Source organism: Mytilus galloprovincialis, chromosome 8 (genome assembly GCF_965363235.1).
Source record: "Mytilus galloprovincialis chromosome 8, xbMytGall1.hap1.1, whole genome shotgun sequence".
Lineage (NCBI taxonomy): Eukaryota > Metazoa > Mollusca > Bivalvia > Mytilida > Mytilidae > Mytilus > Mytilus galloprovincialis.
The window spans coordinates 9542045-9610793 of record NC_134845.1 but is presented as its reverse complement, the minus strand read 5'-3'; the positions used below and the strand labels follow the sequence as shown (position 1 = coordinate 9610793).

Below are 68749 nucleotides of genomic sequence, written 5' to 3'. Positions count from 1 at the left end.
ATTGAGGACTTTCCTTTTTGAATTTTCCTCGGAGTTCAGTATTTTTGTGATTTTACTTTTCTTTTTTGATTTACACGATTTTCTTCTGTTCAGATGAAATGCTTTCATATAGCTTTTGTTTCAACGAGAGTTTGAAGATACCAAGGTGACATTCAAAACTCACAATTCGAAAAAAAATCTGACAACGACATATCAAACCGTTTTATCTTAGCAATAGCTTCAAGTGTACAAGAACACCAATAGAAGTCAACAATTCAAAAGACAACAACACAATCAGACAATTCTAGCAAAATACATTTCGAAAGGCGAATGTAATCGTTTAACTCATACATGAGTACTTTCTTCACTGGCATTCCCATTACTGAGATGTGATGTAAAACAAAATCTGTGATACCATTTGTATGTAATGTATACAGGACGTTAGGGTATAGAACACTTTCTTCACTGGCATTCATATTACTGAGATGTGATGTAAAACAAAATCTTTTATATAACTTGTGGGTAATGTATATGATGTAAAACAAAATCTTTGATACCATTTGTGGGTAAGGTATATAGGACGTTAGGATATAAAAGTAATTTCTTCACGAACATTTACAATACTGAAATGTGAAGTACAATAAAATCAGTCTTGTGGTTAAGGTAAATAGGACAACAGGCTATAATAGTAATTTCTTCACGAACATTCACATGATAACTGAAATGTGATGTATTTACAAAATCTTTGATACCATTTGTTAGCAATGTGTATAGGGCATAAGGGTACATAGCACTTTCTTCACGAACATTCAACTTATTTCTTAAATATGAAGTAAAACAAAATCTTTGATACCAATTGTGTGTAAGGTATTTAGAACGACAGGATATATAGCATTATTTATTACACTTATCCAGAGCTGGCTATCCATTTAAATAATGTATTACATAAGTGAACATTAAAAGTAAAAGTTCTTATGTCTTACAATATATAAATGTTTCTCTAATTCTTTGTCAATTTATCCCTTTCTGCACCCATTGTATAACGATATTTATCCACTCTCGACAGTTAAGGTGGTACCTAACACCTGAACTAAAATCAATTTGGCTCGTTTAATTTTCTTAAAATTTTGACAAAGTATTTACTTTGACCCTCTGACAAAAATATAAAAAAAAAAAATTAAAAAAAATGAACCAACCGTTTTATCAGAAAAAATACACTGGTTATATAGCAGTTTGACAAACACTTATTTTGATAATCGAGAAGCTTAAGATTCCCTTACCAACACAACGTAATTAAAACATTTAGCTGATTTTACAGAGTTATCTCCCTGTAGTGTTAGGTACCACCTTAAATTTTAAATTTGAAAATTTAACTGTCTCGAATGGATAAATATCGTATTACACTCGATGCAGTGGTAGAATCTCTATGTATACGACGGACAGTCAAACCAAAATATATAACTCGCCTGCATCCAAATCTTTAAGTTAAATATTTGTTTGGTTTATTGTTTGATTGCTTGATGGTTGCTTTACTTTCAGTGGCAAATATTTCTGCATGTATTCCTGCACTTCATATATAACCAGTTGGAAAAAAAGAAAAGGAACACAAATTTTAATGCCATGTGTTTGATTTTATAAAGCATTTGATTTATATGTTACAAAGTGTTACTAATGGGAAAACACTGAAATTGACACAAAATATATATTAAATAAAAGACGACACATTTTCGTATTTTTCAAAAGATATATATGGTTAAAGACCTACAGCAACTTGTATTACTTAATGTTAGTGCATTTAATTTTCTCACTTCAAGGGTCATGCTAAACCTGTTATGTGTTGTAATACAACTGTATTAAAGCACTTTATAATATTCGTTTTACCCGGTAATGGGATATATATGATATAAATGCGTTTTTACTCTTTACATTTTTTTCCTGCGGCATTTTAAAGTTTTAACTGTTTTGTAAAATACTTTTGATGAATGAACACTTAAAAAATGCATTATGATAACGTTATCGTTTCTTTTATAGTCATAAATGCTACAAGTGTCGGGTGGATGGGACTTTCTATCAATTTGTATCTTCAATGATGAATTAACGGCAACCATAATGTACCATATAAATATAATTCAAACTCATTTTACACATCAATGTGTCAAAATGGATTTTTTTTGTATAACGCAGTAAATAATGGTTCGTCATGGGTTGGTTACCTTAGAGCGGGTCAAGAAACTTTCATTTGAAAGGTGACATTTTAACGGTATGTGTTAAATATCAAAATAATTCGATACATATGTCATAAGCGGTTAAAGCCTAGACGAAAATTAAAAATAATTATTCGTATAGAGTATTGAAAAATTGCAAGGGGGTGTAATAATTGTTTTATATTTTTTTTCAATTACAAACTTTATATTTTCACTTTATATATATATTAATTCACTCATTCAGTAGTTGAACAGGTTCATAGAAATCACAGTTGTCTTGTCAGCAATTGCAACTCACGTAGCCATTAATGAGCAAATTCAGGGAACGGTCATAAGTATATACAATATTCATTTATACGAAAACTCATTATTTATATGTACATATTTGCAATAATACCACATGCTATTTTTATATCAACCAGAAAAATGGAGTCATAATTAAATAGTTTAGTTTAAACATATTTATTTATAGTGGATTGGGAAACATTTTTTTTGCAACTTATATTAATCCCTTTCTTGAAGATGATTTCAGCTGCCCAATTGTGAACTTTCCATTTCTATGTATCAACATTCCAACAGCGCCTTCCTACGTATATATTCCCAATTGATACGATATTCCCGAGCTTTTGTTTTTATATAATGATTTACTTGATAGAAGGTTGCTGCTCACAAGGAAGCTTTTGTATCGAGAGTTCCATTTGGTGAAGTTGAAATCATTCCTTTGTTATTTTTGACCGTTATTGAATATATCCATTTCACACATAATAGCGTATATTTTCCTTATGTCGAAACAACAATCCCGTTACATTTTCACAAATGTGATATACCGAATTATACATTTGACTGGGTTTGTACTAGCATGAGCAACACGACGGATGCCACATTTGTAGCAGGATCTGTTAACACTTCCCGAGCACCTGAGATCACCTCCAGTTTTTGGTTGGGTTTGTTTTGTAGGCTTTATTTTTCTATGTTGTGTTTTGTGTACTATTGTTTGTCTTTTTCTTTTTTATCAGTTTATTTCCTTTTTATGAGTTTGAATGTCCTTCTGGTATCTTTCGTTCCTCTTTTATAAACAATCATTACCTTTGTTCATATAATACTACTGAAAAAACTTAAAAAAGTCAATCAAAAAATTCAAAACACAAATAGTTGTTTTTCTCTCGAAAAAATGAGAACGTAACCAAAGAAAAATATCCATAAGTTCATTAGATTTACTTAAGGAAATTTCTTATAAAAACTCATAATGTTAAAAGAACTGTAATAATGGAGACTTCTTTTAAACGGACACTTCTTGCAATAACTCATAATGTTTAAGAAACGATTATATGAAGGAAAATTCACGATCAAGAAACCACTTCTACATACATGAGAGAAAAATGAGGCTGCCAAACTCTAGAAACACACTCAGTGCTCCACTCGGACGAGTAATCCCTGTTCCACTGATAACCCTGGTTGTATTGCTCATATCAATAAGTTATCTGGTGCTCTGTTTCATTCGTTTTGTCATAGTTGAGGGAAAGAGGACGGGATAGGGTACAAACAAGTAGAAAAAATGTATCCGTAGTCATCTGTGGCGCATATATTTCATAATTGACAACCTCGAATGATAGCGTCTTGAAATGATTAAACTAAATGATTTTCATGTTATCATTAAAAACCTGGCATGTTAGCAGCAACCCCCTGTCATTGAAATCACAATAAGTTACTAGCCATGGAATATATTATCAACATCGAGACACGATATACTAGTACTAGTACTCAATGTGCACTTTCTATTTGAATTTTAATACCTAAATGAAAATTTCATTACTGGAATTATTCGCGAAGAAACAGAAACATTGCTGTTTAACAAAATATCTTAATGTAAACGTTCAAGATAAAGTTCATCAACATGCTAATAATGTCTTGTACCTCCACGAACACCTGTTTGTGTACTTCATCGCCGATGAACAGCTATTTCTATAAACAGATTTTTGAGATACAACTCCGATTTATAATACAATCAGGAATATGACATTTGTTTGCCCTTTGTTTGATGTATTTGAGCTAATGAATTTATCATTTGATTAGAGACTTTCCGATTTATATTCTCATTGGAAGTCGGTATTTTTATCAATACACCTTTTACACATTGTTTTCAGTGTACCTGCGCTTAAATCTTTTCTAATAATTTTTGTAGTAATTCTTATTCCAAATTTGTTCCGACTTTTACTCTTTTTTACTATTTCTATCTATCTGCTGATGCATTTTTACATCTTGAAGAGCCTCTGTAGAATTTATTGGTAATGTGTGTAGACTCATAACGATGTAGGTTTTGTGGTTTATGCATATTGAGGTAGATGTATATCGACTTCAATATTTCTGTGGTCATATTTAAAAAAATATTAATACAGCCCACTGAGTGTTTCGTGAAAGGTTATCATCCCTCATCAACTTCTTTAATAAAGATAGTCAAAATTTTGGTTTATGCATTTATAGTTAAAAAAAGGATAAATTCTAAATGATTTCAGTCCCCGATATAAAAATGTAGAAACCAATACATTGGATAGAAATGACATTTAAAAGACCATCTTCATGTAACAAGGACAAACATAAAAGGGAAGACTTTAATACAGAAAAGAAAAAAAAAGATAAAGACTTTGCACGCTTCTTTTGTCCTAAATATTTCTATTAAAATCCATTGTATCAATAAAAAATGAAAGATGTTTTGTTCTGTTATCATTGATACCTTACAATAAGACTATAGTATAAAACTTTAAATTAGGCAGAAACAGCAATAATAACAAACTTGTCTTATCAGTATCGAATCAATGCATATAATAGCCATAGATTTCATATTTTCCTGTTATAAACAATACATCACTGTTATCTATTTATTTCATCAGGAAATGAAATATTTTAGAATTTGAAAAGTATAACAGGTAAATTTTGTGAGATGTAAAGATTGTAAGAAAATAACACTCTATTGAAAAGAAATGCAGTGACACAAAAATATCAACGGTGATCAGTGATATGGACACTGCACGCTACTTTACCTGTTTAGCGACAGTTTCTTATTAAATAAAAAGAAATGCTATCTGTTGCGTGGTTTTTCTTTTTTGTTAAAATGTTCTTTTGACATACTGATGTCAAAAACTCGTGAGATGAAATATATCCCGAAATAATGTAGAACAGTTACACAGGAGTTCAATCCCGGTTTTTTTGTGAGGTTCGTGTTGCTTAATCTTGGTTCTTTGGAATGTTATTTGTTTTTCTTTCGGTTATGGTGTTATCTGCTTCTTGATTTTGATATTTCTGCATCTCTTTACACTAGCTACGTTCAAAAGGAACAATAAAAGGTAATTCTTTTAAAACAATATTGACTGAATCGTCAAATCTCCAAACATGTCATCCGACAACAGGAATAACATATTTCAATATTTCCTTCCACATTATTTATGCGAAGTAAAGTAAAATCAAATTTTATAATACAAGTAATGTAAGCAACAAAAATGAGAATCAGTAAAAGTTGAAATACGAATATAACTAAACTCAACCGAAATGTCATGACCTTAATCCGAATATTAATCGATTTCGATCCTGACAAACCTTCAATTGTAACATCTATAGAGTAAAGTAGCTCGCGGAAAGGAGTTGACAGTGCCGAGATTTAGATTTATGACCTACTGAGGCAAATTTTAACTATTTTTACCCATAGAAGAGTAATTTTCTGAGTCCTTGACAATGTCTGCACTAACAAAGATGACAACATATGAAAATAGAATAAGACTAAAAATTTTAGACAAACCCAAAACTCTTATTTTTTTCAAAAATCATGCGCACCAATGAGTTTAATCTGTTTTATTCCATGAACACCTGGTAAGCTATAGACACAAGAATTTATAACTGAGATGTAACGTTATATGTTACAAACTTTAATTAGACAGTAGATAAAATATTTCAAAAAGTAATTCATTCCTTTCATTTTTTATTACGATAGGGAGAATATACAAGGTTTTATGATTAAAACAACAATCATATGGAACATGACCACATGCATATACTTTTACATGAATTAATGTTTTGACAGCTGACATCTGTTTTTATGAATAATTGAAATGTGGATAATTTGTTTTGTCACTCATTTAATTGAATCTGTACTACTTTAAACATTAGAGTATATCAAGCTACGTCGTCCTTGGTAGTTTAAGGACAAATCTTTTGTCGGTAAGGGATAGATCCGTCGTTTAAGGACAGGAGCTTTTCTTTTTAGGGCAGAACCCTAATCGTTTAAGGACAGATCTTCCTACTACGACGACATAACGAATGCATCGACGTTGATCCAAATTTATCAAGTCATTTTCCGATTTGCTGGTGAAATAAAGGAAATCATATTTGTTTTGATCAGGCAAATTACACAAATACAATCCGATAAATCGTTCACATGTTTATCATAATCAAATTAAAATAATAGCTTCTCGACACAACATAAAGCTGTTTAAACTTGTCTGCTGCACTAACTCGACAACGAGCTTCATGGTGTGACTTGCAGCTGATTTCACAATATCAATATGCAGATAAAATCATTATGGTAATCCGTACATACAGTTTGATATTCACTGAAATGGTTTATTAGAAGACAATGACGCGAAACCAATTCTGTTCAATTATACCATAACACATGTACTATATATTTGCATATAATGAGTTATCTGTGTTTGACACCACTTTCTGAATTAGAGTTGATTCATGATTTTTGGTTCGTATCTTTATTTGTTTTTTCAACTATTTTGAATGAAAGACTACTGATGAATCTTATTCATGTAGACGAAACGTGCGTCTAATGTACAAAATGAAAAGCTGATATTAGTGATGAGTTTCTACATCCACCGGGTCCTTACAATTGCTGGTAGACATTTCATCCAGAGTATCAATAGTGTACCAGCTGGCCTTTTTTATGTTAAGATGAAATATATAAATTGGCACTAGTATTTTTTATACCCCAAGCAATAGGTTGCTAAAGCAATTTTTCGGAAAACGTCTTGAAATTTTCGTGTTTTATGCTTTTTATCTGGTATTTGATTTAACCTTCAGATTGTTTTGAATTCAGCGACAACTCGATCTTGGTGTTTGGTATCTTTGAGTGTGTTTTTTAGCTGATTTAGATAATTTATTGTTGATGCCAACTGGTGAAAAATAAAGTCAACTTATATTTAAGCCAATATTTGATGGAATTCACACAAAGATTAACAACGGTATTGTATGACTTGTAGATATGTCTTTGCTTTTAGTTGTTTTCCTTCGCATCATCCTGTATAATGACCATCTACATGAACTCTGCATACATCTCCATCGTTTAAAGTATTCTTTTGCAGAATCTTTTATGACATCTGTCCCTCTCAGGAATTTTGTATTGATGGCAATTCATTATCAATCTGTAAGTGAAGGTCATAACTGGTTTAGACGAAGGGTTATTTAGGCTTGTCATATTGTGTCATACCACTTTTTTAAACAGTAATATGCTGTATGTAGACCTGAAGATACTTTTAAATATATTTTTTTTTATGTCGTTGGGTTTATGTCTTTCATTCATTCGACATTTATGTCGCGGTAATCACAAGCAGTACATATAATAATTACTGAAATAGTGAATACATTCATGTTTTGAGAAGTTCTTTCAGAATCAATGCCTAAATTATAATTCTAGAGACTTTGACACAGATATAAACAAGACAATAAATGTTACAATGACTTGTAGAAATTTGATAAGAATGTATATGAAAGGGGCAAACTATCTCGTGTTAGAAAAACGTTACTGTGAACCTATATGTAGTAATGTGATAAATTTAATGACCACATAAGTACCATATCATGACTAAGGACTTTAATTCAGGCCAACACAAATTGTATTACAGGTACATTAATTTAACCAATAATTAATACATTTCACTATGCACAGAAAACTGCTAAGGTTACAATTTGCAGAATATATACTGTTATAAGAAATAGAAATAATGTAATTGATACCCTGGTTAGAAGCAAAACAGAAATGCATAAAACTGAAATGATGCAAAGTCAAAATGGGAAGTCCACATGAATATAGTTGAAAGTGTTTAGTAACATTTCCGGCTTAACCAGCTCGAACTGGTTGACTGTTATCTATGTTTAGTGACAATTTTTTAGTTATCGCAGATTTTAAGATATCAGATAGTGTTTGATTTGATTTTTTAAAACAATTATGTCCTATTCCCGAATATGACATTTTGACTGAACTTGGGTCTTCATGGCTGTAGAAACATGTATAATAGTCTGCCTTATATCTTGACTTACATTAAGAAAAGTGAAAATTCTGGTCGGTTGAAATTACAACTTTACGACAAAAGGTATGATTTCAGCTTCTCAAATGCAAACTTTCCATTTCTATGAAGCAATATTTCAGCAGCGTCTGCATACGAAGTACATACCTCTAATCAAATGACAAAAGCAAACTCAAACACACCAAACGAATGGATAACAACTGTCACACTCCTGACTTGGTACAGGCATTTTCTCAATAAGTTTTCCCAATTTTTATTTTTACTACAACATATGTAACATGGGAAAGAGTACAAAAACACTAAGAGATTATTAAAAGAAACGAAAATATGCAGGGTTTCATAAATCTAACCACGTTTCAAAAGAAGTGTATTAATAAAGTACAATTTTCAAACTCATAAAGATTATGTCCTTGGTATATGTACGAATAGCATTCGGAAAGGATAGATGCACATATATATATAAATTGATAAATATTATTTCAAACTATAAGTAGATTCGATAGCATACACATGTAAATGCAATGACGATAAGTCATTCAAGTAAACAAATTTTATAGAATCTTTGTGAAAGATTATTCCAAAATAAGTATACAAATGGAGAAAAAAAGAATTTTTATGTGTTTAAAGGTAGTAAAATAAAAAGTGTCATAGGCGGGCTTTTTATGGACGATCAGGGACTGAATCGACATTAATATATTTTATTAGCGTACAAACCTACTTATGTAGATGCTAAAACAAAAAGTAAATTTAATTAAATGTGATACGACAGTCAAACAAGTGAGAGGTTTAGTGCTATTCAACCAGATCCAATCCACCTTATTCTACATTTGAAAAATGTCTGTACCAAGTCAGTAATATGAAAATTGTTGTCCATTCGTTTGATGTTTTTAATCATTTGATTTTTCTATTTGATTAGGGACTTTCCTCGGAGTTCAGTTTTTTTGTGAGATACTTTTTATTTCCCACAAATAAGGAAATATGCTATAAAGCGACCAACAGATAGATGCTCGGTACGTAACCCAAGTAATTTGTAATTGTTTGCTCGGACCGCCACCTTTTTAACTTATCGAATAGTTGTAGTTTGATTTATACAGTTTCAAGTTCAAATGTACATGAATCAAATTTACCTTGAATGTTCCAGCTTTATTTTTCTGAGTTTTGTAGACAAATGCCGGTCTTGTCGTAAGTTTTCTTGTCTACATGGTATTGACTGTTTTTCTTTAACTCATTGTTTTTATTGCTTTTTCTTCACTTCATTTCCCTCTTCAAATGTTAGATTTACCTATACCCTCTTTAAACCAGCTTTTCCTTCAGTACATTTTCCTCGAAGTTCAGTATTTTCTTAAAACCCTTTATTAGTGTCAAAGCTTTCGCAATATTTTTTTCTTCTTTTTGAAGATAACGTATAGACTATAATCAGACTCACCATTGATACCACGACTACAATGTTGTACAACAGACGAGCGTTTCGCATACACAATACTCATCAGTGCCGCTCAAAATTTAAATGCAACATAACGTATGCAGTTGATGAGTTAAGATAACCAAAACAACCTCTTATCCTTCTCGTAGCGTTTTTTAGACAACATGAATAGATTAATTGTTTAACAAATGTTAACCAGTTAAGTCAAATTAAATTTTGAAAATATTATTCGTGGTGCGTTTTAAATTTATAATCAACATGCAAATCAAACAAATCTTTTTTCTATTGACAAATGGTACAGCATCTATTTATTACAGAAGTCAAGCATACGAAGTTAACAATTTAAGTAAGATCATGGAACATAATTTACGCTTTAAATTTTTCAATGTGATATGTTAGAATTTACTCACGTTTAAACACAATAATTACATATATCTACTAAAATCCACGAATCAAAGTTTGTAATAGAAAATTTAAAAAAAAAAAAAAGAAAAATCATTGCAATTTCTTTTTATTTTTAAATTGTAATTATTTTTCGTATTTGTCAATTACTGAGTATGAACTTGTTATCGTAGTGAAAGGGCGGTGTTAAGCTGGGGTCACACATTCACGATTTTTACTGCCATCCTTGCTAGGAGCATTCCCGATAAAACTTTGTTAAAAGTTTGATAAAGATCTTGTAAATCGTGACTCGAAATTCAAACATTTTTTTAAAATTTGTAAAAGTGTTTTTTTAATCACGACAACAATCAGATATTGTCAAGGGATCGTTTAAATTTAACCGTTTCCATCCAATCTTTTCATCTTTCCCATGGTGAAAAACGACGGAATTTATCCCGGAATTTTAGAACCGATGCTGACGGAAGACATCCATTAGAAAACTGTCGCCATATTTTGGATGATCAGATGTATGAACAAAATCCTATCACAGTCTGATGTACCGCATTGCAAACGGCTTTGTCTGGACTCAGTCATATCGTGTTCAGTAATTGTCGGTACTCAGACGAGGGTATTATTGCCAAATTTTGTATAAATAACAGGACTTTTCCAGAATTGTTTCGTCAAATACGGTTCACATTCTGAATACAATCTGGACTCTATCGGCAAAGCAACCCAGCAATGAAAAATCTTTCCAGATCATGCCCGTTCCACGGGAATCTGTGACGAACGTATACTACAGTGTTCAGGCAATAATAGGAAATTCCAGATCAATGATGATAGTAGTCTGACTATTTCAATTTTCGTGTCTTAGCACTGTCTCATCTCGAACGGTAGCAATAATCGGCACTGTGTGGACCCTACTTTAGGATATCTTTATTTGTCAAAACGTTTAGAAATTTTGGTCGTCAATGCTCTTCAACTTCGTACTTTATTTGGCATTTTTAAGTTTTTGGGGATTCGAGCGTCACTGATGAGTCTTTTGTAGACGAAACGCGCGTCTGGCGTATATACAAAATTTAGTCCTGGTATCTATGATGAGTTTATTTATACCTTTCAAATGCAACTATTTTCTAGACAGTTAAATGTTTGACAAGAAAATTTACAAATTTCCAAAACACTAAAAATCATTTTCTTTAGTTTTTACTTTCAAGTAAAAGTTATTCCTATTGATTTTGAGCACCTCTGTGTTATACACAATGGAACATGCTTTTATGAATATATGAAGACAGATATAATGTAAGTTTTATTTTCAAATTTTAATTTATATGTGAGCAAAGTGTACAGATTGCTAGTGGTCACGAACAAGATATAATTTTTAATGTTTAATAGAACAGGTGAACTACTGAGCATCGTATAAAGTTTTAGAACAGTTTAGCAAGGTACACAACAACATTCTGCTCAGAATCCCATTTCAAGTGAATTTTACGTGGATTTCATGTTTATTTTACGTGAATTTCATGTTTATTTACGTGAAATTCAATTGAACAAAATTTGCCTATATATTTGACTGCATAGATATAAACCATTTATCAAGATATTACGTGTTTGTGTCATGTGTACAAACATCGCATATTGCAGATTGTTTGATACCCGGACTCAGTGTCTCTCATCCATAAGTGTCATTTTGTATTTCAAATTGTTTTTTAGTGATACTGTTATGTCACAGATGACCTTGGCTGTTCATCACTGATTTAAAATATCTATTTCCATTACTACTTTTGTATCTCTCTCACATTATAGCTTTATGTTGTGTGCTTTATCTTTTTAATGTGGATGCCATTATCCGTCATACTCATTGAGTACTTATAGATAATGTATCTTAATGTTTTCGAAGATATTTAAAAAAGAGAACATAATTTTAAGGTATTTAATTTTTTATCATCTTACTTTTTATACATTAGATTTCACTTTTTTTGTGACAAGAGAACGTGGTTTAACAAAATCGACTTGAGTTAAAATTGGACAGAAAATAATTTAACAAATTAATACCGGCAACCGATATGCACGTGAATGTACCTTGAACGATAAATTTATAACATTATGTAAGCACTTGCCTAATTTAATACAATGAAATGTTTAATGAATAGGGTTACATAACGGTTTATAAGCAAATAAATACAGTTTCACTTTGATATAAACCCACAATACGGTAAATAAATATATAAAAAGGTTTATATATTGCTTTTTATACATATATAACAATGAGAATACTGAAAATTGATACAATAACTGTGTGTTTTTGTAAGTGCAAGGAAATAAATTTAATAAAAAATGTCTTTGATGTATTTCAAATTTGTTTATAATTTTACATTTGTAATGGTAAAACGTAAAACAGATTTTGGTACCTTTTATATAAAAACATAAAATACTAAATAACACGAACGTTAGGCGAATTAAAGGTTTTTAAGTTTAATAATTGTTCTGATTATAAACGTGGTTTTGTGTGTAATTTCGGAGAAAAATATCAGGATAGTTGGAATATGACGCTAATATGATTTCAAGAATGCAACGTTATACAAGCGTTATGATTCGAATAACGAAATATTTCCGGATATATTTCCTATACATATACACCCTAGGGCTCTCGGTAATAAAACTTTACTCAGTTTTCGAAGTACAAAATGTGTGCTCGAAACAAGACATCCAGTGTTTTGATTGATTGATTTCTAATTCTGAGTACACATATCGTACCCGAACGTTTTATGACCGCAAAGTTAGGTCACTTATTCATATCCATAACGACATATGCATTGACATTAACAATTTTAGGTGTGATTTAATACCAAACTTCGTAACCATTAACACCTTTCTTGTAATTTATTTGTGCAGAAAATGAAATAAACTTTTAAGCGTCACGGCCATCCTACTGTTTGTTAAACATTAAAATTTCACCATGTCTACATCTTCGTAAGTGGTCAAAATTGAGAAGCACATATAAACATCATTACAGGTAAAGCACTTCCTTCACAACCCACACATCAGGTCCTAATCAATCAAAGAGCATGCTCTTTAGATGCTAGAAAAAACACAAATGAAATATGCCAAGACAGTATGGTACCTGGATTAGCACAACCAAATAATAAAATTGAAGAAAAGAACATAGACGATTCGATACTAGCAGAAAGTGAGAAAAAAAACAGTGTCAATAACATGATCAGTGAACTAGGATGAACAAGCATATAAATGTGGCATAAAGAAGCAATGTGGATCAAAATTAAAAAGATAACCTTGTAGCCAAGGAAATGAATAAAAAAAAAAAATAACAAGATGCCTCAGTCGTAAAAGAAGTTAGATATATCAACCACAACCAGTTAAAAATACTATTGAAAGAGTTCCACATCATAAAAACCGTCAAGGACTGGAATAATCTGCATCCAGATATCACAACAACAAATCCACTTGAGTTATCTAATATAAGTTACAAACTATGCAAAAATATACTATCAGTAATCAGTGGCATAGTGCAGACATGATTAATAACATATACTGAATTCAAATTCTCCGTATAATAAAATAGAAAAAATAAGGTTAGTAATAAACAATAAAGATTCCAACTCTCCCATGTTAAGTTGGCTTCAGATGAACTTCACTTTTCTGTGTATGTCCATTGTTGTCATATAACTCCTCACGTAGCCACATATGCTTGCATTCCTGGATTTCTAATATTTAGGTTTTGTAGTTCCAGAGGAAGTTCAAACCAGGAAAGCACATTCGATGCAAGAAATTTATTTTAGTATTTCTTTACTTTTATAACCAAGTGTTAAATCATGCACCACGATACTCAGCATGTTAATGTATGAGGTATGTTAAAAACGAAGAAGATGTCATGGAATTCGAAATTAAGTAAAGAAATGTGCTTTTTAAAAAGACAGAGTTATAAAAGTTGTTATTTAATATCGAAACAGTGGATTTTAATAGCCTGAACCATATCAGTGTCAGAAGATATGACAATGCATTTAATTGGATGTTTTGCATACCTATACTTACTTGAAACTAACATATTACAACTCTGACATTAGGTAACTTCTTATGCAATTTATGTCATATGGACTTAAATATACCTTTAACATTTTTAGAAAAAAATTTTTAATTACTAACATGACTATTATAGAAAAAATATCAACAACATAATATCACATTAGGATTTAGTGAATGCCACTTTAGAGTCATTAAATGTCCATTTCGTAGTAATGGCATATTTTTTTACTTTTACAACGATAGTATATAGCTGAATTGGTAATTGTTCGTTTTAGCGATAAAGGATCGTTTACTCATCAGTTATTGTCATTTATGAAAAACAACCCCCATTTAATTTTTTGGGGCTCCTACTACACGAATGGCAAATCATGACTTAACTTACATCATATTTAACTGAAACAGCAATTGGTATATACAATTCAATTAAAAAAATGTTTTCATTGCTGCTTTTTGTAACTTCATTGGGATGTAAAAGCGATGACCGATGTACAGTTTGTATGAAGCGCGGAAGCAGTTATCAAATTAAATTATATATAATTGTCAAAGAATATAACTTTTAACATACTAATGAGTGTTATGAAATAAGTTGTTATATTTTATTTATTATTCACGCAATATTTCGCTATTATCAAATAAGCTTCATCAGGCGCGTGCAGCCATCCAGGTGAAAGTCCATAGAAAAGATCGAGATATCCCCATGTAATACAAAAATAAGACGACCGGTGCAGATAGATTTCTGTTTGTTGTCACCTGCAATCCCGATTTGGCAAATATTTCATCCACTATTCGCAAGTACTGGCATCTTTTCGAAAATGGCTCTTCCTTTGAAGAAATTTTTCAATCACCTCCAATTATTGCCTATCACAGACCCTAAAAACTCAGAGACATACTTTTCACATCTAAAGTAAAGAAACAAGAGACTTCTAAAATTGGGTGTTACAAAAAATGCGGAAGAAGCAATTTGGAGTGCTGTTTAAGTCGCCAACACTGAACACTCTGTCAGCAGCACAGCGATACAACATCCGGATCTGCTTACCCTTCCGGAGCACCTCAGATCACCCCCAGTTTTTGGTGGGGTTCGTATTGCTTAGTCTTTAGTTTTCTATGTTGTGTCTTCTGTACTATTGATTGTCTGTGTGTCTTTTTAATTTTTAACCATTGCGTTTTCAGTTTATTTTCAATCTATGAGTTTGACACTCCTTCTGGTATCTTTCGTCACTCTTCTATGTTACATCAAATTGGAAATCGGTAAATAGTATTTATATTCTTTCTTGTGTAACTTGCAAGCCGCAGTATTTTGGCGAAACAGAAACTAAATTCAACATCAGACTTAACAATCTCCGGTTTTTTTTTATACAAAAGGAATAAACTGCCCAATTACGAGACACCTCATTTAAAAGAACAGGGAATACGTTTGAAAATATCAACTTTCAAATAATTAAGTAAACCAAAATTGGGACTCCCAAAGGAGAAAACAAAGAGAAAGATTCTGGATGCATAAGCTACGTACTCTTGAACCTGGTGGACTTAATGAGAGAAGCACTTCTACCCAAAACCAAATAATACAACTGTTTGTTTTGATTTAAGAATGCTATGTACAATAAGCGGTAAAAGTATTTTTCTAGACATTAAACATTGAGCTGCAAAAATTTCTTTACAGCCTCTAACTTTATTATTGCTGAAAATAGATATACCAGTCTGTAGGTCCCATAAAGGGAGATGTAGTCAATAAAAGTGTTTGTTTCCATTTATTCATGAACATGACATCCTCACGAGGCCTTAGATTGATTGATATTACAATTCACTAAAAGAAACCCTGTACTTTATCTTGTCCATGGAAACTATTTTCCCGCACACTTTTCAGTCCATTCCTATGCCGTTGTCAAATTAAAATATTTCGTTAATTTATGATATTTTAAACTTTTTTTATTCGAAATATAAGACATCAAACCACAAAGGCGACAAACAATAACTAAAACATGTATACAGTTATCCAATATTAAATCTTGAAATATCTGTGATACAACTATTCGACCCTATCATGTATATTTTTTGGAATACAATGTCATAGATGGATAGCACTCGCTACAGTATCACTACAAAGCAACTTATTGAAAGTTATTTTATTATATATATTTAGTTACTGAATTTTATTACAAACAACTGAAAATAATCTTGAAAACTATAAAACCTCAACATGACCCTTCATAACAAAAATGACTTTGCAATTTAAACCCCCCAAAAAAGGAAACATTTAGAGTGAAAACTATTTCTATATACATAATTTCACATGTAAAAACTTTAAAAATGACCGAGGACAACAATGCATCTGTGATTTTTAACATTCTTTTGTCAAAGTAAACTAATAAATTATCAGTTAAATATCCTACTTGACTCATATTTTTTTTTCTTTTGTATTCAATTTCAAAATAAACAAAAGTCCATGTTTAAAAAATTACAACATTAGGCTATGTAACTGAGTGTTAAGGAATTCCGATAAAATGATAAAGCATATTAATACGTATATATCTTTTGATGTTGACTGCATATGAGCTATAAATATATATTTCGTAAAGGTCATAATTGCAATAAATATGACACGCGAGTATTTGCTATGACCGAATATTTATATGAATTACCTTGAATACGTTACACGCTTATTTGTATTCAATAGAGGAAGGAGTTTTTTCTTATGTAACCTTATGGTAAATTTTGCTTATCTAAATTACAGCAAAAGCCTTATACCATTACTTTATTTTAAATAAGTTTACCAATGGTTCCACAATGTTCTTTAACTTGGTATGATTTTTATTCGGAATAAAAAAAAAGCTTCAACTTTAATTTCCGCTATATAGAGGATGTTCTCTCACTAAATAATTCAAAATGTGGTGACCATATTTAACGCATCTATCCCATTGAACTAGAAATCCAAGAAACAACAGATACAGTTTAGTTGGCATCTTACATCTATAAATTGACAGCAAGTGTAGATTGAATAAAAACTTAACGACACAAGGGATAGTTGCATATTTCCCATTTGTGAGTTTTCCATTTTTATGAAGCAACATTCCAGCAGCGTCTCAGTAAGAAGTTTATATCTCCCAATTGATACGTTATTCCCGCGCATGTATTTTCCATCACGATTTATTTGATAAAGGATTGCTACTTACAACGAAGCTATTCAACCAGGTGTTCTAAATAATGAGGTTTAAATCATCCCTTCGAAAATTTTACGGACGCCGTCACGAGTTGGTTGGCCGTTATGGAATATCCGTTTCACAGACGATTTGCAAATATGGTTACTACAAATTCGTAACTTTCACAAATGTGACCTCCGATTTAGACTATTTACATGAGCAACACCACGGGTACCACATATTAAGTAGACTCTTCTTACCCTTCCGGAGCACCTGACATCGCACCAGTTTTTTATTGGGTTCTTCTTGCTAAATCTTTAGATTTCTATGTCTCGTCTTGTGTACTTTTGCTTTGTCTGATTCTTCTCTAAGCCATTGCGTTGTCAGCTTATTTCGATCTTTGAGTTTGAATGTCCCTCTGGTATCTTTTGTCCCTGTTTTACAATATATTGTAAAATCAAATTATGTCTAATGTGCACACAGCTACTTTTGCATAGGTACTATTCCTTACTTAAAATATGTAGTACTGGAAATTTACTTTTAATATTTAGTACTATTTCTTAACTTTAAAATTATTGTAATATTTAGGTACCTGTATTTTACAGTACTTGATTTGTACTAAATATTTTGGTACAGAAATAATACAATATTCCATGTTTGAAAATCATAATTGTCAGAAATTTGAAAAAGAAAAACTTTCAAAATGCTGAAAACGTAACGGTAGTAACCAAAAATATGTAGTACCTAAATTTCAAGTACAAACTAAGTACTGTAAAATACGGGTACCTAAATATTACAATAATTTTAAAGTAACAAAATAGTACTGAATATTAAAAGTAAATTTCCAGTACTACAGATTTTTAGTACAGAAATAGTACCTTTGCAAAAGTAGCTTTGTATGCCATTTTCTGATCTCAATAATATTGCTTCCAAAAAAATGTCATACAATGAAAAGCACCAATTTTATAATTTATCAACATGCTGCATTTCGATCTTTGTTTTGTTTTATTTATTTCCAACATTGAGCAGTGCTACCTGAAAGTTAGTCACGGATCACATGCAAAACGTACACAACTGATTTCATATTTCTTCTGTTTTGCAGTTTGGATTTGAACATTTTGTGTTTTTTTTTATTAAGATCCTTGAGTGTGAAGGAGCACTTGGATTGTAAGCGACTGTCATACAGAGAGATTTTTATCTAGCTACAAAACCAGGTTAAAAACAAAACATTTTGTATATACTGTGACATATTGAAATGCCTATGCAGATACATGACAGTTAATATCAGTTTGATGTGTTTGAGCGTTTGATTTTGCCATTTGATAAGGGCTTTCTGTTAAATTCACCTTGTAGTACGGTATATTAATTGATTTTTTGTCATTTCCGTCGTCTCGTATATTTCGGACTTATCCAGATTCGACATAATATTCATCATAAACCGTATATAACAAATATTAAATCAGCTCATACAAATCTTTAATAAAAAAATAATTTAAGGAAGGCATCATGAAAATGTACCTGTTCTTAGCCCTTAATATTTTGTCATATTTATTGATTTTATTCTTTATTGTCCTTATAGGAAAGGTGTTAAGAAATCTGTGGACATACTCTTTGGCATAATTTGGATAGCCTTTATTTTATTATACCCCACCAACAACGTTGCGGAGGGTGAAATGTTTTTGACCCGTCAATATACTACTGCAATAGTTTGTCTTCGCAACTCCTCTCAAACCACACAACAGAATTTCATGAAACCTTTTTAGATAATAAGGACATACTATTTAGATTTGCATAAAAACAGGAAATTATGATTCAATTGTTTTTTCTAGGAGTTACTCCCCTTTAAAATTATTTGCTTCAATATACTACGCCAACAGTTTGTCATCGCAACTCCTCTGATACCACACAACAGAAATTCACGAAACCTTTTGAGATAATAAGGATATACTCTATAGATGTAAATTATGTGTTTTTTCCTTATACAATTGTTTTTCTTACAGTTATTCTTTTTCTCTTGTGACAATGTGGAGACTTGCGGTATATGAGCGCGCTCACTAAGGTTCTTCATTAATTTTTTTTAAATAGACACATTATAATGTTATAGATGAATCTTTTTTAGTTATTTCATTGTGACATCTATGGCACGATTAATGTCAATATATTGGATTTACAAATTAACTTTGTTTTAAACCAAATCAGTTTTAAGTCATGTGTTCAGTTACTTTTTTGTGTTGCATATTCACAAAACAGCACAGACGAGCCTTTGTCTATATACGAGGGTTTATGGATGAACTCATTTGTAACTTATTACATCTCACATAAAGACTTGTTTCTTTTGAATTCGATTTCCCCTGTCTATGTGTGTTACATTGCTTATATATCTTATTCAAAAACATGCGAAGCTCAAAATCCCATACACACCAAAAGAATAAATTACAACTGTCATATGTTTAACTTGGTACAGGTATTTTCTGAAGTAGAAAATGTTGGATTTAACCTGGTTTTATAGCTAGCGTAACTCTCGGTAAACCAGTGTCACGTCACTTTAATCAACTGACACGAACAATTATTTGTTATGATTAAGATGAGAGAGAATTCGACACAATATAACGTTGTTGGAAACAATATATTTATCATCTATTTATAGTTTGAATTTAGAAATATGATTCTATTGGGTGTTTCTCTCTTTTTTATCTCCTATTATTTATAGTGTTACCTGAGTTTTCCCTTTCTAATCAAACTACATTGTTTATGTACATCTCACTAATAGTTTTGTCATTAATGAACCCACAAATACACCTGTGGTATGTAGATTTCATGTTCAGTTGTTGTTATATATCATATAAATGAACAACTGACTGGTTTTTAATTCACCAATTTTTTTCTTCATATTTCCAGAAAGTAATTGCATCATAACTAAAACAAAATCATTGTTGTACTCTAAGCTGTTACTTTATGGCATAACGCACTAATAGTAATAGGTAACATAAATGTACATATTTCTGCTGAAAGTCTCTTAAAATATACTTATAGGTGCCCATATTTCACTTCAGTAACGTAATACCACCATGCAACATACATAAAAACGAACTATAAGTTAACAAACGCTATATGTCTGACTTGTTACAGGTCATTTGAAGATAAAATGGTGGGTTGTACCTGGTTTTGTGGCTAGTCGAAACTCGCGCTTTATGGCAATGTTAAATCGCCTAAATGACAACACTGCATGACAGGAATACAGTACAAATAAATGCAAGAATACTCAGGACAGACAAATACATTAGTAAATAATAAATAATAGTACATTTCGACATGTTTATTGGAGAAGAAAGCTTACTGATGCAAAACATTGTCCTGGAAACTGTTTTTACACAGATGATTAACCGCATAAGAGAAAATTCTTGAAGGCGGAAAGAAAATTCATTGCCAAAAAACACAGTGCCGTCATTTAAAAAAATAAGATATATAGAACCATGGAAGCTTATTATTTACGTTGTACATTTATAACATGAGAAGAATAATAGATACAATTATCATTTGACACAAATCACATTTACATAAGGATGTGCAAATATGGAATAAAAATATAATCGTTGAATTGATAATGTGGTAGCTAAACCACATTTATACTGTCAATTTTCATTCTATTCACGAAGTGTTTCGGTCTAACTTTTTTTTACATCAGTTATAATTGCACGTGTTTGATTTTGAATGTTGATAACACATTTTGATTTGCTGATACTATATATGAATTAAAATAATTTAAATGGTTAGATGTGAAGTATGATTTTATCTATCTATTTAATACACCATTACGAAAGATTATGATAAGACAAGTAACTATTTTAGTCAATACTTAAATAAACTCACCATTTTAACATTTAAAAACGCCCCCTTAAAGGTTAATATATTTTATTGAGATTTCCACCCACCCGAATTAACTTAATTTATAACTATTTTAGTAGTAAGTTTGTTTTTTTGTACGAGATTCTTGAATAATAAACAACAAAAAAAATCATCAAATGAACCAGGTTTTTAAAAGAAACACCATATACTTAAATATACAAAAAATGAAGCATTTTTAGCTCCTAGATGTAATTTTTTTAAAGATGATTTATATACTCCTTTGGTCCCTACTTATGGTGTTTTTCGGTATGTCTATGTCTGTATTGATGTTTTGCATTTCTATTAAAATAATCTTTATATTGCTGGTCAACTGTCATAGATGTCCTTACCATAATTTACCTAACTTGTAAACCTTACGTTTATTAAAACTAGTAAACATTTACAAATATTTGTACTGGCATTGTAGCTGTCACTGTAGTTATCTCATCATAAACTGAATATTACACCGTATATTCATGTTGATAGTTGTGATAACTCTTAAGTCGTTACTATGTTTATTTATTTTAAACTTCTAACCATTTGTGTTTTGTTTTGTTGTTTTAACCGATCTGATGATTTTTCTATGATAAAAATATACTATATGTTGATCTTATCTTGTACTTATACACCACTGTACCAGGGTATTTAATAAACGCTTCATAGTTACAAGGATTGAAAGTTGATATTTGCGCCTGATGTGCATTTCGTCTACAAAAGACTTATCAGTGACGCTCGATTCAAAACTTGTTAAAAAGGCAAAATAAAGAACGAAGTTGAAGAGCACTGAGGACCAAAAATTCCTAAAAGTTTTGCAAAATACAGATGAGGTAATCTTTTCCTGGTCAAATGACCTTAGTTTTTCAAACACTCAAAGATTTGCTATAAACAGTTAATTTATAAATATAACCATATCAATGATATTTCATGTCAGCACAAAAGTACTGACTACTGGGCTGGTGATAATCTCGGGGAATAAAAACTCCACCAGCAGTGGCATTGACCCAGTGGTTGTAAATAAAATTATCATAGATACAAGGGTTAAGCGCCCGTGAGCATGTTTAACAAAGTCTTTTTCGTATTTATATCCAGTTTAAGCCAGGATCATGTACTTCAGTGTCTGTCGTTGATTTCTGTCTTTCACAATTGTGTATGTTTCATGTTATTTACTTTATCAGATTTTATTATGTTCATTGTTGAAAACAATATGGTGACATTTAGTTGTTCTCATCCTTGTCGATTGGTTTTTGGTGGATAACGGGGCCCGCGATAATTGTCTCAATAACAATCACACTTCTTTTATATACTGATACACGAACGAGTATTTGCGACAACATAATGATGATTTTACTCAGAAAAAAAATAATAGATTCCATGCTTCAAGAATACAAGTAGACGTGTGTCCATGCGCAACATCGTGACACTCGAATCAAAAGAGACAAAACACCAACTCAATTAAAAATTTAAAATGCATACATTAAACTCATGCAGTTCTGCAAAACTAGCATTAACCCTAGGCCTCGAGGGCAGAATTAATTTGCGCTAATTACAGTTTTCACAAGGGATCAATTGGGCCACTCTTTATTTTTCGGATGATATCAATTGCGCCAATAAATAGATTCAAATTGTGCCACATTCACCTGACGTACACTTTTATCTATAGGATAAATGTAACATGTACTGTGAATAACCAATTAACTTAAGATTCAACTCAACACTCATGAAAATTGAGAAAAATCACCAAGAAATAAATTGTTCAGTAACAGAATAGTTTTTCACATGTAACGATTTCTGATATATCGTTAAAGAAAATAGAAAGAAAAGTTTGATAGAGGAAAACCTGCCATCATTCTCGAAGAACACATATTTCGTAAATCATTTGTTCAGAAAAATATAGAAATTAGATGAAAAAGTACACTTAAGTCGAGGTGTGCTAAAATGTTTACAAATGACTCTTGTAGGGCATTAGATCATTTACATGAAAATTATACTCAAAACTAGATGGACAGATTTTGAATACAAGATGCAAACGAAAGCAACTGATATGTTAATACAGTGTAACCTGCCTAATCCGACACCTGCGTACTTCAGCATCATGCAGCTTTAACCGACACAAAATATACCTAATATCCTTACAGAACCTGAGTATTCTGACATCCTGCTTTATCCGACATTTTTCTGCCCCCCCTTTTCAGTTCATGTAGTGAAAGAAGGAAACGGCACTCATCTCAACCAAACAATCAAGCTAGTTTCACAGAATTCTTGGTGATATTGGTCATAAAATTGGCGCAATAAAATGATTTTTCAATTGGTGCAAAGGATACCTATAACTTTTAAAATGAAATGGCGCAGAAGTTGCATTGTCGGAAATAGGTTGTGGCTCAAAATGAGTTAATTTTTGGCACACAAATATATCGCCCAACCTTGACAACTCATACACACATTCTTTACATGTACGAGCTAAGAATTTGTGTATTACTATTACAATAATAAGACTAGAATGACCTAAATAGGAACAGAAAACTAGAATTAAGAAAACGACCGCAAAATATATTTCAATGTCTTTGAAATATGGTAAGCCCTCAACGATCTCGAGTAAAAACAGGTTGCTTCAAACTATATCACAGACATATATAGTCAGACAACAATACAACATCTACAGAGGCCGAACAAAACTTAGGATATAAAGTATTCTGTACATAAAGGTAGAGAGCAAAAATAATTAAATAACTAAACTATGATGTGTGTGCAACGTTATTGAAATTCAAACAACTTGAATAAGTACTGGTTTTATTATTGGGAAGTGAAAAAACAATATTTATGTAAGTTTTCGATATTGATATTAATATATATTTAATGATCATCATAAACTGTAAGGAAGGCAGTAAAATCCTATGTTTAATGTTATATTACTTAAATCTAACGGCGATATCACTTCTTTATAATACTTGACAATTAGCGCATGAAGTTTGAAGCTCTAAGTGACCTCATTCTATTTTTTTCAAGCTAATCTCAAAAAGTGTGTTTCCTTTTTTTTTCAGGTTATGTTGTTGTGTTGCTGTTTCAATAACACACACATTGCATATTTTTTGTCGTAACAATAAATGATATTCTTTTTAATGTTCTTATGATTATATATACATATTTTGACGTTGAATGATCAAAGGAAAATATTACAGAAATTGACATTTTAAAGTGAAAAAAGCATAAAACAACGAAGAACGATTAAATTGTCATAAATTAAAATGAGTTAAGGAATAACTGAAATATTTTTTATGTCTATAAAAAAAAAACACATAAAAATGTGGTGCACACTGAATATCCTGCGTAGCGAGTTATTCTTAAGTGTGCAGTACATTTTATGTTGTTTCGAATAGACAGAAAAAATATTACAGTCATCCCTTATAATTCAATTTAAAAAGATCATTTTAAACCGGCGTTATCCATGAAAGCGTTGATGACGTCACGGTCACATGAAAAAAACATGTCTATGAGCTGATAGACAAAACACTATCAGCCAATCAGAAGACTCGTTATATCCAAAATTAAATTATCATTTAATACATTTAGAACGTTAAAGGAAACAGTCCATGCTTGAAAACAATAAAACAAATATCCAATAGATAGTTTTCGCACTTTCTACAATGTAGCGGAGTATGCTTAAAATTCTCCGAATCTGTCGCAGATATCATATAAAAAATCATTTCTTCTTCCAAAAAAGTGGAACAAATATAATTAAATTTCTAAAACTGTATAGTTTTTAAAAAGAAGCAGACACGATATATGAAAATAAGGTATGGTATGAATGCCAATGCTACAACTTTCCACAAGAGACCAAATGACAAAGACATTTAAAACAGCTATAGTCATCGTATTGCCTTCAACAATGAGTAAAACACAGTACGCATAGACGCTTTTATTTGTCTTCTAAAAGTTCCTAAATTAATTTTGCTTCATATGAGTACAAAAAACAAGTCGACCAGAAGGTAGCACTATCTAAACCCATTAGAACACCGACATGAAATCAACTGAAAAAAATTGATAAAAAAAATCAGCAATGGGATTATATCATATTTACTATATTTTCTTGTAGAATCAGTATAATTCTTCAAAAAAATAAGAATTTTTATAACTCAAAGCACGAAATGTATATCTAAGACTCCCATTATTATGTTTAAACTATGCTGCGTATCTTAAAAAAAATAATAAAAAATTGTAATCACAACAAAAGAAACTAGAACGACAAATGGATTGACATTTATAATGTTAGGTTTATTATTGTAATCTGATCGTTAATTAAGTACTGTATCATGACTAAGGGCGTTCAAATAGAAAGGATGACATCAAATTCTATAGAGAAAATACCTTTTATTGGAGCTTATAGTTACTTTGAAGTTGAAATATTCTTTGCATAAAAACATACATTCGATAAACACCACACGCCACCAATGATTTTTTTTAACTAAGAACAAAGTTGAAAATCGTTAATTTGGGCTTTTAACAATTTTGATTATGATAGTAGTATTCGATAATTGAAAAATCAAAGGTTTTGGGAAATGTCATTTTGACTTTGATCCATTGGGGTGACTTTAGAAATAACTAAAATATCTAAAAGTGCATTTTACTGGATTAAATCCATTTTTGAAAAGAAAAGAAAAGAAGATAGATTTTAGTGGTTCAAACTACTATTTACATCACAGAAAAGCCTTCGTTAAAAACAAAAAAAAAAAATTAAAGAATAGAGACTGAATAAAGAAAATGAAATATCACTAAATTCAACTGGTGACGACTTTCCTGCCGTTAAGCCAAAGCAAAGCAGCAATACACAATACGTACTATCTAAAACTGCTTAAAAAAAAGAAAACAAAATAGCGATCGCGAACTTCATGGTAGATCTTACTTTGCTGGACATTTTTGCTGTTTATTTTTATCTTCAATAATAATCAAAATAATAACCAAAAACTGCACAATTTCCTTAAAATAAACAATTTTGTGGCAGCAACCCACAGTTTGCCTGTAAATTTTAAGGGCTGATAGATCTTGACCTTTTGAACAATTTTACCCCATGTTAGATTTGCTCTAAATGCTTTTGTTTCTGATATATAAGCCAAAAACTGCATTTGACCACTATGTTCTACCCTAATTTAAACCATGGCGGCCATGTTTGTTGATGGCTCAAACATTGAATATAATTTATAAACTAGATACCCTATGGCACATTTTGTTAAAGATTAAAGGTATTTGGTACGACGGTGACAGAAGACAGAAGACCACAGACGACAGACGACGACGGACGCCAAGTGATAGCATAAGCTCACATTGGGCCGAACGGATCGGGTAAAAAGTAGCTTAAAAGTCTGAAACAAAGATCTAAAAGAGTTGCAGTGTATGTTGTTGAAGCAATGGCGTGTATTTTAATCCAAAGTTAAATGCACTTAATACTGAGTATCTTATGTTTTCCTAGATCCTTCTACGCCTTACTCATTTAAAGCATCAAGACTCCGCCAGCTAGCTTTATAGCTAATGATAAACTGTCTTGAACGGTGTCTTCTGGCTATTTCTACATTTGTATTTTAGTATTCTGGCTATTCCTACATGGAAGATTATGGGAAGAACAAAAGATGTTGTTATTGCATAATATGTTGTGTCAGTCATTAGAGTTTAATTAGGTCGCATGTTACTGTAGAAATTTAATAGAAATAATTATTTATATAACATTTATGTAGAAAATACACTGTGCAATGCGAATTTCCATCACTCCTTCTAATTCCACCTATCTTGCAAAACCTGCACAATCTGATATTAATTGTTTATTTGCAATCGTCATGAAATTCCACGAATCATTTGCCACTTTACGTTAAGCAAGCAGCTATCAATTTGTATTGTCTCTTTATCTAACCATATCTCGTCTGAGTATATATATATATGAAGGATGATGAGGAATGATTGCCAATGAGACAACACTTCGCAAGAGAACATATGACACAGAAATAAAACAACCATAGGTCACTGTACGTCCTTCAACAATGTGCAAAGTCCACGCTGCACAGTCAGCTATAAGAGGCCCTGGAATGATAAATGTAAATCAATTCAAAGGAGTAAAACTAACATTCTCAGGCATGTACACAAAATAATCGAAAAAAACGTACTTTCAACTTCTTTGTATTAAACCATGCATCCTTCACTCTTATGTTGGCGGCTGTTTTAATTCAGCCATATAAATGTCACACAAAAAACTGGAATACTTAGGATCATAAGCTACAGCAACAGTGATTCAAAACAGAAAGATTAAACATGCATGTGAGTCGTGTTTCGTGACCTTCTGCTGTTGTCTTTTCTATGGTCGGGTTGTTGTCTGGTTGACACATTCCCCATTTCCATTCACAATTTTATTGAAGCCATGAATCAGCGCAATAATTGAACAAAAAAGTATTTTTGTTTTTATTATTTTCTGAGGTCTTTGAAGAAATAAATAAATAAATAAAATGACATTCCCTAACTTGTATATATAAATTATGCTACATAACATACAATGTATGTCAACATAACAATTTAGGATGCCAACATCACTTTCATTAGAAAATAAGACTATTTTAAAAGATTTGTAATATGCACATAAGGAAATGAGGTATGATTGCCAATAAGTTAACCATCCGTCAGATACCAGACCACGAGGATGTAAACAATTGTTATATCATATTTTGAAAGTTTCATGCAAAAAATATCAAATGTTATAAATGTATGTTTTTAGAATGTTTATTGTATTCCGTTTAATAACTTTTTATCTACATCTGTGATAAAAGCAATTTAGTATATGTATATCCTGTAATAAATGTTTAAGCATTGATAACATTGCGTTTATTGAAATTTGAAACGTTACTGAAACCAAGTACACATGGAACCAACTGTGACCGCTGTATACCCCATAAGAAGTAGACTAATAAGTATAACTTATGAGTTTCAGAAAGTTTAAAATAACGAGGGCTAAAAATTACAAGTCACGATCAACATACATTAATAGAAGAGTGTGTTAAGGGAGGGGACGGGGGAGATTTCAGTTGTATACCTTGAAAATATATTTGTTAGAGGGAATGCGTCGAAACTTATGATTATATCTATAAAGTGATGTAAAGTTTGGTTTTAATGAGTTTTAGTCATTTAATATGATTTAATGCAAAAGATTTTAACACACAAGATAGTATCAAATGTCCTATTCGGATTTTAATGACGTGATGTTATATGGTATCACCTTAAAGATACATAACTAATTACCAGAGCACATGAGATCGCCCCTGGTATTTGTAGGGAGTCCAGTCCGTGTTGCTCAGTCTTTAGTTTTCAATTTTGTGTTTTGGTAGCCGTTGTTGACTGTTGGTCTTTTTCCTTTATTCTTGCAATGGCGTTATCATTTAATTTTCTATAAATGAGTTTGAATGTCCATTTAATATATTTCGCATCATTTTTATAAAAGTTAAAAAATATGGCTTTAATCATTTTGCTGTTTGTCTGGTGTATATTCAAAAAACTGTAACGACTACAACACCTATACATGTAGCTACACCAATATTGTTTTTTTATATAAAAAGACCATTTGATTAAATAGGAAAATGTGTTTAACCAAAATATTAGGTCTTTGTAGTTGGTAAGGAAGATTATACCAATTGTGATGTGTGATGTTCAGTGTTGTTTCCATCTTTCTGTATCTCGTTCTATTATATAATATCAGTTACGAGTGTGCCAAAATTTCTTTTGTTATATTTTTCATATAGTATTTCATAGCTTTGTATTATCGCAATTCATTTACTTCTTAGCACTAATATCCACTTTGATTCAGTTCCAGTCATGTCTGTGAAAATTCAATAAAACTTTCTCGTTTGCCTAGATTCATGTAGTGTATATGATACAGTGAATTTGTATAATCAGTCATTATGTAGAATCCCTGAAATTCAGGGATTATGTAGAATCACTGGGCAGTTTAGGGATTATATATAATCACTAAAATTTCCAGAGATTATGCATAATCACTAGAAAAAGCGTCAGGGATTATACATAATAGCTGAAAAGAAGAAAATGTTTTCTTTATAAAGAAAATGGATTAAAGTCAAATGATTTATTCTATCAAATCATATTAAAACATCTTTATAAAGTAACATAAATTGTAAATGTTTAGCACTATATATCAAAAGGATAACCTCAATGTTTTAAATGTTAGGCACAATATATTACAATGTTCAACACAATATATTAAAATGTTCAACACAATATATTAAAATGTTAGGCACAATATATTACAATGTTCAACACAATATATTAAAATGTTCAACACAATATATTAAAATGTTCAACACAATATATTAAAATGTTCAACACAATATATTAAAATAACATGCTTCACATCTATTTTTACCACAAAATACCTACATTCAAAAAAATAAATCTTTCACATATCTAATCAGATTTTACGACACACGTGAGAGAAATAAAGTGTTTAGTAAAAACATCTAAAAATTCCCCAAAAAGGGAATTAGAAACCTCGAAATTGTTCAAACAAGATACGATGTTTTTTTGCCAGGCGATGTTTTTTGTGAACAATTGCCATTGCATGTATATTTGTTTTTTCCTTTCCTTTTTTACCCTGTTGAATTATAATGAGTATATTACGCCAAATGCAAGCTCCTTAGTTCTGCCTGTTTTTCTAAACATTTATATTCGTAAGTTCTCTCAGGTTGAATTTCTTGTTCATCGGAACAAACAAAAAAACACAAAACCGATGTTTCATAATCTTCTTCTCCCTTTGTTTTACATGTACCACAAATAACATGCTCTGTGAATTTACAAATAGAACATGCATATCAATTTGACACTGGCTTTATGCAAACGGCCAATACAAGTAAAGTTATTGCTATTAAGGGAATGTTGATATTATTAATTTTGAAATCTTCAACTTTATCTCGAAACCCAGTGTTGGTTATATCTTTAAGATCATCCTCTGTGTTTAAAAGTTAATAAAGGTTAAAAATTATACAAATTCACTGTAACATATATAAACTAGCCTGCTAACTCTGAGTTTATATGTTCGATTCTTATTTCAATTGACTATATGATTGCAAGTGTTCCTGTCGATTGTCATTTGTTCTCTCAGGGTACTTCGTTTTTTCCCAACAATTCAAACTGAGAGTGCTTTAATGTGCGTTAAATATCAACAATCAATCAATCAATAGATTTATTGCGATGGTTATATCTTATTTTTTTAAAGTCTTTTATATTTAAATGTTTGTAGGTCACGACATCGAACAGTCACAAAGCTGACGAAGATCATATTATAATTTGTGATATAAAGAAGGAATACTATATCTCCTGAACACCTGAGTATGTAGCCCACCAAGCCATTTACAATTTTTGAAAGGGTAATAAAAACTGATATTTTGACATTTTATAACGTTCCTTTTTATCTAAAAATTCACAATATATCACGAATATATGTTTTTAAACTAGAAATATGATATTTATAGTCACTTTTTTCAATTCACATTTGCCCGTTATGTACATATGAGATGTACTCTGTCGTACGCTAAAGAATGAATCGAGGTTATACACGAAAGTAGAAAAGATATTTCAAATTTATAATTTATTGTCTTAATCACCAAGCACGATACTAGCACGAATTATATCTTTCAAAAAAAGGAGAAACAGTTGTGCGATGTGAGATTTACATTACAGCAATCGATACAAATGTTTAAACTTAGCTCTGGACACTGACAATAAGATAAACCGAAGAAGAATTCAAGATATGTCCATTGAAATGATGCATATGCACTGCAATGAATAATCATTATGTCTGAACTCAAATCTTTTTTAACACTTTGCGTTTTTTTTTTGTGCATTATACACTGTATGTCACAAACATGAAAAAAATCTAAAGTCGGCTGAATTTACATACATACTAAAGGGGAAACACAATTATTTATCAATTTGCTAATGATTTTGAAGTTGTTCTGTATATTTTTTTAAAATTGGAAGGCCCTTATTGGTCGTTTATGCCATACATCGATAACAAATTTATGTTACATGTATATTGATCACAGGAACCTCAACTATATTTATCGCGACTAATTGATTATTATTCAGATAACGTCCAGTTGAAAGTATTTTCATTCATATCCAGAACGAGAAAACAAATAACAAAAATGACACCAAAAAGGTTGTTTTTTCATAATTGGTCGATTTTTATGGAACAAGACGAGCCCCGAAAAGTTGATGAAATGTTGGAAAAGGCGAACATTTTTCTTTGTATCAGGCCACCCATAAACCATATACATTGTCGTAAAGTTAAGTTGTGAAACTCTCATTGCAGGAGAATGTTGGTTTGTCTTCGGATCCCAATTCCGAATTTGATGCGACTATCCTACCAGTGAGAGGTTTAGCTAGATATAAAACCAGGTTCCTACAGGAGAAAATGCCTGTACCAAGTCAGAAATATGACAGTTGTTATCCATTCGTTTGATCTGTTTAACCTTTTGTTTTTACCATTTAATTGAAGATTTTCCGTTTTGAATTTTACTCTGAGTTTAGTATTTTTGGGGTTTTACTTTTTCGTAGCGGACATTGCTGAGTCTTTATTAATATACACAACACAGCCAAACAAATACATCTTGTTTTCTTTGATGTGCTTGAGCTTTTGATTTGTGTCATTTCATGAGAGAATTTCAGTTTTTAATTTTCCTTGGAGTTCTTTTTTTCTTTGTAGTTTTACTTATTTTTCAGATTGGGTAGATCGTATATCTCCAAAAAGACACTACTTCTTATGTTGACTAGTTTATATCGAGATACAATTAGTTGAAACATCTCAAAGAAACGTCTTACGTCAAACGAAATCAATAGCATAATGTTGATAAATCTTAAAATGCATTCGGTTTTAGTTAAATAATTGATCGACTTAACATGTGCTGCCTCTGGATGCGGCATTTCCAGTTGTGCTGAAGAACCATTGATTTCCTTGGGCTGTTTTCTACTTTTTAGTCGGGTTGTTGTCCCTTTGACACATTCCCCACATTGGCGGATCCAGAAATTTTCATAAGTGGGGGCCCGTTGACTGCCTAAGAGGGGCCCGCTCAGGTCATGCTTCAGTGATTTTCTATATAAGCAACCAAATTTTTCCCAGAAAGGGGGGGGGGGCTCCCTGCTTCCGCCCCCCCTACATCCGCCTCCGCCCCATTTCCATTCTCAATTTCAATTTCCATTCAAATCCCATTAGCTATTCCTCACCCAGTAAACACAACTTAGGTCAGGAGATTACAAATACCATTCAATGCCATGAACACATAAAAGAGAGGACAGATAATGTATACAACGAATGGCCGAACAAACGAACATACGGGCACCAATTCACTTGAAATCTGCAGCCACTTCATTCTTTTGATAGGATGTGTAAAAAAATATAATTTTATTAGAAGAAATGATAATGACATAGATAAGTAAAACAGGTTTAATGTTGTGTTTGAAACCGTTCCAGTAAGATAAACGACAACATCAAAGGGTGTTAATACAGTGTATATCCTTACTTTCCTATTAGAACATGTACAGTTTTTTTACCTTGTAAATTCAGTGTTTGTTTTCAACTTTGTTATGTGTGAAGACTTTTTAATACCATAAAAGTATAAAGAATTTATAAAAAGTTTATTACTAAGATTTATCATGATAGGTGTCAATTGCTTATTTATTACCGCATCAAAAGAAATACTATACTGTTTATATTCGTTCCGGGTAGCACTGAATCAAACAAAAACTGTCACATTTTGTTGCGCTTAGGGTGGAGATAAGTGTTAATATAATCAACACGAAATTTTTCAAGCAAATACACCAACGAGGGTAACTTGAATTCGTTATAATTAATTAGGTAAGTCTCTATAACGACTTTAAAATAAAACCTCATCCTGACAATAAACGTCCTCCGTATGAAACCACATGATAAAACAAAATGATATCAATTTTACTCAAGAACTACGATTGCCTGGACATTATCTATGTAATCTCCATTATCTACTCGTTGAAAAATCAAATCAGGATCTTCAAATTTCCTTTTCAAGTGCTGATTTCAGTATATTTATACCAGTATGAACCAATAAACTATCCTACGACAATTAATTAAAGGCAATGCTCCATCAAAAGACACAATTAGCTAGGGGAGGATTGAGAGCTTACAGTCCCATTATTTATGTGCTTGTCTCAAGTAAGGAGCGTGAAGTTCAATGGTTGTCCTTGATTCATATTTATTTTTTGTAAATTATTTCAAAATAACATGTAGGTCGTTAGTTTTCACTATCGAATTGTTAATGTGTCATATTATTTTATATCAGCGTCTATTATAGCCGGGTTTTTTCATTGTTGAAGGCCGTGCGGTTGCCTATAGTTGCTAACATTCAATTCATGTGCACTTTGGTTGATCGTTGTCTCATTGGCAAACAAACCAAATCTTCATAAATTATGATCATATTACAACGTCCAAATATTATTTTGCTAAATATGTGTATGTTGGTTTTTTTTTGGAGTTTTTTTAAGTGATTAAAATTATAACACATGTTGACCGCTGTATTCTTGTCATATTTATTTGTTTTGTTCACGCATCGTTGTCAATATCATGGAATTTGTTGCGACTGTCATACGTCTGGCGTATATAAAAAATTTAGTCCTGGTATCTATGATGAGTTTATTTATTATACAAGTGAGAGGTTTAGCTAGCTATAAAACCAGATTCAATCCACCATTTTCTTCATAAGAAAATGCCTGTACCAAGTCAGGAATATGACAGTTGTTATCCATTCTTTTTATGCGTTTGAGCTTTTAATTTTGCCATTTGATTAGAGATTTTCCGTTTTAAATTTTCCTTGAAGTTCAGTAGTTTTGTGATTTTACTTTTTAGAGGTTGACGTTAGCCGAGATAAACTCCTTTATGTCAGCTGAATGCGTGATTCTATTATTACCTGTTCGTATGATTCACATGAAGTATGCTTGCAGAACCAAATGGTCAAATTAAAAAGCCTTTCAAGACATCTGATATACTAAATGTAATTGAATATTATTTGAAGATGTTATTTAAAATGTTATTAAAAGTCAATAATTGCTTTTTATGAAAAAAATAAAAACATATTAAAGAATTTAAACCGTTAACATTGTATTATATAAGATATAAAATGACTTGTGTCATTTTGTCTGAAATAGGACCTCGTTTCAGTTTTAATATTATGCAATATATGTTATAAATTTATAACAGCTCTTTCAGTAATCTCAATTTAAAGAAATGCGCATGTTGTAAATCAATATGCCTCGTTAGGCCACCGACAAAATAACCATGTTTGGTGTGTCCAACTACATGGACAAACATGTACTGGTATTTTGGGTTAAATATTTGTTCAACCCACAGCTCCACATAAAAAGTTTATTTAACAAATTTAATTCACTTGGGCGATTAATGTTGTAAATGACTGCTTCAGATATTAGTCTTATATTTATAAGTGTCCCAAAAGAATCGTTACACACTATATTTCCTAAATATATGCCCGATGTTGGTCATATTCTGAAAGTATGATTATTTAATGAAATCAAGTAATAATAATATAAGCTTGAATATTTAACCTCAAGCACCGTTCAAAGAAGACAAATAGCATCAAAAAATAATTCATTAACGGGTGGAAATATGAGATTATTTATTTATTGATAGTATCTCCTTACCTGTACCTTATATAGTTACAATTTTAATTGTTATTGTACTGTTTGATAGTCAATGTTGATTGACTTTTGAACTCGAAGTACATGTACATGCTTTAAGTGAAAATGTGACTTTCGTCAAAATTCAGTGTAAATTATTATATAACTTTGAAATGACAAAAACGGGCGTATGACTTTTGCGCTGTTTTAAAACGATTCGATCTTTCATTCGCCTATTTGATTCTTCCGTTTGTAAAAAAGACTATTATTCTTTTCTTTATCAATATAAACCGTTAGCAAGTTGTTTGTATGTTGTAAATTGTGAACAGCTTGAAAGCTAATATGTGTATTCATAAGAAAATAAACTACACTTATTTGTGTTTCTGTTTCCACACTCCATATAAAAAAATTTGGCGACTGTCATACAAGTGCGAGGTTTTGCTAGCTATAAAACAAGTTTATATCCATCATTTTACTAAATAATATGCCTGTATCAAGTCAGGAATATGACAGTTGTTGTCCATTCGTTTCATTTGTTTTTTGTTTTTAGCTTTTGATTTTGTCATTGGCATTTGCCAAGAGACTTTCTGTTTAGAATTTTCCTTCGCGTTTGATAATTTAGTTGTCTTACTTTTTACCCCATCTGTTAACCTCGTTTATTTGATGGAAAATAAAACATTTTCTTCTTATTTATATATTTATATACACGGCTTTTCACCAAATAGAAGGAAAAACTGTAATTTCACCTCGAATAAAAGTATACCACAAATAATGCAGTGTGATAAATATGAAATTAATTGCCTTAATTTAACTATAGAGGAAAACGAACAGAGTTTTAAAGAAGCACAACGACTGTCGGTTATAAAAATTACACCAATTGTTAATTTGTCCAAGGCGCATGAAAAGCAAAAAATAAATCTTTTATACTTCTTTATCAGTATATCATACTTAGTTAAATATGTTTAATCTATAATTTATGTATTTTTAACAACCTGATTTATTAAAGTAAAGTTCTTAAGTGTATTCATTCTTTCATGTTTGTGTCCTGTTATGATCATCACCCTTAATGATATTTTTGTATGCATTCCTCGCAATTTGTTCAAATCATCAAAGTTATTTTTTTACTTTTTAGTGTCAATACAATATTACAACTACATTTTGTAACTTCATTTTGTGAGTTTATTGGGTTCGTTAAATGAAGTGTTGATGCAACCCGTGCTTGCTTAGCATTGTTCCGATAGATCGGAATGATTAATTGATTGGTCATTCAGTGGCAAAGATAGATCTTGGGATTTTTAAGACTGTTATTTAAAATCACACTATTGTGATTTGCAACAGCATAAAGGCCATGTAAAATTATTTCATGGCTGTGTATTTTTAACAATGTATGGTTTTGTTAATTTAAGTGTAAAATGTTGCGATGCCAAGTTTGGGTTCTTTAAGTATCATGATTTATAAAATGGTGTATGGATTCAATAGTTGTTATTATACGAGGAAGATATGACACGAGTGGAAAGTTTCTTAATTTTGAAAATAGTCAAAGGTACTTGGTAAAAACTCTATAGCGTCCCTATCTTTGGTTTGTGGCTATAATCTTGTGGTGTTCGCCATATCTATAAACCAGGAGAAACTACTGTTATTTGTTTTAACAATCATTGTGTCTGGAACATTGAAACTTTCACCATATTTCCAAATCAGGAAAACCTACTGCTTGTTGTTGTAGTTTTCGCCATATCTATAAACCAGGAAAACCTATTGTTGGTTATTTTAAAATCATTCTGGCTTGAATCTTGTAACTTACACCGTATGTATAAACAAGGAGAACCTATTGCTGTTTGTTTTAACAATCAATATGGCTGGAATCATGTAGCTTCATTATATCTATAAATTAGGAGAAACTACTGTTTGTTGTTTCATAAATCATTGTAGAAAACATATAATATATTATACTCAGCCTGATAAATTTGAATTATATTGTTGGCATGATTTTTTTCACATAAATTAAACATAAATTGCGATGTTTTACATTTTAAATATTTTATTGTAATGATTTACTTTTGCCAATTTGGCAATAAACTACAGTCAAGCATTTTATGTCTTGACATTTTAGATAAGACCACTATTTTGAAGATAATGAGGATTCTTCTAACTGTTACATTAAAAATTTGTAAATTGATAAGGGATACGAAAGTACTTTATTACAAGAGAAACACAACTAAAGATTATCTGATGTAAAAGATATTATTTATTATCTGTAGCAATCAAAATAACTTTCATGCAATAAAATAAAGTGTTATTCTTTTCTTATAAGATCTCTTTTTCAGTTTGTAATCTTTAATAAATCTCTAACGTATTTAGAATTTGGTTGTTACAACCCTGTCCCAAGTTAAGGGTAGGCTAGGGTGTGCCCATATATGTTTATCCTCGCTGTCACAAGTCAGATACCTTTAGCGCAGTAATTTGTTGCTTGATTCTGTTTTACGTTGGATTTATTTTACATGAATCAAGACTTAATTTTTCTCGTTTGATTTGTTTTATATATTTTCCAAGACTGTGCTTTTATGGCTTCTATGCATTATGGCTCTGGTCATGTTAATTTCTGACCTAATGTTGACCTATAGTTACTAACTTCTTCGTCTTGTGGTATCAGGTGGACATATGTACCATTTGTAATCACACTACATCATTATTTTTATTTCTATATAAGCCTTTTGATTTACCAGTTAAATCAAAATCTGTACCGGCTCCTGCAAATCACATATGACTGTTATATTAACGTTGTGTGTCAGTTTCAAGCTCTATACAGAGCTTAGTTATGATTTTGTTATTAATTTAGTTGTACCAATTTTAAATAAAACATCGATGTCTGTATGGTCATCTGACAATAGCAGCTAAAATATCACCTCTGTCGTGTACAGTGAGTAACCGCTGTAATACATGTACTTTGAATGTACACTCGTATACGATACATTGATAACCTTATCGATACAACCTTCAACCGTTTTCAAATTCAACCATTTCGTATAGAACCAAATATTTTTTTGAAGATAAACCTATGTGTCAAATTTATTATACCTGGATAGGGGTTAATGGCAGTAAGAAAACACATAAATATCTTATTACCAAAACATAAAACTATTTTCTTGATAAAATGAGAACAACTATAGAGAAAACGTTATAAAATGTCAGATATCGTCTACTATTTCCTCTTTATCATGTATACTAATATAAATATGGTGTCATGTCACACTGTGTTTTGTTTCTTGTTCACATTTTACTGGCGAATTTATCACTTTCTATCAAACGTGACTAATGCTTTTTATTTTAACTTTAGAAAATAAGATATTAGTTCAATGAAGGCAAACTCAAACACTATTTAATTCTTTTTCAACTATTCATTTCATTGCAATTTTTACTTTAATTTTCAGTCCATCTAATTTTGCATGAATAAAAAACAAAGGTAAAAAAGTAACCATCAAATATAAACGGACAAGCATGTGAAAACAATATTTCACCGTTTTACAATGATTAGCAAAACCTGCAATCAGGTATTGACAAAAACGTGGCTTAGATCGAAACAGAAAAGTATGAGCTTCTTTTATGATAAAGCGGATAGCACACATATTTAATATAGCAGACGGCAACCAACAACATCCACTTGAGAGTGATTTAGACATATACTGAATGTTCCGAGGTTAGACCTTTATGTACGCGTTTAACCCTCTAGTTCTCCTCATAGAGTGGGATAACAGCACAACAGGAACACTTTATACTATTGGTGCTCACATAAACGCTTTTTCTTGATTTACCATAATCAGGAATGCTCCTAAAAGGAAATGTATATTGAAAGCTAGAGGTCAATAGATACTTTTGTTGCAGTTGTGGTCCAAAAGGGAAATAAAGAGAAGAGTAAAAAAACATCCAAAGTCATATTTGCTCGAGGGACTTGGAAACCAAGTTTCTTAATATTTTCTTTTATTAACTAAATAAAGAAATGTATATTATCAATAAACCATGTCATAAGCAGTAGCTTTATCCAACCAAGCAGCACTGAAAAATTAAAAAAAAAAAAAAAAGAAATTGAAAAAGTCATTTGAAGAGGTTTCCACTCAAGCAGAAAAACTCTGATAAACACATGAACAAAAAGTTCGTATCTAAAAGTACTTGTCATTGCTGAAAGATTGGTTGTTTCAAAATTTCCACTAACGAATCAACTATAAGTGTCTACATCAGGTCAACGCAAACAGATATCCACGAACTTGTACAATGCAAACATATCGGGATTGATGGGATATCAGACTACTCAGATTAATATGGGGACGAAGTCCCCAATTACGGTAGAAAAATCAATGAAAAAAAAAAAAAAAAAAAATCTGGGAAAATTTCCCGAATTTTTCATTGTACTAATGAACTCAAAATCGTTAACTTTTTTTTTCAGATCTAGTTCCTGTTCCGGTTTTCCCGCATTTGCGCAGAAATCTTTCTTGTTTGCATGAGACTTTGATTTTTTTTTATATTTATCAGTCTAGTAAAACATAAGATTGGATCTCAATACAAATTCAATTTTAATAATTGTTTGATATGAAAAAAAACCGTTACGTTACCTATTGAAAGCGTTTCTTATGTTTACATCGAATATGACGTCATAACTTAAAGAACGTCACAGCTAATTCCCTAACAACAGAACCAAAATCGGGAACGTTACGTACGGTATTTCGGTTTCTTTTATCAACATGATTGAATTAAGAAAATAATACATACAGACTTCATCCCCATTCACAGGTTATGCCTGCCTCATATTAACTAGATAATAATACATGTTAAGTAAGTCATGAAATTATCTAAAATTGATAAAAATGTTTGTATCGATTAATATATAAAAAAAAATAATAGCCATGATAGCTACATGTATATATAGTTCACCGTACGGCCGTCAATAATTATGAGCAAAGCCCATACCGCATAGTCAGCTTTGACAGGCCCCAAATTCACAATTGTAAAACAATTCAATATAGAAAACTAACGGTCTAAATAATGTACAAGCAAGGACCGAAATACAAATATGTAACAAAGCAATAAACGACAACCAATGCATTAAGGGCTTTTCATTCGGGACAGGCGATTTTCAAGAATACCGCTGTAATGTCAAATTGATAAAGTTGACCAAATATCTTTTATTATGGACATAAATGTACAATTTGATATAGATTGCTTAATCTTGTAACTGTAGACGAGAGTTCCCTAGTTCTATGTTACTTCTGGATTTGCAAGTCATGTATTACGACGCATAATGAGAGTATATAGACAGGGCACCAAAGACGTGATAAAACCCATAAGCTAAAACCAACCAATTAACAAGAGAGGAACAATTGAGCATTAAGGTGACTATGACAAGTGTTTGTTACGGAAACAAGTTACAGTTATATCAATAAAGTTCTCAGTTTATATACTTTAGATGTAATTGTATTAGAGACATCTTTATGAGTGGTATCGTATTTGAAATGCTAATTTTTTCCTCCATATTGTTTCTGTACATCTTGACTGAATTCTGTACATCAGTATACTATCATATGACCGTGGGAACTAGGCGTGGTAAAGATTGATTTTCTCAATATATAATTACAACAGTTACTTCGCAATTTTTTCTTTATATTTTATACCGTTTCAATATTGTTTTGTCTCTTTTGTTCATTTACAGACAATATTTGCATTGATAGGTATAAAACAAAATAATAAACACATACTTGTCACAATCATTATGCATGTGTGCACTTAATGGTATTGGTAACGATCATTGTTGAAGGCCATATGGTGACCCTTAAGCTAATGCATATATTCACTTAATGGTATTGGTTAAGGTCATTGTTGAAGGCCGTGTGGCGACCCTTAATATAATGCATATATTCACTAAATGGTATTGGTTACGATCATTGTTGAAGGCCATATGGTGACCCTTAAGCTAATGCATATATTCACTGATTAAATATTCGAAAGAATCCAACAGAAGTAAATTTATGAATACGACATACCAGATAAAAGATAACCCAAATTTGTTGAAATCCCTCGTAATATTTCCGACGCCTCCAGACTACCTTGTTATACAAATGTAAACAAATTGTAAGACAAACTAATATATGATCATAAAAAAACGACAAATAGTAAGTGTGAATTTTGACAATTTTTTGTCATGGATTTATTAGGCCAGTTCAACTATGTATCAACCGGCCAACGAATTTGCATTTATCGACAATTTGTCATTAATGTCCAAGATAAAAACATTGAAGGGCAACCATCATATGTTTTCTCCAACTAGCGACTGGGCTACCAGACGTCAACTGTGATAAATTCAGTCCTTCAGTTAAACTATGTATTCAGGTAACATTTTGACCAATCCATGACGCTTCTTTTGACAATATTTGAAATATACAAAAAAAAAAAAAAACAGCAGAAAAATATGGGCTAGGGTGGGTTTTTGTGTTCCTTCAGAGTTCAAATCACGCAATGGAACAAATCAGGAAAAGCATTCGATTTTATACCAAATGAAAGCGGGAAAACCGCTTATGAAAAATGTAGGTTAACAAGAGACGCATAAGTCCGTCAAAATTAAAGAAAAGTTACCTCTAGTTTAGCAGACAATACTCTCAATTGATTAATTGATGTAATGCTTTTTGATTAAATCTTATTAATGGTATTGTTACGATCATTTTGTAAGGCCATATGATGACCTATAATTTCTTAAATCTACTTCAATCTGACTTTTGTGGATAGTTTTATTAGTATCAATGCATATCTATAAATAAAAAGATAACATTATAGATTAATCGGATTAATAACCCGATATAATTATTAAAGAAATTATGGCAAGATGTTTTTAAAATGCAAATAATGCGACTGGTGAGTATCGCAGTTATAAGAACTCTCATGTGGTACATATATCTGTGTATTCAGATTTCCCTGAAATTGCAATAGTTAATCTCGTATTTCGGATATTTATTTTTTTAAATCGCAATAATTTCTAAGTTTACAGTAAATAAAAACAGGTTTTAATAGTAAGTATAGTAATACTTTGTCCTTGATCATATCATGATCATGTCAATTATTCCAATCATACAAGTTTTCATAAAATGAATATACTACTCAAAATAATCATGTCATGGAATCTATGCATAATAATAAACATACCAGTGCTTGTTCTTTTTTTTTTTGTTCTCATTCTTTTTTTTTTTAATAAGAGAACACTTTAGAAAAAAAAATCTGTTGTTAGTCTACTGTATGTTCTTAAAAACTATTCTCATATGTTCGGTATTATCTTGAAGGATACAATTTCTCAAGTAATCATTATTATTTGTATTTGAAGTTATTTTGGTATAAAAGTATTTTAGCTTTTGAAAAGTGTACTGTAATTTATATACCAAAATCTGCCCACTCTAAAAAAAAACTAAGAAAACTGATACCCATTTTGAAATTATCCTCAATGCCATTTTTGGTAAAACATTTTATGATCGTCAAAGGAAAGACAACTCTGATAATTATGATACAGGGGTAAATTCAGTAAAAAAATCTCCCATTGACTTTAATGCTAATCTAGGTATGGAAATAAATTTATACCTGATTCACGTTTAGAAATTAGAATCTTTCATATATCATCCATGAAAGTACAAATGTAGCCCTATCTTTTGCAACAATAAAAGCATAGGGTCATGCGGCATTTTTGAGCATTCACATGGCCTTGTTTACAAACAATTTAGATTCGTACTGACCCCCATTACTTGTCAACCCTGTAGGGGGGACATTAATACATTTAGCATTTATTTTTTCAACTCTAGTTTTGATCTATCTACCAAATAATATTTATTACAAACATTATCTACCAATTAGAAGAGCACATGTCTTCAGTTTTATAAAGAAAGCTCTCCTTCAAATGGGCGGTCCCTGATGACGTATATTTATTTACTGAATTTACCCCTACCATACATTTGTTTTTGTTTAATCAGGATATATGAAGCTACGTTGGCATGGTTTGAATAATAAGAACATTATAATCAAGCCAGATGCCTTTTCAGATGCAGTCAACAAAATTGATGTTCAGCAAATGTATCTTTTGTTTAATTTTAAACAAGAATTCAATAAAACCTTGGAGATCAACGAAACATGGATTACCAATGTTAGTTTTTAATTATTGTGTTGCTAAGCACATTCTTGTATATATTACATAATTATGTATTTCATATTTGCACATACCACTAAGCCTTATATTCGATACATTGAGGTCTTGATGAGATTACTTATCAGTCAGGGACTTTGATGAGACTGTCAAAATAAATGAGAGGTTTAGCACTGTAAAACCATGTTTAATCAATTTTTTTCTACATTTGAAAATGCCTGTACCAATTCAGGAATATGACAGTTCTTGTCCACTAGTTATCGATGTGTTTTGTCATTTGATTTTGCCATGTGATTATGGACTTTCCGATTAGATTTTCCTCTGAGTTCAGTATTTTTGTGATTTTATTTTTTTCTATACTAAGAATATAGAAAGTCCCTGGATCAGTGAATTATCTATCTTGTATTGTCGATTTAGTGAAAAATGTATTATTTTGATATATACCAATTGATTTATTAATATTGTTTAATAAAACATAAATGAATATTGTTCAACGAAAATTTAACAGATTTAGCATGTTGACGAATAGTTTCTCTAAAATATACAAAAGCGTAGAGAACTGAAGTTAAATAGAAAAGGTAGTACAAATATGCGCCAATAAATTGGTTAATAAAACGTATTATTTTAGCAAAAAAGATTTATTCTCATTTAAACCTTTCGAAAATGAACCTTCTTAAAATGTGTATAGTCGAGTATCAGAACTCTTTTTCAGAATTGCTGTACAAAATTTCGCGTATTCGTTCTTCCCTAGATATACTTTTAGAAACTGAGACAAAAAGGCTGTTTCGAACAAATTTACTTCACATTGTCCAGCTCAAACAGTTCACATATTAACTGTGTTGATTGTAACCTATGTCATTAGACGATGGCTGGTAAATAACTGATGTCTGTCAAAATGAAAATAAAAGAATAGGCATACAAATTCACGCGGTATCTTTTGTTGGCAATCCTTGTTTTTTAGCTGTCGATCGAACCAAGGGTGATAATAATACACATACAATGGGTAGAAAATGTCTTAAACTCGTAGCTAGGTTGATCATATATGTGAGGTTTTAAAATACCAAAGGTTCTATTATAACAGAACTATATTTACATACTTATTTTTCGTTTCTGTTTTTTTTTATTTAACTTTCTGAAACTATTCGACAGAAAAGAACTTATTTAATTTTACGCCTCCTCTAATTCCCTTATCATTTCTTCTGATTTATCCCAATATTCTGTTGCCGATATCATGTTGTCATCTTCTGATTCATTCCAATGGTTCTTTATACTTTCAACATCAACATCGTTGAAGTCTTGTGCTTCCCCTAAAAGCACCAGTATTATTGTCGTGAACAATTTCCTCATCGAACATAAAACCCGCAGATGTTCGTCGTTATAATGACACGATGTTAAAAATGTAAACACATTTTGCCAGGGAAATAAATGCGACGGTAAGTTTTCTAGTGTTAAATACTTCTTATATGTTTTGAGAATTTGAACTATGAAGTCATGAAGGTTAGCCTCAGAATTTGCCTCTCCATGAGATATATTTTCATTATAAAAATTGTTAAAGACCTCAAACATGCACGTCTTCAGTTGATAGCTGCTAACATATTCTTTACAGTCATGACAGTCATCTTCTTCTCCTTCCTCGCATACACTTGGACATATTCTTTCATCACAGAGTATTTTACAAACAACATATGCATCTCGAGCTACTTGAGGTAAAGATTTCACCAAGGCTGTCTCGGCATTCAAAGCAGAAACTCGAAGTTGGTGTTTATTTTCATTCATTTCGGTTTGAAGTATAAGTATACACCCCTCTTGTAGAGCATTACGTTGAAGTTGACAGGGCAGATTTTCCAGTTTCGTTGCTTGTGGCCACCACCCTTCTATTTGACAAGCTAGTACCAAATCAACGTTTATTTTCATGTTTTTGAAAAATGGTCCTGACCAATAAAATGAGAAATGACATGTAGGTCTCATAATTGTAAAGTTTGTAGTTCTTTGCTCTGTACAGTAAACTACATTTGGATGACTGAAAAAATTACCTGTTTGCAATAGTTCTGTTAGAAATGTTTGACACTTATGCCAAACAGAATGCGTCTGGAAATACCCATCGGCATTAAAATAATCTTGATCGATACCATTAACATATTCTGACTTTAATTTCAAATATGCAAATCCAGGATTTTCAGAGGAGAGAGTTTCATCTACTTCGCAAAGTCTACTAAATTCTTGAAAAATACATACAAAATCAAATTCATCTGGTCTTCCAACTTTTGTTCCTTCACCCACGCTGCCTGATTCGACAACAATATTCGCTAAAAGTCTATCTGTTTCTGCAATTTGTCTGCACAGATTGCTAACTAGGTTATTGACAAAAGCATAAATCATGTGTGCTTCCTCTTGAAATGACACATGACCAAGGTCTGGTAAATTTAGAAGTGTAGATCTCAGTTTACCATGAAATTCGCTAAAACGTTCTATTAAATCTTCAAACTGCAAGTCCGTGAACGTTTGTATTAGTCTTGTTTCACTTTTAACACAAAAGTTAGCCATTACGTCACCGTGAACGTTAGTTTTGCACAAACATAAGTTATCAAATGCTTCCTTGTAACGGTTAAAATAAGCAACCTGGCATGGTAATTGACCTAACTTGTCAGGAACACTTAGAGCCCCGAAGTGTTTCAAAATAGTTAGTGTTTCTGTTCCAGCTCTTTCCCATGCAAGGTAATGTAAAGCATTGCTGTGGTAGTTATCTAACGCATTAACATTAGCACCATGTTCAAGTAGCATTTGTATTACTGAAGTATTTATTTCGTTGCTGGTCAACTTAAGAATTAAAGGAGTCTGACCAAATTTATTTGGTATGTTCACACTCGCATTTACGTTCAATAGAGCCTTTATAGTTCTTGACTCGTTAGCAAGCATAATTGGTGACGACGAAGTAATGTCTTGTGCATTAACATCAGCTCCTTCACGCACTAAATACATTATGTTTGCATTGCAGTCTTCGTCTTCGCAACAAAATTCTCCTTCACTTCGAATTACCATTCTATGAATAGCACTTTCACCTCTTATATTTTTACCATTAATGTCTGTACCCGCAGCAATGAATAATTTGAGCAAGTCCACATTAATGATCGTATTTGTGTTCTGTGTAAATTGAAGGAAAGGAGTATCACAGGTGTTATTTTTGCATGACAGAAGTTGCTTTAATAAAGCTTTTGGGCAGTTTCTCAATTGTCCTAGAAATATTTTCTGTATTAGCTCAGATTCAACCTCCGTAGCTACCGAACGGCAAAATGAATGCAAAAATGTATCACCGTCTCGATTTTTAATAAGAATATTTACATTTTCTAATTTGTCCAAGATAAATTCGATATGTAGACTAACACCCGGCATAAATACAGCACGTGCAGCTTCTATTAAGCAGGTGTCGCCATATTTATTTCTGATGTTGAAATCAATGTTCAGAGACTTACTGTTTTGTATTATCATTGTCCAAAATTGCTCAATGTCTACGATATATCTTCTTTTAAATTTCAGTATTGTGAGCAAACAGGTATTCCCTTCTTCATCTCTAAGATCGAAAGATTTCTCTAATTTTAAAATATTTTCTATCATTTGAATATCATCTTGTCGTATGCATTGCAGAGGACACTCTCCATTGTTATTTGAGAGTTTTGGATCAGCATTATTTTCAAGAAGAGTTTGAATAATACTAATATCAGCAGAGACTGCAATGGCGATATGCAGTAGAGTGTTACCATTTTCATTTTTTATGTTCACGTCTCCTCCACTTGCAATATAATCATCCAATGACTGTAGATCATTTACTCTTATTGCTTGTTCCATTGTTGTTTTTGTACACAGATATTATTGAAAACTTGAACTCATACATTCTGCTGAAGAAAACAAAAGACGTGACATCAATAGTAGTAAATGATAAGTCATAAATAATAACCAAGTTCGCTTTTCCGATTTATTTTCATACAGTGTTGACTCCTTAAAAGATATTATACTTTTACTGATTACCATTACATGAAAACTATCATGAAAACTCTTATTTAAATAGAATTTCATACATTACGGGTCGCGGAATTTAACATTCTCTCGACTGGCATTTTCGCAAAAAAAAACCTCCTCAACATGATATATCTGCTTAATTATACCGAATGTTAACGTTCAAAACGCATTGTTGATCGTGGCGTTACAAGCGTCCAGTCAGATAGAGTATTTTTTGGCAAATACCACAGCAGAGAGGGTAAGAAAAGGCATATCCTTTTTGCATATACTCCGGCGGCGTTAAAAAATGAACGATATTCATTTGATAACAGTAGATTGGTGAAAAATACACTGGCTATCAACCAATCAAAACCCAGGATTTTTACATAAGGTGTAATTATTAAAATAAAAAGCTAGTACTTTGAATGAGCAGCAAATTGTCATTTTATTTGTTTCTGTTAACTTTTAATAGTTGTGTTACCATTGTAAATATTACAGTAAACATTTATCGCCTTTTTTTAATATAGAGCTTCGATTCTTTTGTTCCATTTTAACCGGGTTTCCGCCTGAATTCAAATCAACATTAATTTGTATAATTATATAAACGATAATACTTGTAAAGAATTGAATAAAGTAAATATATAGATCAAGGAATAACGCTTATCTTAATAAATGATAAAAAAGACAATTGAATAAATAAAATAAATAAATAATTTACTTACCACAATCAATTCACAAAATATAAAATGTAAAGTCACTTCCTTGTTGTTTTTTGTCATTTAATCACATGATGTTATACTTCGGTGGTAATTCAAATGGGAAAATAGCAAACTACTATTTAAGTCTTCTTTCCACTTAATACATTTAAACTCAATTATTTAAAGGAAAACACACACAAACTTTTGTTGTTGACTAGGTCGAGTACTGCATATTTATTGTAAGCTGCTGATTCAATTAGACAAATGATCAATATTAACATTTAATACACTATACAATGTGAATATAATAACACCATTGTTCAATAAAAATAAACACATGTTAACCTTTTGTATTTAAATAACTGAAATACTGAATGTTTCGTTAGCAATCAGAAGAAAACAAAATATTTGGGAAACCTGTGTCCTTTTGTTAATTTCAACGAAACTCGACGTGTTGGACCATACTAGTCAAATGATAAAAGGAAACATAATTTTGTTTGTAAATATTGAAATAGAAAAGAAAAAAGATACAAAAGTCGAAATACGATACCGTTTGTATAGCCAATCCACCTAGATTTAAATCAATATATCTGTCAAAATACAAAGTATGCGAATCTTTTTTTCCTTAAAAACCATTAAAAAATACGATGTTCACAGTACGAAGTACAGACTAGAACTAACTATGTGAATCCGCCGCTTTACAATCCACAATTCCTACGCCTACACTTACATGTATTACATGTACACATGCACAAGAAGACAATCAATTCCCATTATACTTATGTGCCCCAGGAGTTGTTTAGTCTTCTTTCCATTTAATACATTTAAACTCAACCATTTCAAGAAAAACACACACAAACTTTTGTTGTTGACTAGCTCGAATACTGAAAAGAGCAACACAGATAAAAAAAATATGAAAACTAAATAAACTACAAGCAAAAAGTCTTTGATACGGCTAACCTACGGAGTCTGCTGTATAGCCGTCCTTGCTTGAATCACTCTTCCACCTACCATGGCGCTTCAAGCACCTTTCGTTAACACCTGAATTTGTCGCCATAGTGGCAGCATCATACCTAAGGGAATGCAACACAAGATTCACTTCAAGTGCAACTAGTTTTAATCTCATAATAACGTACTTCCTAACAGTAGTTTAACTAATAGGTTTGTTAATACTAATTAAAGCACATTTTTACTTACTTCTGTATATGGTTAAAAAAAACCATCACTGTCCACACTTTTACGTCCTTCTCATTTTAAATCAGCAAAGACACTTGTTAGGTTATGATAAATGTAACATGTCTTGGACCGGTCATAGTGTTAATCCCTTCCCTGCTTTTATTACCTAGACCATGCTTTAAAATCTTACAATTATTTTCGACATGCGCACATAATGTCCTATTGGTCCGGCTACAATAAGGGACTGGAATAGTTAAAATATTATGGGCAACATCCTGCAGGTTTTATGAGAAGAACCTAAATATAGGTGATAAAACGTATATATGTGAGCGGGTTTGGTTTGGAGAACAAGATACATACTGGATTACCGAGAGGGCTTTTTGCCCCTAATCAATAATGATTGATGTACAAATATCATCAATATAAGTCCTAACTACACTATAATTTTGGCCACTAAATTAGACTCAACTAAAATATGCATTTTGCCGTGCAGACAGACTGGAGCCAGCATTTAATCGAATTTTAATTCAGTACAATACAATAATCTCATATATACATATGCATACATCATATATAATAGTATCTATACTAAGTAATTTAACACACAACTTTGTGAACCAAAAAATATACTTCCGGCAACGATAGTAATAAATATCTATTAACTTCCAATAACATTCCAAATGATAAATATCATATTATGAATACCCGTCATAAACAGACACTCGCCGCCCAGGAAAAACCAACTTATAAAGTTTGGAAACCTGCGCACGGAGCAATGCAAGAACCGTTTCTGGGTAATGATGCCGTACTCCATCATGATCATGATTATATAAAAAACAATTTTATACACAAAAAAGGAAGTTTTAACTATACGATGTCTACGGCTAGAATGACCACCTAGACAATTTTTTCACGAACCCGCGAAAAACAAATTTACATAACAAAACATAAGGTCACCTGACCTATCGAATCATATATCATTGACCCATACAAAATATAACAGAAACTTTAAGACAGTATTTTTCCGCTATACTGCGAAACGCTGAAAAATATATGTCCTAACTACACTATAATTTTGGCCACTAAATTAGACTCAACTAAAATATGCATTTTGCCGTGCAGACAGACTAGAAAAACAAAGAACGGGCGTGAGAAATGCGGTATGAATATAAAGTAAGATACTAATCAAAACATAAATCAGAATAAAAAATTCAAACCCTAAACATTCACAAACCAAGTTTTTTCGTAACCTGAAGCCGATGATCAAGTGAATCGGCCACGTAACCATCTTTAGCAGTGTCGCTTTTCCACCGACCGTGTCGTTTCCAACAACGTTCGTTAACATCTGAATTGGCGGCTGCAGTAGCCCCACCTGCTCTCAAGGAATGCAAACCAATGTTTAAATCAGGACAAATACTTTTTAACCTAGAAACTATACATTCTCTAGCTCTGGTATAGCTTAACCGTTTATTTTTATATATTAATGAACAAACTTGTTTTGATCTGAAAATTGGTCTAAATAAAAAGTTTTCTGATTCAGAATTAATCATAGCTAATTGAAAATACTTTTTCAATAATAAATATGGACAAGCAATTGACTCTCCTTTACAAATGACAATTTCGTCACCTAATCTATATTGGTCAGTTTTACTCTTAAATATCTTGATTAAAAAATGATCATCTTTGAAAACTATATCCTTACAACGAATACTGCTTATTTCATCATAACGAAGAAAACCAGCAAAACATAAAATAATCATAGTTAAATCCCGTATAACAAGTAAATCATTACAATCTTTGTACTTAGAACATAAATTTATCAAAACATCTACGGTAATGTGATCTTTTTTCACTCTCGGTCTGTGTGGTTGTCGTTTTGCAGCTTCCATTAAATTCACAACGAAAGAATTTGTTGTCGGATCTTGAATTCCTTGAATGTTATGCGCCCACTTGATCCCGTAAACGGCAGATTGCACTACACTTTTTGACGATCCTTTATCCAGTAAATGAGTTAAATATAAAGCGACGTGAATTGGAGAAGCGGGAATAGATTTTCCTCCTTCTTTAGATATAAACTGTTCCCAACGTTTAAAAGAATAAAAATATTTACTATTGGTGTTGCTGCTATGTGAATGTAACAAGTACTCTTCCATTTTCCCACCAAGTTGAGTGAAATTTTCTGAGATCGCTCCACACTGTGAAATCTCTTTCTGAATGGTACATTTTAACCCGATCCCTAAAAAACAAATATAATGATAAATATCTAAAATCTAATTTTAAGTGCCAACATACTGAAATTTGTATCTGTCTTTCCGAATAATCCGTTCTTTCCTCTTCCTCTTATAACTACACTTGATGACAACACTCTGCTGTCTCCTACAAAACTCGCAAATGTTTGCGAACCTTCAATACCAACGTTTAAAATTGGCCAAAAAGGAGCTGACCTCCAGTATGGAACAATTAGTGTACCGATAGATTTTTCTTGTCTCATTTTTTGAATACATTTGGAAACAAGTGAAGGTGGGGGTACAATCCAATTAATTTCGTTTTTCCAATCTTGATCAAAAGCATTAATACCTGAAGTATTAGGACACCAGTGCTTAGAGTTGAAGACCAAACATTTTGTATTATAATCTGATGCAAATCGATCTACCGTATGAGGACCCCACAAATTATCTAGAACTGAATACACTTCTGGGTCTATTCCCCAGTCATCGCAGTCTACACTTTTACTGATCTGATCAGCCTTAACGTTTTCCTCTCTTGGTACCCACTGTGGTAATAATACAATATTGTTAAGCTTGCATACATTGGCTATCTTGATAGCGATTAATTGTAGATCGCCCTTTTTACTACCTTGCTTAATAATGTAAACAATATTTTGATTATCAGTATACCACTTAATAGTTTCACCTTGTAATGTTACTAGTAATGACAACAAAACTCTATATACCGCTTCTAACTCTCTCCATGTGGAGCTTTTCAAACTTTCTACTGAATTCCAACTACCCATAACTTCGGTATTACTGATACTGACAGCATACCCTCCGAAACCTATACCGGAGGCATCACTGTAAACAATGCAAGAGTACTGTTCCACTATACTCAAATCTCTGCCATTCAGTATGGCTACGTTTTCCTTCCAGAAAACAATTTCATCTAATGCTTTGCTATTCAAAAGCACAGGAGCGTTCCAACTTGCTCTATACAATAAGCAATCGTACATACTCCTTGTACGCAATCGTACTACTGGGCCCATTGCCCCTTGCATAGAAATAATCTGTCCAATAATGGACGCCAAAAACCTGGCTGTTACTTTTATTTCACCTTTTCCCAACCTGTGAATAATCACATTCAGCGTATCTTTCAACTTATTCAATCTAGTTTCTGTCACATAAACAATACCATCTTTCATGTCCCACACCAAACCTAACCAAGTAACTGATTGACTTGGTTCCCAACTACACTTTTCTTCGGCAATTAAAAAACCAGCCGACCTTAAAGCATAACGTACAGTTAAGCTACAGAAATTAGCCTTACTAATTTCACTTGCCCCACCTATGCCATCATCAAGATACATTATAATCTGTAATCCTTGGTCTCTTAAATATTTTACAATGCATCTAACAACCTTTGTAAATATGTATCCTGCTGTACTTATACCAAAAGGTAATACGTTAAAAACGTAGTATTTTGTTACTTTTTCATGTTCATGAAACCAACTGAAACCTAAGTACGTTTTGTGATCTTCAAATATTTCAATATGATGATATGCCGATCGAAGATCGTATGTAAATAGATAGTCCCCCTTTTCGAACATATGACTAGCTTCAACAGCATCTTCATATTTGAACCTAAATTTGTGTAAGTGGGGGTTTATATGCCTGCAGTCAAGAACAAGTCTGAATTTTTCTTTATTCCTCGCAACTGTGAGAGGATTGACTACTTTAGGTAACTCGGATACTTGAGATATACAACCCCGACTAATTAACTTAGTAATCTCGGATTCAACAAACTCTGCATTATCAAATGCCGTCTTATTGTTCCTTAAACTACAGCTTTCAGGTTCTGTATAAAACGGAATTTTGTAACCATCTCTAATAATACTAAGAATATAGTCGTTTGCATTAATACTTTGCCAATAAGTGTACGCATTGCGTAACCTGTTTACCGGTGAATCGTTAGAGTTCACCTTTGTACTTTTACATGTGTGTTCAAGCTTGACGAATTGTGAATGCGTATCTTTTTCAATTGTGCTTTTGTCAAAACTATCAAAGTTTTCTACAGTTTTATCAAAACTATTTACATTTTTACTTATCTTGTCAATCTTGTTTCTTTGCATAGTTGCACCAAAAGCACCAGTTTGATGGTCTACCCTCCAGTGTCCGGGAATACCACACTCATAACATTTCCCTGGGCGTTGAACTGGAACATTATTTCTAGGTGCGTTGGAATTAAATCTCGACGACTGAGAGGTACTGTAAGGGGTTGATCTATGTTGTTTACTTTGTTTCTCGTTCTTTATTTTACGTGCAGCTTTGTTTTCGGCTCTGATGATTCGTTTCTCATCTTCAGAGTCGTCGGCCAGACTATGAGTTTCGTATTCTGTCACTGTTTTCCAGCCACTTTCAGATTGATCTGCCAATTTAACTAATTTTTGTCTATGCCGTAAAATATCCAAACCTTCACTGATACTTTGTGCTGCCTTTTGGGTCTGTTCGGTTTGCTCCGGGTCTTCCCTCAGAAAACATCTAGCTTCCTTCATCTTATTGGCAACTTTGGAATTGACTTTAAATTGTTCTTCATTCCCTTTCCTTTTAAACACATAATTGTCCGAATTCATCTCCTCAATCTTAGCAAGTTGTGTTTCTGACAGTTGTCGTTGATTTTCGTTCGTCGACTTTTGGAAAGCGTCAAAACTGCTTTTGATAATCCTGTCCATGTGATGCACAATATCATTCTGTGCGGTTGAAACAGCTTCTTGCACACGCTGTTTAATCAAAGAATCTAGCTGTACCGGCTCCGACATTTTAACTATACGATGTCTACGGCTAGAATGACCACCTAGACAATTTTTTCACGAACCCGCGAAAAACAAATTTACATAACAAAACATAAGGTCACCTGACCTATCGAATCATATATCATTGACCCATACAAAATATAACAGAAACTTTAAGACAGTATTTTTCCGCTATACTGCGAAACGCTGAAAAATATATCTATATTGGAAGCACCGATCATTATGTCAATTTATTATCGTCATGGCATTCCATGAAATATTTGACAATGGACATTAAGCAAGAAACTATCAATCTGATTTTTTTCTCTCTCGTATACGCATACGCATTTTTGTCAAATGACATAGTAGAAGGTTAATTATCTTTCCATAATTTATCATTATTTATGACTGAGTTTAGCATTTGTGCTACTTATTATGTGTGTGTATTGAACCAGAATTAGTCTGATGAATATGAAGTTTTTATCTAGCATATTTTGTCTTTTTCATGTCTAAATTTGAAAAATGAGATCAAATTGCGATAGTGTATTTGTGTTCAGCCTGCTGACACTTACACATTTTTAAAACAGTTGACAATTCTTTTAAAGTATACACTGTATATAGAAAGATTTGAATACAATTACTAAAAGCATTTTAAACGTACCTTTAAATTCTTTAAATCAAACCATGCATCCTGCACTCTAACCCAGCCATATTAATGTCACAAAAAACACAGGAAGAACCAAGAACATGAGCTACAGCAACAGCAACCGTGATTCAAAACAGAAAGGTCAGACATCATGTGGTTCTTGTTTCAAACCATAACTCAGCCTTATAATTGAACAACAAAAGTATTTTTGTTTTATCATTTTCTGAGGTCTATTAAGAAAGAAAGAAAAAACAAAAGGACATTCCCTAACTTGTACATATAAATTGTGCTACACAACATATGGTTCCATGATAATTTAGGAGGACAACATCACTTTCATTAGAAAATAAACCCATCTCAAAAGATTTGTACATTTGTATAAGTTAACATCTCGTCAAATACCAAACCACGAGGATGTAAACAATAATTATTGTTATATCATAATTTGAAAAGCTTCATGCAAAAAAATATCAAATGTTATAAAATGTATGTTTTTAGTATATTTATTGTATTCCGTTTAATAACTTTATATCTATATCTGTGATAAAAGCAATTTATTATATTTCTATCCTGTTATAAATGTTTAAGCATTGATCATATTGCGTTTATTGAAATTTGAAACGTTACTGCAACCAAGTACATATCGAACCAACTGTGACCGATGTATACCCCATTAGTAGAAGATTATTAAGTATAACTTTTGAATTTCAAAAAAATCAAATAATGAGGACCAAAAATTACATGTCACGATCAACATATGTTTATGGAAGAGACTGTTGAGGGAGGTGAAGGGGGAAGATTTCAGTTGTATACCTTAAAAAATATATTTGTTACAAGGAATGCGTCGACAATTTTGATTATATCTATAAAGTGGTGTTACGTTTGGTTTTAATAATGTTTTTTTCACTTAATATGATTAAATTTAACACACAACAGAGTATCAAATGCCCTATTGGATGATAATGACGTAATGTGATATGGTATCACCTAAAAGATACATAACTGATTACCAGAGTACATGAGATCTCCCCCGGCATTTGTAGTTGATTCAGATCCAGTCATGTCTGAAAATTCAAAAAAACTTTTTCGTTTACTTAGATACATGTAATGTATATAAATTTCTTAAAAGCCTGCTAGCTCTGAGTTTGTGAATTCGACTCCTATTTCAATTTACTATATGATTGCAAGTGTTCCTGTCAAATGCCGTTGATTTTCTCAGGGCACTCTGAGTTTCTCCATTATTAAAAACTGAACGCCATGCTATAGCTGAGATCACTTAAATGTGCGTTAAATGCTAACAATCAAACGATCAATCGATAAAATTATTGCGATGGTCACTAACACATATCTTATTTATTCTAAGTTGTCTATTATATTTTAATGTTTGCAGGTCAAGACATCTAACAGCCACAAAGCTGGCGAAGATCATATTATATTTTATGATATAAAGAAGGAATACAATACTATATCTCCTCAAACACCTGAGTATGTAAAAAGAAGCCCACCAAGCCTTTTACAGTTTTTGAAAGGGTAATAAAAGCTGATATTTTGACATTTTGTAACGTTCCTTTTTATCTAAAAATTCACAATATATCACGAATATATGTTTTTTAAACTAGAAATATGATATTTATAGTCACTTTTTTTCAATTCACATTTGCCCGTAATGTACATCTGAGATGTTCTCTGTCGTATCATAAAGAATCGAGGTTATACACGAAAAATATATAATACTACGAAATTAGAAAGTTATTTCAAATTTTTAATTTGTCTTAATTTCTAATGGCGATAGCTAGCACGAATAATACCTTTCAAAAATATTAGAAACAGTTGTGCGGTGTGAGCTTAGTACTTAGTCTATAGTAGTCGATACAGATGTTAAAACTTAGATCCGGACACTGAAAATAAAATAAATCGAGGAAAATTCTAAATACTTGCACAGACATGTTGCATAAGAAAGTAAAATAGAGAAAGTAAAATTGATTTGCAATTTGCAAATTCTGCAAAACTTATGTACTGCACTAAACAATGTCTGAACTCAAATCTTTCTAAACACTTCAGGGTTTTGGTATTTTACGATGTACGCCTCAAACTTGAAGAAAATTATTAAGTCTGCTGCATGTACATTGACTTAACGGGAAAACAGTATTATTTATAAATTAATTGTGCATTTTGTATTTATTATATATGTTTTGTAGTAATTGGAAGGCCTTGGTCGTAAATATCATACATTGTCAACAATTTTATGTTACATGTATAAGAAACACACTCAGGACTCTCAATATCATTAATCGCAGTTAATTGATTATCATTCAGAAAACGTCCATTTTAAAAGTATTTTCTTTCATATCCAGAACGAGAAGAAAGGCGAAAAAAATGACACCAACAAAGGTTGACTTTTCAAAGATGGTCAATTTTTATAGGAAAAGACGGGCACCGAAAAAGTTGACGAAAAGTTGGAAAAAGCGAAAAATAATTCTTTGAATCAGGCCACCAATAAACCCTATATATTGTTGTAACGTTGCTGCGAAACTCTCATTAAAGGAGACTGTTGATTTGTCGTCGGATCCCAATTCCTAGCGGACATTGATTGTCACTTATTAATTTTCACAACACAGTCAAACAATTGCATCTTTTTTCTTTAATGTGCTTGAGCTGCTGATTTTGACATATGGTAAGATAATTTCCGTTTTGAATTTTCGTTGGAGTTCTTTTTTCTTTGTAATTTTACTTTTTTTTATCACATTGGGAAGGTTGTATCTCTCTCTAAAAAAAGAAGAAAATGATCCTTATGTTGATTAGTATAATTATACCGAGGTACAATTAGGTTGAAACATCTCTATGAAAAGTCTTACGTCAAATGAAAATTGATAGTATTATGCTGACAAATGTTACAAATGCATACGGCTTTAGTTATATTAATGACCTGCTTAACATGTGTTGCCACTGAATGCGGAATTTTCCGCTGTGTTGAAGAAGCATTGATTGCCCTGAGCTATCTTCTGCTCTTTGGTCGGGGTGTTATCCCTTTGACACATTCCCCATTTCCATTTTCAATTTCATTTTCAATTCAAAGACCATTATAGCCATTGCTCACTCAGTAAACACAACTCAAGTACCATGCAATATCATGACAACCTAAAAGGGAGGACATATAATGTATATAACGAATGGACGAACAGAAGAACATGCAGGCACAAATTGACTTGAAATCTGCAGCCACTTCATTCTTTTGATAGGATGTGTAAAAAAATGTCATTTTATGAGAAAAAAAAGAAAATGACATAGATAAGTAAAACAGGTTTAATGTTGTTGTTGGAAGCGTTCCAGTAAGATGAACGACAACAGCAAAGGGTATCAATACAGTGTTTATCCGTACTTTCCTATTAGAAAATGTACAGTATTTTGACCTTGTAAATTCAGTGTTTGTTTTCAAGTTTGTCATGTGTGAAGACTTTTTTAATACCATAAAAGTAAAAAGAATTTATTAACAGTTTATTACTAAGATTTATCATGATAGGTGTCATTTGCTTATTTATTACCTCATCAAAAGAAATAATATACTGTTTATATATGTTCCGGGTTGCACTGACTCAAACAAAAACTGTCACATTTTTGTTGCGCTTAGAGTGGAGATAAGTGTTAATATAATCACCTTGTTAACACAAGAGAACATGATGATGCAATAACATAAACAGATAAACTGTGTATTCTGGTAAAAGCAATTCTGACTTTTAGTACTCTTTTTATAATCAGTAAGTTATAGAATGAATAAGCTATATATTATATGAACAGATTATAAATGGCGGGATGATCAACATAATGATCAAAACCCATACCATAAAGTCAAATATATAAAATGACACGATATGACCAAATGTGAAATATTTCAAGCAAATACACCGAGTTAAGTAAGGTAAATTGGAGTCTTTATAACAAATTAGCTATGTCTTTATAACGACTTTAAAATAAAACTTCACCCTGAGATTAAACGGCCTTTGGATGAAACCAAATGATAAAACAATATGATATCAATTTTACTCAAGAACTACGATTACCTGGACATTATCTATGTAATCTACATTATCTACTCACTGAAAAATCAAATCAGGATCTTCAAATTTCTTTCTTTGAAGTGCTGATTTCAGTATAATTATACCAGTATATCCTACGACAATTAATTAAAAGCAATGCTCCATCAAAAGACCCAATTAGCTAGGGGAGGACTGAGAGCTTAAAAACATGTTAACACCGCCACATTATTTATGTGCTTGTCTCAAGTAAGGAGCGTGTAGTTAAATGGTTGTCCTTTATGTATTCATATTTATTTTTCGGAAATTATTTTGTCAAAATAACATGTAGGCCGTTAGTTTTCACTGTCGAATTGTTAATGTGTCATATTATTTTATGTCAGAGCCGACTATGCAATATGGGTTTTTCATTGTTGAAGGCCGTGCGGTTGCCTATAGTTGCTTACATTCAATTCATGTGCACTTTGGTTGATCGTTGTCTCATTGGCAAACAAACCAAATCTTCATAAATTATGATCATATTACAACGTCCACAGTATAATTTTGTTAAAATATTTGTATGTTGTTTTTTTTGTGTTTTTTTTTAAGTGATTAAGATTATAACTCATGTTAACCGTTGTATTTTTGTCATTTTTGCCTATTATGTTTATTTGTTTTGTTCACGCATCGTTGTCAATATCATGGAATGTTTTGCGACTGTCATACAAGTGAGAGGTTTAGCTAGCTATAAAACCAGGTTCAATCCACCATTTTCTTTTTTAAAAAATGTCTGTACCACGTCAGGAATATTACAGTTGTTATCCATTCATTTGAAGCGTTAAGCTTTTAATTTTGCCATTTGATTAGAGACTTTCCGTTTGAATTTTCCTTGAAGTTCAGTAGTTTTGTGATTTTACTTTTTAGAGGTTGACGTTAACCGAGATAAACTCATTTGTGTCAGCTGAATGCGTGATTATACTATGTCCTGTTCGTATGATTCACATAAAGTATGCTTGCAGAACCAAATGGTCAAATTAAAAAGCCGTTCAAGACATCTGATATACTAGATGTAATTGAATATTATATGAAAATGTTATTTAAAATGTTGTTTAAAGTTAATAATTGCTTTTTATGAAAAAAATAGAAAATATTCTAAAGAATTTAAACCGTTAACATTGTATTATATAAGAAATAAAATAACTTGTGTCATTTTGTCTGAAATAGGACCTCGTTTCAATTTTTTTTAATATTATGCAATATGTGTTGTAAATTTATAACAGCTCTTTCAGAAATCTCATTTAAGAGAATTATACATGTTGTAAATCAACATGCCTTGTTAGGCCAACGACAAAAATAACCATACTCGGTGTATCCAACTACATGAACAAAAATGTACTGGTATTTTGGGTTACATATTTTATCAACCCACAACTCCACATAAAAAGTTTATTTAACAAATTCAATTCACTTGGGCGATTAATGTTGTTAATCACTGCTTCAGATATTAGTCATATTTATAAATGTACCAAAAGAATCGTTACACACTATATTTCCGTAATATATGCCTGATGTTGGTGATATTCTGAAAGTATAATTATTTAATGAAATCAAGTAATAATAATATAAGCTTGAATATTTAACCTTAAGTACCCTTCAAAAAAGACTGATAGCAAAATAAAATTCATTAATGGGTGGAAATATAAGATAACTTAATTATTGATAGTATCTCCATACCTCTAGTATATATAGTTACAATGGTTAGTAGTATTGTAGTGTTTGACGGTTAACTGTTCAAAAGACAGTCAATTTTGATTGGTAGAATAAACTCAAACCATGAACATTTGTGACTCAAACTAATTGTGAACTTTTAATCTATGAGAAGAAATTAAACACAATCTGCTTCTGACAGAAAAGGTTATATGTGTATTCATTAGAAAATGAACTACACACATTTGTTTCTTTTTCCACACTCGATATAATGATAATTTTGGCGACTGTCTTACAAGTGCGAGGTTTTGCTAGCTATAAAAAAAAGGTGATATCCATCATTTTTCTAAATAACATGCCTGTATCAAGTCAGGAATATGACAGTTGTCCATTCATTTCATTTGTTTTTGATTTTGTCATTTGCATTTGCCTAGAGACTTTCTGTTTAGAATTTTCCTTGGAGTTTAATGATTTAGTTGTCTTACTTATTCCCCATCTGTTAACCTCGTTTATTTGATTGGACATAATGCATTTTTTTTCTTATCCTTAACACGGCTTTTTTCATCAAATTGAAGGGAAAAATGTTCGTTCACCTCTAATAAAAGTATACCACAAATAATGTAGTGTGATACATATGAAATTAATTGCCTTAATTTCACTATAGAGAAAAACGGACAGAGTTTTAAAGAAGCACAACGACTGTCGGTTATAAAAATTACATCAATTGTTAATTTGTCCGAGTCGCATGAAAACCCCCCAAAATCTATAATACTTCTTTATCAGTATATCATACTTAGTTAATTATGTTTAATCTATGATTTATGTATTTCTAACAACCTGATTTATTAAAGTAAAGTTCTTAAGTGTATGTTTTCATTCTTTCATGTTTGTGTCCCTTATGTAGCTGTTATGATCATCACCGTTATTGATATTTTTGTATGCATTCCTCGAATTTTTTGAAAATCATCAAAGCTATTATTTTAGTTTTAGTGTCAATACATTACAACTATTTTTTTTGTGATTTTAATGGGTTCAAGAAATGAAATGTTTATGCAACACCCGCTTGCTTAGCATTATTCAGAAGGATCAGAATGTCAATCATTGATTGGTTAATTGGTTGTTTATATTTGCCTATAATGCAGTGGCAAAGATAGATCTGAGTCATAAATAATGGATTTTTAAGTGATTATCACACAATTGTGATTTGCGATAGCATAAAGAACAGGAACAGTTATTTTTGTGGCTGTGTATTTCTGTAAATAAAATTGAGAATGGAAATGGGGAGTGTATCATAGAAACAACAACACTAAAAGGTCACCAATAGGTCTTCAATGCAGCAAAATATTCCCGAACCCGGAGGCTTGAATCTGAAAGCTTTCCTCATATCTATATACCATAAGAAACTACTATTGGTTGTTTTAACAATCATTTGGACTTAAATCCTGTAGCTTTAACCATATTTCGAAATCAGGAAAACCTACTGCTTGTTTTTTTAACAATCATTCTGGCTTGAATCTTGTAGTTTTCGCCATATCTATAAACCAGGGGTACCTACTGTTAGTAGTTTTAACAATCATAGTGGTTAGAATCTTGTAACTTTCACTGTATGTATAAACCATGCAAACCTTCTGTTGGTTGCTTTAACAATGATTCTGGCTTGAATCTTGTAGTTATATCTATAAACCAGGAGAACCTACAGTTAGTAGTTTTAACAATAAATGTTGCTGGAATCTTGAAGCTTTCACTCTATTCATAAAGCAGTTACACCTACTGGTGGTTATTTCATCAATCATTGTGGCTGCTTGAAACCTTGAAGCTTTTATCATATTTATTAACCACTAAAGCATACTGTTGGTTGTGTTAACAACTATTGTAGATAACATATAATATATTATACTCAGCCTGATATATTTGAATTTGATTGTTGGCATGATTATTTTTCCACATAAATTAAACATACATTGCGATGTTTTACATTTTAAATATTTTATTGTAATGATTGACTTTACCCAAACCGCCAATAAACTACAGTCAACCATTTTATGGCTTGACATTTTAGATAAGACCACTATTTTAAAGATAATGAGGATTCGCTTAATCGTTATATTAAAGATTTGTAAATTGATAAGAGATATAAAAGTACTCCATTACAGGACAAAAACTAAAGATTCTCTGATGTAAAAGATATTATGTTTTATCCATAGCAATCAAAATAACTTTCATGCAATAAAATAAAGTGTTATTCTTTTCTTATAAGATGTCTTGTTCAGTTTATAATCTTAAATAAATCTCTAACGGATTTAGCATTTGGTTGTTTGTGTTTAATAGTTTATTTCAAACCAAAAGCAATACAGCTTATAGGTATATCATAAATATGTACATGTATATCATAACAGAACATTTTAAATACAATAGGAGGCAAGACTACATAGTATAAATCATTCAGAAGGTTGTCATGAAAATTTTATATCTGTGGCGTATTTCAGATATTTTCCTAAATTAGATAATTCCGAAACATTCTTTGTTGACAATAATTGAACTAATTTAAAAACAGATGCATTTGTATAATAATACCTTTTTATATACATTTTTCTAATATTTTCATATTTTGGACATTTTAAAATAAAATGAAACTCATCCTCGATGTCACCCTGGTTACATAAGATACATAATCTTTCATTTTTTGCTTTTTTAATGAATCTACCATATTCAATATTCAATTTGTGAGAACACAGTCTATACTTAGTTAAAAATCTAATACATTGTGGACTTAAATTTTTTGTCAAATAAAACTGCAATTGAACATTATCCACAAGGTGTTTATAGATAGTACATTTTGATGATGAATCGAAAAACATATTTCTTTCTTTAAGAAAATGGTCAATAAGCCTTTGTTTGAATAAAATAATCAATGCTTCTTCGCATACAACATTCTGTGCATACCACACATGTCCAAAACCTAGGCTAAGTAACATACATTTAACATTATTAACCCATGATGACTTATTTCCTGATTCACACAGCATTAAGAATACAATTTCTCGTCCGTAATAGACGAATCCAATATTTTAATATTTTTACTTTCCGAGATATCAATAAAGGAAATCTTCCCAACTCAGAATAAACCATTGCGGTAGCAGTGGATTTTTTAACAGTCAAAATATTTTTACAAAATTCTATATGAAGTTTTTCTATATCAGATGCATTATGAAAACCCCATATTTCACTTCCATATAATAAAACAGGTGATACATAGACATCAAATAAATACAATTTTGTTTGTACATTTAAACACATATGTTTTATTTTACCATACAACATTGATAAACATTTTCTGCCTTTGGCAGCAATATTTAACTGAGTTTGATTAAACTTTGCATTGTAATATAACATAACACCCAGATACAAATAATGATCAGCAACTTCAATAATTTCGCCATTATAAAACCATTTTTCATCGCTTCGTAATTTACCACCGTTTCTGAAAACAACCACCTTAGTTTTGCTTGTGTTTACAATAAGTTTCCACTTTTTACAATAATTATGTAGTGAATTCAACATATTTTGCAACCCATCAATAGTTTCGGAAAATATAACAGTGTCATCTGCATACATCAATAAAAACAATGAAAGTTCTTTTATGTCTACTGGTAAGTTGTTACAACCATGTCCCAAGTTTTGGGTAGGCTAGGGTGCACGCATATATGTTTAGCCTCGCTGTCACAAGTCAGAAACCTTAAAAGAATTTTGTGCTTGTTTCTGTTTTACATTGGATTTTTTTTTTACATGAATCAGGTCGTAATTTTTTTCGTTTGATTTGTTTTATATATTTGTCAAGACTGTGATTTTATGGCTTCTATGCATTATGGTTCTGATCATGTTAATTTCTGACCTAATGATAACCCATACTTACTAACTTCTTCGTCTTGTGGTATCAGGTGGAAATATGTACCATTTGTTATCACACTACATCATTATTCTTGTTTCTATATAAGCCATTTGATTTGCTGGTAAGATCAAAATCTTTACCGGCTCTTGTAAATCACATATCGTGGCTGGTATACTAACGTCTTGTGTCAGTTAAAAGCTCTTTAAAGACCTTAATTGTATTATTTGTAATTCATTAAGGTGTACCGACTTTTGATAAAACATCGATGTCTTTATGGTCACCTTCAAGTAGTAATAAAAGATCACCCCTGTCCTGTACAGTGAGTAACCGCTGTAATACATGTACTTTGAATGGATACTCGTATGCGGTACATTGATAACCTTATATATACAACCTTTAACGTATTTCAAATTCATCCATTTCGTAGTACCAAAACATCCTTTTGATGAAAAATAACCTATGTTTCATATTTAATCTACCTGGATAGGGGTTAATGGCAGTAAGAATACACATAAATATCTAATTACCAAAACATAAGACTATTTTCGTGATAAAATGAGAACAACTAGAGGGAAAACGTTATAAAATGTCTACTATTTCCTCTTTATCATGTATACTAATATAAATATGGTGTCATGTCACACTGTGTTTTGTTTCTTGTTCACATTTTACTGGCGAATTTATCACTTTCTATCAAACGTGACTAATGCTTTTTATTCTAATTTTAGAAAATAATATATTAGTTCAATGATGGCAAACTCAACCACTATAATTCTTTTTCAACTATTCATTTCAGTGCAATTTGTACTTTTAATCCAACTAATTTCGCATGTATAGACATATTCGAATGCATTTGAAAAGACAAAGGTATGAAAGTAGCTTTACATATAAAAGGACAAGCATGTGAAAATAACAGTCACTGTTTAACAATGGACAGCAAAACCTGCAATCAGGTATTGACGAAATGTGACAAAAACAAGAGCTTCAGTTATGCCAAAGCGGTTAATAATAAAATATCTAATACAGCAGACGGCAATCAACGATTTCAAGAGTGAGCTGGTCATATACTGGATGTTCCGAGATTACACCTGTTTGTTAGTGTTCAATCCTCCTCGTGGAATGTTCTTTACAAGCAGAACCAAATACAATGAAAGTTCAAACTATGTACTGGCTTCTTCCGAAGCTACACAAAACACCTTAATACAAATAAAGATAATTTGTCGTCTTCAAGCCATTGTTCCACTACTAAATAGTATTTTCTATTAACTAGACAGTACACATTGTACAATCGAAAACCTAATAATAAATTGTTCAAATAAGGCCTTTGAAATTATGAAATTAATTACTTTGGGAGTGTCACAAATTCGTTGGAAGTACCTTAAACTGCATGCTTCTATTGGTGATTTTGGATCTGTTCAAAGTTTTGATTTTTTTACTCTTAATACTCTAAGAAAAAAATAACACACCTAATTAAATGGGCATCTAATAAGTCAGAATGCGAATACATATGTTCAAACTTTTTTATAAGGTCGTCATTTTTGAGTAATAACAAACAAAAGAACTATGTCAATTGGACATGCTTTGATACCTTAACTGCCCTGGAATTTTTACTAGATAACATTTTTGTTCGCTTTTGAGATTCCGTATATCGTCAAGTTATCGGAATTCCAAAAGGACTAAGTGTGCACCACTAAATGTGGGCCTGTTTCTGTATTGTTATGGGTTACAATGTATGACTAAAATCAGAAAAGACCCATCGAAACAACATCTGATACAAAAATTTAACAATATGTTTGGATATTTGGATGATATTTTGACTATTTTAAATAAAAACGACTTCATTATGTATACTAAAGAAATTTATCCTGTTGAACTAACTTAGAATAAAGCTTATACTAATAATGAACACTGCCCTTTCCTCGATCTTGATATCTATATCTATAACGGGAAACTCAATACTAAAATTTATGATAAAAGAGATGATTTTTCATTTTCTATCGTTAATCATCAATTTTAGATGGTGAAGTTCCCTTGTCTTCATCTTATGGTGTTTATATATTTCAACTTGTACGATTCGCTCGTGTATGTAACAACGTATTTGATTTTAGCGAGAGAAATTTATGTATTACTGAAAATTATCACACCAGGGTTTTGGATATCACAAACTAGTCAAAACATCTACTGTATTGTATCACCGGTACAAGGACATCTTTCGTAAATATATTTCCATATGCAGACATCTTATACGTTCGGGTATTGCACACCCAATTATTTATGGTAATATTCTTTACAAAGCACAACAATGTTGGCATTTACATCAAAACCTTTAAACAGACTTATTAAGAAGAGATATAGTTACAATATTGTTGTCAGCTTATTGAAGATGGCATATTTTGGCTTTAATATGTATTTACTTAAAGGGTCTTTGCATCAGAAATAAACACACATCCAATAACAATCCAGGAATATGACAGTTCTTGTCCATTCGTTTTTGATGTGTTTTGTTATTTGATTTTGCCATGTGATTATGGACGTTCCGAATTGATTTTCCTCTAAGTTCAGTATTTTTGTGATTTTACTTTTGATTCTAAAACCAGTTGTTGGCATGATACAGGTTATGCTCTCCTCATATATTTTATGATGGTTTAATAGTAAATCACCCCTAATGGGAGGGTTGTACGTGATATTAATATGATGAAGACATATCTTTCCTCGGTTTAATTGAGGTCCTGGAGCTGGCATGTCAGTAACTGCTAGCAGTACTTTGTTATATTATGTATCATTGCCATTTTGTTTAGTTTCTTTTTGTTATCTATTCTGACATTGGACTCAGCTTCTTTTTAATTGAGTTTTAATTTGCGTATTGTTGTGTGTTTGTTATTTCTACATTGGCCAATGATATAGGGGAAGGGTTGAGATATAAACAAAAAACATGTTTAATACCGCCGCATTTTTGCTTTCCATTCTCAATTTTATAACAGCACAACAGGAACGCTTTATAATATTGGTGTTTAAAGAAACGCTCTTCTAGATCTACCATACTCAGGAATGCCCCTGAAAAGTAAATACATGTATATTGAAAGCTGAAGATAAAGAATACTTGAGCAGTTACGGGTCCAAAAGAAAAAACAATAGAATAGTCCTTAAACCATATAATCTTTGCTTGAGGGACTTGGAACCTGAGTTTCTTGATACTAGTATTTTCTTAATTTTGGTGACTACTACCCCATTTACTAACAATCCAACAGACGCGTTATCCGACCATATAACACTTGGAAAATCAGAAAACCAAATTAACGAATTCAAGAGGTTTTCACTCAAACAGAAGAAAAATGTGTTAAAGATTAGACCAAAATACCGCTCTAAAAGTACTTGTTATTACTGAAAGCTTGGTTATTGCCAAATTTCAACTAATGAATAAACTAAAGTGTTCGCATCATTTCACGGCGAACAGTTAACCACGACCTTGTTCAATGCAAACATATAAGGATTGGTAGAATATCTGACCACTCAGGTTACTAATCAGATAACAAGTATACAAGTTAAGCTAGTCATGAAATTATATAAAAAGATGTTAGTGCCGATTAGATCGAATTGTATAGATCCCAATGTAATTTCAAATTGATAAACTTGGCCAGATATCTTTTATGATGTTCATGTATGTACAATATGATATATTTTGCCAAATCCTTTAATTGTAGACAAGTGTTCCCTAGTTTTATGTTACTTCTGGATTTGCAAGTCATGTTTTACGACGTATAATGAAAGTCTATAGACAGGACACCAAAGACGTGATAAACCCCATAAACTAAAACCGACCATTTAACAAGAGAGGAAAAATTGAGCATTAAGGTGACAATGACAAGTGTTTGTTACGTAAACAAGTTACAGTTATATCAATAAAGTTCTCAGTTTATATACTTAAGATGTAATTGTATTGTGGACATCTTTATGAGTGTTATCGTATTTAAAATGCTAATTTCTTCCTCCATATTGTTTTCTGTACATCTTGACTGAATTCTGTACCTCAGTATACTATCATATAACCGTGGGAATTAGGCGTGGTAAAGATTGATTTTCTCAATATATAATTACAACAGTTACTTAGCAATTATTTTCTTTATATTTTATACCGTTTCAATATTATTGTGTCTCTTTTGTTCATTTACAGACAATATTTGCATTTGATAGGTATACAACAAAATAATGAACACATACTTGGCACAATCATTATGCATGTATGCACTCAATGGTATTGGTTAATATCATTGTTGAAGGCCATATGATGACCCTTAAGCTAATAAATATATTCATAAAATGGTATGGTTACGATCATTGTTGAAAGCCATATGGTGACCCTTAAGCTAATGCATATATTCACTTAATGGTATGGTTACGATCATTGTTGAAGGCCATA

The 68749-nt window shown here is 31.5% G+C and overlaps 2 protein-coding genes and 1 long non-coding RNA gene across 3 annotated transcripts; all 3 read right to left on the bottom strand.

The window, feature by feature from the left end:
* Positions 1 to 41206: 41206 nt before the first annotated feature.
* On the bottom strand, positions 41207 to 48214 carry LOC143085026 (uncharacterized). Its single transcript, XR_012981228.1, has 2 exons — positions 47927 to 48214; positions 41207 to 47101 (listed from the first exon to the last, which is right to left on the bottom strand). It is a non-coding gene; the product is annotated as an uncharacterized LOC143085026 (long non-coding RNA).
* A 1340-nt stretch (positions 48215 to 49554) lies between these two features.
* Positions 49555 to 53460, bottom strand: LOC143085025 (integrase/recombinase xerD homolog). Its single transcript, XM_076261155.1, has 2 exons — positions 53385 to 53460; positions 49555 to 51314 (listed from the first exon to the last, which is right to left on the bottom strand). The coding sequence occupies exon 2, from the start codon at positions 51229 to 51231 to the stop codon at positions 50305 to 50307; it is 927 nt and encodes a 308-aa protein (XP_076117270.1). The 5' UTR covers positions 51232 to 51314; positions 53385 to 53460; the 3' UTR covers positions 49555 to 50304.
* On the bottom strand, positions 51229 to 53420 carry LOC143042960 (uncharacterized). Its single transcript, XM_076215462.1, has one exon. It carries the CDS (start codon positions 53418 to 53420, stop codon positions 51342 to 51344), a length of 2079 nt encoding a protein of 692 aa, XP_076071577.1. The 3' UTR covers positions 51229 to 51341.
* Positions 53461 to 68749: the final 15289 nt, after the last annotated feature.

Coding starts and splice junctions, on each gene's coding strand:
- LOC143085025 (XM_076261155.1), bottom strand. CDS start 51,231: ATGGAAGAGTACTTGTTACATTCACATAGCAGCAACACCAATAGTAAA.
- LOC143042960 (XM_076215462.1), bottom strand. CDS start 53,420: ATGCAAAGAAACAAGATTGACAAGATAAGTAAAAATGTAAATAGTTTT.